Here is a 72,089-nt window from a genome sequence, read left to right as displayed (position 1 = left end):
ATAAGATGGATCTAAGGCAGACAAAGAACAAATATTGCAAGTTTTTATTTTATAGGCTATAGCTTTAAGCTTGTGTGTGCGGGTGTGTGAGGGTGCATGTGTGTGTGTGAGCGCGCGCGCGCGCGTGTGAGTGTGTGTGTGTGTGTGTGTATTGTCGTTATGGTTTCATGACTATAATATACCATGATCAAAATTATCTGATAAAGTTCATTTGGTGTTTTTATCTGATTAGATTCCCATTTATTTCTCTTGAGTTGGTAAATTTCATTCATAATTTAGTGAATAAATATTAATTTTTTTGCTTTAGCATTTGCTTTTGAACATATCCCAAGGTTCTTAGAAGTTATGCTATATTTATTTTCTGTGTTAATGTCTGAGAGTAGTTTTACTTTGGTCTTGTGATCCTTACTTGACATTTTCTTCTGATTGATGTTGTATGCTCATAATATTTTCCACTACCTTTTATTCTCATGATTTCTATTTGATACCAGATACCCACCTACGACAATAGCCTTCATGCTTCTCAGGAGGTCATGAGTAACCAAAGGCAAAGAGCCCAGTTGACATGGAGCCCATCTGACTTGATGTGCTCCACTTTCATACTGGTCTGCTTCTCCACCCAAGGCACGTCAGCTGCCCAATACCCTCCCACACCCCACAGTCTGTCTGCATGCCTGGAGTTCCAAAGTAACCAGGGACATAGCCTGCCTGTCTCCAAGGAGGTCTGCAATAACCATGGATATAGGAGGCCTGCTCTAACCAGACGCAAGAGGCCCAACATAACTAAAAGCAGAACTACCTGCCTCTAAGGAGACTAGCTCTATCTGTCTCCAAAAAGGTACTCTCTAGTAAGAAACATCCATGAAGTTAACACCAGAGATAACCAGATGGCCAGAGGCAAATGAAGGATCATAAGTGACAGAACCCAATGTGATCCAGGAACACAAGAACCCAGTTCTCCCACCACAGCAAGCCCTGGATACCACAAAACACTGCAAAGCAAGATAATGACTTAAATTATCTGAATTATATCATGAAGATGATATAGACCTTTAAGGAGGAGATTAAAAAACTGCCTTAAAGAAATACAGGAAAACACACAAGCAAACAGGTAGAAAGTCCTTAAAGAGGAAACAAATCAATCCTTTAAAATCAAGCCAGTGAAGGATTTGAACAAAATGGGCCAAAAACTAAAACTGGAAATAGAAACAATAACGGAAACACAAAGGGAGGCAACCCTGGAGATGGAAAAGTTAGGAAAGAGATCAGGAGCTACAGATGCAAGCCTCACAAACAGAATATAAGAGATAGAAGAAGGAATCTCAGGTATAATAGATACCATAGAAAATATTGACACAATGGTCAAAGAAAACATAAAGTGTAAAAATCTCCTAACCCAAAATATCCAGGAAGTTCAAGATGCAAACCTAAGATTAATAGGACTGAAAAGGGGTGAAGAATCTCAGATCAAAAGGCCAGAAAATATCTTTAATAACGTCACAGGAAAAAACTTCTCTAACTTAAAGAAAGAAATGGCCAAAAATTTACAGGAAGACAACAGAACACCAAGTAGATCACTAAAGGCATAGAACAAAGAAAGAATATTAAAAGTTGTAAGTGAAAAAGCCCAAGTATTATATAAAGACAGAACTATCAGAATTACACAAGATTTCTCAACAGAGACTTTAAAGCCAGAAGATCCTGGACAGATGTCATCCAGACCCTAAGAGAACACAAATGACAGCCCAGGCTACTATACCCTGTCAAAATCTCAATCACTATAGATGGAGAAACTAAGATATTCCATGAGAAAAACAAATTAAAAATATATTTCTACTAATACAGACATACAGAGGATACTGGAACAAAATTTCCAATAGAAGGAGATTTTTTGGAATACCCAAGAAAACACAAGAAATTAAACATTTCACAACAAATCCTCCCCAAAAAAGAATCATAAACACATCAATGGATTCAACTCCTCAATAAAAGCACACAGGTTAACAGACTTGATAACATAAACAGGATCCAGTATATTACTGGTGACAAGAAACACACCTCAATGACAATGACAGATGCTACCTCTGAGTAAAAGGCTTGAGAAGAGTTTCCAAAGCAAAAGTCCCAAGAAATAAGCTGGAGTTGCCATTCTAATAATATCCAATAAAATAAACATTCAACCAAAAGTTATCAAATGAGATTGAGAAGAATACTTCATATTCATCAAACAAAAAATCTATGGAAATCTCAACTGAACATCTATGTCCCAAATGCAAGGGCATGGGCATTCATAAAATAACACTACTAAAGGTCAAAACACACATCGAACCTCATTTAATAATAATGGGAGACTTCAACACTTCACTCTCACCAAGGAACAGGTATTGAAAACAGAAACTAAACAGAGATACAGTGAAACTAAGAGAAGTTATGAAACAAATGGATTTAACAGATATCTACAGAACATTTCACCTCAAAACAAGTAATACTTCTCAGCACCTCATGATACCTTCTAAAAAGTTGTCCATATAATCAATCAAAACAAAACAGACCTCGACAGATACAAGAAAATTGAAATAATCCCTGGCATTCTCTTACTTCACCTTGGAATAAGACTAGACTTCAATAATAACAAAAACAACCAAAAGCCCACATACTCATGGAAACTAAACAACTCTCTGCTCAATGATAACTTGGTAAGGGGAAAAAATAAAGAAAGAAATCAAGGCCTTTATAAAATTCAGAAACAAAAAGAAGAGATAACAGAAATTGAGGAAAATAAAAAAAATCTTTAGCACCTACTACAAAAGCCTATACTCTACAAAATTGGAAATTATAGATGAAATAAATAATTTTCTGACAGATACCATGCACCAAAGTTAAATCAAGACCAGACAAACTGTCTAAACAGTTTATAACCCCTAAAGAAATAGGAATAATCATCAAGCCCTCCCCAGAAGGCCCAGGGCCATATGGTTTTAGTGCATATTTCTACCAGTCCTTCAAGAAGAGCTAACGTCAATATTCCTCAAACTACTCCACAAAATAGAAACAGAAGGAACTCTATCTAATTGATTCTATGAAGCCACAATTACTATGAAACCTAAACCACACAAAGACCCAACAAAGAAAGAGAACATCAGACCAATCTTGCTTGTGAATATCTATTCAAAATTACTCAATAAAATTCTCACAAAGTGAATCCAAGAACATGTCAAAACCATCACTCACCACAATGAAGTAGGAGTCATCCCAAAGATGCAGGAACAGTTCAATATACAAAAATCCATCAATGTAATACACTATATAAACAAACTCAAGGGAAAAAATATGACCATCTCATTAGATGCTGAAAATGCCTTTGACAAAATACAACATCGCTTCATGTTAAAAGTCTTGGAGAGATCAAACAGTCAAGGCACATACCTAAACACAATAAAAGCAATAAATAGCAAACCAACAGCCAACATCAAGTTAACTGGATTGAAACTTGAAGCAATCACACTAAAATCAGGGACAAGACAAGGCTGCCCACTTTATCCCTATCTGTTCAATGTAAAACTTGAAGTTCTGGCCAGAGCAATTAGATATTAGAAGGAGATCAAGGGGATATAAATTAGAAAGGAAGAAGTCAAAGTATCACTATATGCAGATATATGATAAAATACATAAGCAACCCCCAGCATTGCCCCAGAGATCTCCTACAGCAGATAAACAACTTAAGCAAAGTGGCAGAATATAAAATTAACTCAAGCAAACTAGGATTCTTCCTTTACATAAATGATTAATATGCTGAGAAAGAAATTTAGGAAACCACACCCTTCTTAATAGCCATAAGTTATATAAAATATCTTTTTGTAACTCTTATCAAGCAAATGAAACATCAGTACAAGAGCTACAGATACCCACCCCCCCGCAAAAACAAAATAAAACAAAATAAAACAAAACAAAACAAAACAAAAACAAAACAAAAACAAAAACAAAAACAAAAAAAACCCGGAAAAAGACCTCAGAAGATGCAAAGATCCCCCATGCTTGTGGATTGGTAGGATTAACATAGTGAAAATGGCCATCTTTCCAAAAGCAATCTACACATTCAATGCAATCCCCATCAAAATTCTAACACAGTTCTTTAGAGACATGGAAAGAGAAATTCTCAACTTCATATGGGAAAACAAAAAACCCAGGACAGCCAAAAATATTTTCATTGATAAAAGAACTTCTGTTGGAATCACAATCCTTCACCTCAAGCTGTACTTCAAAGCAATAGTTATAAAAACCACAAGGTATTGGTGCAGAAACAGACAGGTCGGTCAATGGAATAAAATCAAAGACCCAGAAGTAATCCAGCACACCTATGGACACTTGATCTTTGACAATGAAGGCAAAAAATATACAATGGAAAAAGAAAGCATCTACAATAAATGTGCTGGTCTAATTGACAGTCTGTACATAGAATAAAAATAGTTCCATATTTGTCACCCTGCACAAAGCTCAAGTGCAAGTGGATCAAGGACCTAACATAAAATCAGATACACTGAATTTAATAGAAGAGAAAGTGGGAAACATACTTGAACACATTGGTATAGTGGGAAATTTCCTGAACAGAACACCAATAACTCAGACTCTAAGATCAACCATGAATAAATTGGACCCCGTGAAGCTGAAAATTGTCTGTAAGGCAAAGGACATAGTCAATAGGTACAAAGTAGGAACCTAGAGATTGGGAAAAAACTTTCTCTAACATCTGTCAGATGGCTAATATTCAAAATATATAAAGAACTAAAAAGTTAACCTCCAAAAAATCCCAAATACCCTAATTAAAAATGGGGTACAAAACTAAACAGAGAATTCACAACAGAAGAATCTCAAATAGCCAAGAAATGTTCAAAGTTTTTAGTCATCAGAGAAGTGTAAATAAAAAGGACCCTGAAATTTCATGTTACACCAATCAGAATGGCTAAATCAGAAATTCAAGTCATAGCACATGCTGGTCAGGATGTGGAAGAAGAGAAATACTCTTCCAGTGCTGGTAGGATTACAAACTGGTACAATGATTCTGGAAATCAATCTGTTGTTTCCTCAGAAAATTGGAAATAATTCTATCTGAAGACACAGCAATATCACCCTTGGATATATACCTAAAAGGTACCCTACTGTACCACAAGGACACATTGTCCATCATGTTCTTAGTAGCCTTATTTGTAATCACCAGAATCAGGAAATAAACCCAATCTCCTTCAACCAAAGAATGGATACAGAATATGTGGTTCATTTACACAATGAAATACTATTCAGCTCTTAAAAATGAGGATATCATCAATTTTTCAGGCAAATGGATGAAACTAGAAAATATCATCCTGAGTAAGGTAACTCAGTCCCAAAAGACCATACATAGTATGTGCTCACTGATAAGTGGATATTAGCCAAAAAGTATAGAATACTGAGGACACAACCCACAGACTGTAAGAAGTTTAGTAAGTGAAAAGGCCCAAGTGAGAATATTTCAATTCCACTTAGAAGGAGAAAGGAAATAAGCATGAGAGGCAGAAGGAGGGAGAGACCTGGATAGGAGACTTCAAGGGGAAGGGAAAAGGGAAGCAAGATCAGATATGATAGGGGATATGAGAGAAGCCCAGAAGGTCAAGAGAATGCATGTAGATAAACAGCAACTGTGACTGAGGAGTCATTCAATAAAGTACCTGCAACATTTATTTTCTGATTATAAAAAAAAAGACTTGCAGTGATGAAAACATGGGTTTCTATAAGTTGTCATTCTAAATTTCTGATAATCCAGAATGTAGAATAAGATCACAAATTAAAATTCAGATAAGTGTGAATAACTTTAGAACAATTTTGAAGAATTTTTTTACTTTTTCATTCATTATTTTATATTTTTATAACATTCATCTCAAAAATAGTGATTATAAAGTAAGCAAATTTAAAAAATGGCTTTATCCAGCTCATACACATACAGCCACCAAACCCAGACAATATTGCTGATGTTAAGAAGTGCATGCTGACAGGAGCCTGATATAGCTCTCTCCTGAGAAGCTCTGCCAGAGCCTGACAAATACAGAGGCAGATGCTCACAGCCAACCATTAAACTGAGAATGGGGTCCCAACTGGAGGAGTTAGAGAAAGGATTGAAGGAGTTGAAGGGGTTTGCAACCCTATAAGAACAATAACAAACAACTAGAGCTCCTAGGGACTAAACTACCATCTAAAGAGTACACATGGACAGATCCATGGCTTCATCTGCCCATGGACCAGAGGATGGCCTTGTTGGGTATCAATGGGAAGTGAAGCTCTCAGTCCTGCCAAAGCTGGACGCCCCCAGTGTAAGGGAATATCAGGGTTGGGAGGTGGGAAGGGGTGGGTGGATGGGTCGGGAAACACCCTCATAGAAAAAAGGGGAGGAGGAATGGAATAGGGTGTTTATGGATGGGGAACTGGAAAAGCGGATAACATTTGAAATGTAAATATAAAATGTCCAATAAAAATGGCTTTATAAAATGAATACTTGAAATTTGAAATATTATATATAGTCTTAAGTAAGAAACCTCTACTCAAGCCAATTTGCATTTAGAGAATTGCAGTTATAGAAAGTAATAATTTAATTATAACAAATGGCCAAGTATTTTTCCAATCATGTATATCACACAGGATTTCTCTTGATATACATGAAATTGTAAGTTCTTTTTCCCCAGGACTCTTTCCCAATGAACTCAAATCGTCATGATGATTTCTCAATTAACTGTAATGAATGGTATGCCCTCCTGTCGTACATCGCCGAGGAACACCAGATGAATTTTAACTATGAGGCTGATTAAAAAGTTGCAAGAGCGAAAGCCGGGTTTGTCAGTTTGTCAGCTCAGTAGCATAACAACCTTTCCTATGCCAAGCCAAATCAAATAATGCAATTTAGCAAGAAATATTGTACAGATCCCTAAACTGTCAAGTGTGTGTATTAAGTTAATGAAAGAAACCCCATGAATGTTGATCTTGCTATGCTTGGGTGAAGAAATGCCAAGAAAACCATTGCTCCAATTATTTTGTTTATGACAAGTCAATTATTAGAAGAAAGATAATAAAAATGTAGCTAAATCTAAGGTAATGAAGATACTGGTGAATTATTCTACACCACATTTTTAATACAAGTGTATGATTTTTGGAGCAGAGGGCTGCTTTATTAATATGTCTAGAGGTATTTACATGTTAACCATAAAGTACTAGTGATGGATTTGGGTAGATTTTGTTTCTTTATTATCAAAAGGAATATTAGGCATAGATTGTGCTCAGAGGCGTGTCACTGTGTAGCAGAAATGACAAACAGTGGTTATGTTACTCTGTAAAGGAAGTCTGTAAAGGATGGTCATCCCATGTGTGTATGACAAGTAATGGCTTTCTCTAACCATGTCAGGTGATCTGTATTTGTAGTGAAATGGAATGTGGTAACATTATCTAGGTAAATCAACTTTTTATTAGATAATTTTAGTTGTTCTATATTTCATACTAGGACACTAAACTTTGAAGACTGCGCGTACACACACACACACTCTAAATCAATGTAATTAAACAGAGCTTTCTCTAAATGAACATGTATATAGTTACAAGCAATGTTCTCATAATTTCCATTTTTCAATTTATTTCACTCTATTTTATCTGTGCCACTAAATATAGATCCTATTTTTAGAAGTTTCTATCATAGTATGTCTCTTTATATGTCTTATAAAATATCAATACATCGTTACCTTTAAAATGACCAATAATACCTAAATTCAAGATACAGATATTATTCTATACTTCCAAATGGTAATTTTTCAAAAATATATACAACATTTTGAAAATATAGGAACAAATTTAAAATTATTTTTCTTTTGTAAAAGTATCTTTACATAACATGAAGTCTTTGGTTATTTGTCAATTATGTATCCTATTTTTTTTATCTTTATTAACTTGGGTATTTCTTATTTACATTTCAGCTGGGCCAACATCCCCTCAACCCCTGCCCCTCCCCTTCTCTATCGGTGTTCCCCTCCCCATCCTCCCCCCCCATTACCGCCCTCCCCCCAACAATCACTTTCACTGGGGGTTCAGTCTTGGAAGGACCAAGGGCTTCCCCTTCCACTGGTGATCTTACTAGGATATTCATTGCTACCTACGCAGTTAGAGTCCAGGGTCAGTCCATGTATAGTCTTTAGGTAGTGGCTTAGTCCCTGGAAGCTCTGGTTGGTTGGCATTGTTGTTCATATGGGGTCTCGAGCCCCTTCAAGCTCTTCCAGTCCTTTCTCTGATTCCTTCAACCGGGGTCTTCACAGTCTCTGGTGAGTCTGCCTTTATATGTTACTTGGCCTTTTTCCCTTACTGCTTTTAATATTCTTTCTTTTTGTGCATTTTGTGTTTTGACTACTATGTGACGGGAGGAGTTTCTTTTCTGGTCCAATCTATTTGGAGTTCTGTAGGCTTCTTGTATGTTTATGGGCACCTCTTTCTTTAGGTTAGGGACGTTTTCTTCTATGATTTTATTGAAGATATTTACTGGTGCATTGAGCTGGGAGTCTTCACTCTCTTCTATACCTATTATCCTTAGGTTTGATCTTCTCATTGAGTCCTGGATTTCCTGCATGTTTTGGACCAGTAGCTTTATCTGTTTTACATTATCTTTCACAGTTGTGTCGATGATGTGTATGGAATCTTCTGCTCCAGAGATTCTCTCTTCTATCTCTTGTATTCTGTTGGTGATGTTTGTATCTACGGCTTCTTGTCTCTTCCTTTGGTTTTCTATCTCCAGGGTTGTCTCCCTTTGTGCTTTCTTTATTGCTTCTATTTCCATTTTTAATTCCTTCACCTGTTTGATTGTGTTTTCCTGGAATTCTTTCAGGGATTTTTGTGATTTCTCTCTATAGGCTTCTACTTGTTTATTTATGTTTTCCTGCATTTCTCTAAGGGAGTTCTTTATGTCTTTCTTGAAGTCCTCCATCATCATGATCAAATGTGATTTTAAATCTAGATCTTGCTTTTCTGGTGTGTTTGGATATTCAGTGTTTGCTTTGGTGGGAGAATTGGTCTCCAATGATGCCATGTAGTCTTGGTTTCTGTTCCTTGGGTTCCTGTGCTTGCCTCTCTCCATCAGGTTGTCCCTGGTGTTACCTTGTTCTGCTATTTCTGACAGTGGCTACACCGTCTTATAGGCCCATGTGTCAGGAGTGCTGTAGACCTGTTTTCCTGTTTTCTTTCAGCCAGTTATGGGAACAGAGTGTTCTGCTTCCAGGTGTGTAGTCCTTCCTGTCTACTGGCCTTCAGCTGTTCCTGTGGGCGTGTGTCCTGAGTCCACCAGGCAGGTCGCTTGGAGCAGAAAAGTTGGTCTTACCTGTGGTTGCTCCTGGGGGGCTGCTTTTGAGCTCTCCATGAGGGCAGCAACCAGGAAGGCCTGCGCCACCTTTTCCCAGGACCCCCGTGCACCAGGGTCCCAGATGGCATTAGGTGTTTTCCTCTGGAGTCAGAAATGTGGACAGAGTGTAGTCTCTTCTGGATTCCCAGGTTTGTCTGCCCCTCTGAAGGTTTAGCTCTCCCTTCCATGGGATTTTGGTGCAGGGAGCTTTTGATCGGGTCCCTTCAGATCCGGCGGTGTCTGGACTGCAGGGGACCTGCTGCTTGAGTGCCCCCATCTTCCGGTTCCCAGAGGCCTTATACAGTTTCTTCTTGGGCCAGGAATGTGGGCAGGGGTGGGCAGTATTGGTGGTCACTCTTGCTCTTCAGTCTCAGTAGTGCCCATCTGTCTGGGCAGTGAACTTTCTCTCCCATGGGGTTTGGGGGCAGAGAGCTGTGGGCTGGCTGTATCTTATGTTTTATGTTGTAAATTTTCTCAAATAAAGGGTATTTTCTGTTTTCCTATATAAATGAATGTTATTAATGAGTGCATTGGAATGATAGACCAAAGGACATTTATTCCTCAGAAGCTGATAAATGTGATGCCTTTCAATCTCTTAAATACTGTGTATTGAGTAACAGTTGGTATTCTACAGTTATTTACTACAGTAATGCTCAATTTATACTAATATCTGTTTATTTTGTTTTGTTGTTTCTCTCTAAATTGCTTTTTTACTATACTGATAAATTCGAGTAGACATAGGCTATATAAAATGACCTCTACAACCTTAAATATTTAATAGCTTACCTGTTATTTCTGTCACTATAGGTTTAAGAAAACATTGTTTCATTACAAGTCTCTCTAAATGTTTTATAGTGAAGAGTAAACTTAGCAGTGTTTTCTAAATGGAGAATGGGATAGCCCTCTTTTTCCATGTGTTTGTCTTACTTTCTCTTTTTTGACTATCTTTAAGTAGTTGAGTTGAGATATTAGCAGAGAAGTGATTTTGCAAAAGAATCTCCCAGGAAAGATGGGGAGATAAGAGAAAAGGCAATTCATTGCCTGTGAAGTCTGTTGCTCACATGGTTTGTTGGAAAATGCTACTTCACTCTCTCTTCCTTAAAAAATGGTATTTAAGATTGATACTTCTGTATAATAAATAATATGTTAATATGCTATAATAACCAAATTTGTCATTTCCCCAATTCTTCAATTTCTTTCCTATCTTTCGCTCCATTTTCCTTTTCAACTTCAAATGCTTTCTCTCTAGAGAAAGTAGGATTCTCTCTGGAATCCAACTTTATTACTTGCTGTATAACCAAGTATTAGACTGTTAGACTTTGGGTACTTTCTTAAGGCATGGATCTCTAAAGAAAGCTCACGCTCCCAGCAGCCAACAGTTGACAGTAGCTCCTCAGATAGAGTGTAGGACTTCAAAAGCCATGCTAATTGTGGGAATGTGGCTGGCTTGATCTTGTACAGGGGTTGTGCATAGAGTCACAACTCATGTGAGCTCATGAGTGGAATGAGCATGTCATGTACAACACTACAATGCAACATCTACAATTCAATCATACAATATTTCTTTCCTCTCTTCTGTTATGATTCCTGAGATTTTGGGGAGGGGATGTGATATGGAAGCCCTATATAGCTGATCACTCCATGACCACTTATTCTTGAGATATTGATGTATGATAAGAGAGACTAATAACTCCCTTAGGAAATACAGGACAGCACAAGTAAACAACTAGAAGCCCTTAAAGAGAAAACAAAAAAAATCCCTTAAAGAACTACTGGGGAAAAAAAACCAAACAGGAGAAGGAAATGAATAAAGCCATCCAGGGGTTAAAAATGGAAATAGCAACAATAAGGAAAGCACAAAGGGAGACAACCCTGGAAATAGAAAACGGAGGAAAGAGACCAGGAGTCATAGATGTGAGCATCACCAACAGATTACAGGAGATAGAAGAGAGAATCTCAGGAGCAGAAGATACCATAGAAAACATCGACACAACTGTCAAATGTAATATAAAGCAGACAAAGCTCCTAGCCCAAAACATACAGGAAATCTAGGACACAGTAAGAAGACCAAACCTAAGGATAATAGGTATAGAAGAGACTGAAGACTCCCAACTTAAAGGGCCAGTAAATATGTTCAACAAAATTATAGAAGAAAACTTCCCTAACCTAAAGAAAGAGATGTCTGTAAACATACAAGAAACCTACAGAACAACAAATAGATTGGACCAGAAAGAAAATGTCTGCTGTCACAGAATAGTCAAAACACCAAATGCACAAAACAAAGAATACTAAAAGCAGTAAGGGAAAAAGTCAAGTAACATATAAAGGCAGACCTATCAGAATTACATAAGACTTCCCACCAGAGACTATGAAAGCCAGAAGATCATGGACAGATGTCATACAGTCCCTAAGAGAACACAAATGACAGCACAGGCTACTATACTCAGTAAAACTCTCAACATTGAGGGAGAAACCAAGATATTCCATGACAAAACCAAATTTGCACAATATCTTTCTACAAATCCAGCCCTACAATTAACAATAAATGGCAAAGCACAACACATGGACGTACACCCTAGAAAAAGCAAGAAAGTAGTCTTCTTGCAACAAAACCAGAAGAAGAAAAGCACACAAATATAATTGCACATCCAAATATGAAAATAACAGGAAGTAACAATCACTATTCCTTAATTTCTCTCAACATCAATGGACTCAATTCCCCAATAAAAAGACACAGATTAGCAGACTGGATATGTAAAGAGGACCCAGTATTTTGCTGCCTACAGGAAACACAACTCAGAGACAAAGACAGACATTAACTCAGAGTGAAAGCCTGGAAAACCAATTTCCGATCAAAGGGTCTGAAGAAGCAAGCTGGAATAGCCATTCTAATAGCGAATAAAATTAACTTTCAACCAAAAGACATCAAAAAAGGTAAGGAAGGACACTTCGTATTTATCAAAGGAAAAATCTACCAAGATGAACTCTCTGCCTACAGAAAGAATCAGCAGTGTGACAGCACACCTAAATGCTCTAGAAAAGAAGTAAATATACCCAGGAGGAGAAGAAAGCAGGAAATAATCAAACTCAGAGCTGAAATCAACCAAGTGGAAACAAAAAGGACTATACAAATTATCAATAAAACCAAGAGCTGGTTCTTTGAGAAAATCAGCAAGGTAGATAAACCCTTAGCCAGACTAACCACAGGGCACAGAAAATATGTCCAAATTAACAAAATCAGAAATGAAAAGGGAGACATAACAATACAATCAGAGGAAAATCAAAATATCAAATCCTATGACAAATGCCTATATTCAACAAAACTTGAAAATCTGGAGGAAATGGACAATTTTCTAGACAAATATCAGGTACCAAAGTTAAATCAGGAACAAATAAATCATTCAAACAACCACATAAGACCTAAAGAAATAAAAGCAGGCATTAAAAGTCTCCCAACCAAAAGTGCTCAGGACCAGATGGGTTTAGTGCAGAATCCTATCAGACCTTCATAGAAGACTTCATACCAATACTGTCCAAACTATTCCACAAAATTGAAACAGACAGAACACTACCAAATTCCTTCTATGAAGCCACAATTACTCTTATACCGAAACCACACAAAGACCCAACAAAGAAAGAGAACTTCAAACCAATTTCCCTTATGCATATTGACGAAAAAATAATCAATAAAATTCTTGCAAACCGAATCCAAGAACACTTCAAAACGATCATCCATTATGATCAAGTAGGTTTCATTCCAGGCATGCAGGGATGGTTTAATAGACGGAAAACCATCAACGTAATCCACTATATAAACAAACTCAAAGATAAAAACCACATGATCATTTCATTAGATGCTGAGAAAGCATTTGACAAAATTCAACACCCCTTCATGATAAAAGTCCTGGAAAGAACAGGAATTAAAGGCCCATACCTTAACATAGTAAAAACCATATACAGCAAATCTGTAGCTAACATTAAACTAAATGGAGAGAAACTTGAAGTAATCCCACTAAAATCAGGGACTAGACAAGGCTGCCCACTATCTCCCTACTTATTCAATATAGTTCTCGAAGTTCTAGCCAGAGCAATCAGACAACAAAAGGAGATCAAAGATATACAGATTGGAAAAGAAGAAGTCAAAATATCACTATTTGCAGATGATATGATAGTATATTTAAGTGATCCCAAAAGTTCCACCAGAGAACTACTAAACCTGATAAACACCTTCAGAAAAGTGGCTGGGAATAATATTGACTCAAATAAATCAGTAGCCTTCTTCTACACAGAAGAGAAACAAGCTGAGAAAGAAATTAGGGAAATGACACCCTTCATAATAGACCCAAATAATATAAAATACCTTGGTGTGACTTTAACCAAGCAAGTGAAAGATCTGTATGATAAGAACTTCAAGTCTCTGAAAAAAAGAAATTGAAGAAGAAATCAGAAGATGGAAAGATCTCCCATGCAAATGGATTGGCAGGGTTAATATAGTAAAAATTTCCATTTTACCAAAAGCAATCTACAGATTCAATGCAATTCCCATCAAAATTCCAATCCAATTCTTCATAGAGATGGAAAGAACGATTTGCAAATTAATGGAAAAACAAAAACCCAGAATAGCTAAAACTATGCTCAGAACTAAAAGGACTTCTGGGGGAATCACCATCCCCGACCTCAAGCAGTATTACAGAGCAATAGTGGTAAAAACTGTATGGTATTGGTACAGAGACAGGCAGATAGATCAGTGGAATAGAATTGAAGAACCAGAGATGAACCCACACACCTATGGACACTTGATCTTTGACAAAAGAGGCAAAACCATCCAATGGAAAAATATAGCATTTTCAACAAATTTTGCCGGTTCAACTGGAGGTCAGCATGTAGAAGAATGCAAATCGATCCATTCTTATCGCCCGGTACAAAGCTTAAGTCCAAGTGGATCAAGGATCTCCACATTAAACCAGATACACTCAAACTAATAGAAGGAAAAGTGGGGAAGAATCTCAAACACATGGACACTGGAGAAAATTTCCTGAAGAGAACTCCAATGGCTTATACTCTAAGATCAAGAATTGACAAATGGGATCTCGTAAAACTACAGAGCTTCTGTAGGGCAAAGGACACTGTCATTAGGACAAAATTACAACCAAGAGATTGGGAAATGATCTTTACCAATTCTACATCTGATGGAGGGCTAATATCCAATATATACATGGAACTCAAGAAGTTAGACTCCAGAGAGCCAAATAATCCTATTAAAAATTGGGTACAGAGCTAAACAAAGAATTCACAGGTGTGGAATATCAAATGGCTCAAAAGCACCTAAAGAAATGGTCAACATCCTTAGTCATCAGGAAAATGCAAATCAAAACAACCCTGAGATTCTAACTCACGCCATTCAGAGTGCCTAAGGACAAAAAAACAGGCAACAGCAGATCCTGGCAAGGATTTGGAGAAAGAGGAACACTCCTCCATTGTTAGAGTGATTGCAAACTGGTACAACCTCTCTGCAAATCAGTCTGGAGGTTCCTCAGAATATTGGATATTGCACTACCTGAGGACCCAGCTATACCTCTCCTGGGCATAGAGCAGAGACTGTAGGCAAGGCCATTCAGAACCTGCCCTACATGTAGCCCATATATATATATATATATATATATAGCCACCAAACTAGATAAGATGGATGAATAAGAAGTGCATGCTGACAGGAATTGGATATAAATATCTCCTGATAGACTCAGCCAGAACATGTCAAATACAGAGGTGAATGACAGCAGCAAACCACTGAACTTAGAACTGAAGCCCCATTGGAGGATTTAGGTAAAAGACTGAAAGAGCTGAAGGATCTTGTGACTCCATAAGAACAACAATGCCAACCAACCAGAGCTTCCAGGGACTAAACCACTACCCAAAGAGTATCCATGGGCTGACTCTGGGCTCCAACTGCGTAGGGAGCAGTAAATAGCCTTGTTGGGGTACCAGTGGAAGGGGAAGCCCTTGGTCCTGCCAAGGCTGGATTCCCAGTGTAGGGGATTGTTGTAGGGGAGGTAATGGAGGGTTGATGTAGAGGGAACATCCATAAAGAAGGTGAGGGGGAGGGAATAGGGGGCTGATGGACAGGAAACCAGGAAAGGAATTCATATTTAAAATGTAAATAATAAATACCCAATTTAATAAAAATAGAAGGAAAAAAGAAAGATGGGGAGGAGAAGCTGAACAAGAAAGAGAAGAAAGACAAGAAGAAAAAAGGAGGAAGATACTGATATATTTTTTTAAAAAGGAAGGAAAGAGAAATTATTTGAAGACAAATGTGGTATAGATAATTTTCTACTAAGTAAATAAAATTCATTTATTAGAACATGAAACATAAAGAATGGATAACAATAGTCAGCAACGAATCAGGATACAAAAATTCATATTTCTCTGTCCCCTTTCACAGTATGAGAAAGATAATATCCTTAGGAAATTGGATCTTCAAATCCTAAATTCCACTTGAAAGGTATTTTAAGTGGGCTGCTAATGAAAGAAGTAGCCAAAGTTATAGTAAATAAATATGTAACAAAGTATAAATACATTATCCCACAAATATTTAAATACCCTTGTCTGAAGCTGGGCATATGATGCCAGACATCAAAAGTAAACCTAAAACCCAGCTCATTCATGTGAAAATCTTCTTCTAAGTGTTTGTTTTCTGATCCTGCATTAAATGTGAAGTTTATGAGACAGGGATTTGTGTCAGTTATACTTATTGCTACATTCCCAAGACATTGAACAGTACGCTAAGATAGTGATTTATGTCCATTTGCTGAGTAAACTGAAACTGAACTACAGACAGGAAAATGCTGACACAATATAATTATTAATGTGAAAACTACTCATGTTTACCTACTTGCTTGCTGCCATAAATCAGTGTTGCATTTATAAAAAACATTAATCATTTTAAAATATGTTACTAAAAAGCTAAAGTTGTGAGGGGCAAAATAAATGAGAGAGAGAGAGAGAGAGAGAGAGAGAGAGAGAGAGAGAGAGAGAGAGAGGAAAAAGGAAGGGGGCCAGAATTATGATAGTGAGACAATACTAAATAATATAAAGATCGTGATATGACTAAATATAAACAGATATTTATAGCAGGTAATTGTTTAGTTCTTATGTTTAAGATTTATTTGATAGAGAGATCTATGTTCAGAGATCCTGTGTGGTTACCCATTGAAAGTAACTATTATAGTTGTTATTTAATAATATAAAATTATCTTATAAATTATAAAAGCAGTCTAATATCATGTGATATATTATAAAATATAATATTTATATTATCTAAAAAATACAGATTTTTTGAGTTGGTGATACAAGGATCACAAACCAGAATTTGAAACCTCTTCACTCTAGAACTTCACAATGTGGTACTCATATGCAATATGGAAAAGGCGTAGTAAACTCTGCATTGACTGCATCAAAATCCACCACACCCAGATATCAGCAAAAGCATGATTGCCAAGTCAAAAATCTCATAACACTTAGGGTAAATTAAGCCCTTTCACATAGTGAAGATTTCATAGGACAGAACATGTGACAGTAAGTTGGCCAAGAAGAAACACGTGAATATATTTTCAGAGAATCATCAAAGTCAATGGGTTTACACACTCCTCATGCCTCAAAAAATAAAATAAACATAATAGTAAATAATACGAAAATAGTAAAGTCACATTGAAAAACATTTAAGAAAGCCACAGATTTAGAAAAGAAGTTCAGAGATTGAAGGAAATAAAATATAATGTTCAACTGGTGATTGATGAACAATCTGAAAGAAAAAATGAATATATTACTAAATGCGTGTCTATAGCTCATTATGAAAAGTATGAACAATCGGGAAGAAGGTAAATGATTTTTTTTAAAAAAAGGCAAGCAGGCAGTAGAGAAAGAAAGAATGGAAGAAAAGACAACAGAAGAAATAAATAAAATTATTTTAAGTTGTATTTAATGAAGTATAACCGCTTGGTAAACATGGCACAATTTTGGCATGCTAGCACTTGGTAACTGTGGCCAAGAGATTCCTCAGACTGAAACTGGAACAAGTCAGGGGTTACATATTGAAAGCTTATCTTTTAAAAAGCTAGAGGAAGAAAGAAGGAAGGAAGGAAGGCCTATTACTCTTCTAAGAGAACTAACAAAAAAAGACATGGAATTAGGCAGGGTAAGGGTGTTTTTGAGTAAGAATGGTCCCAATAGGCTTATACGTTTGAATGATTCTTGGTTGGTGCACTAACTATGTTGGAGTAAGTGTGACTTTCCTGGAAGAGTTGTGTAACTAGGGGTGGGTTTTGAAATTTCAAAAACCCCAGCCATGGCTAGCTCTCTCTGTCTCTGTCTCTGTCTCTGTCTCTGTCTCTGTCTCTGTCTCTGTCTCTGTCTCTCTCTCTCTCTCTCTCTCTCTCTCTCTCTCTCTCTCCCCCTTTGAAATTTACTAGTCAGTCACTAATCAAGCACTGTGCCTGCCTTCCTGCCTTCCTTCCCTCAATCTCCTCATCATTGACGATCATAGACCCAATCTCGGAAACTATAAGCAAACCTGGAATGAAACTGGTTTTGATGTTTTAGTGCTTAATGTATAAGTCGGTGTGATCATGGTCATCTACTCCTAGCTATAGAAAAGTAACTAGTGCAGGGAGTAAGTACAGATCCCCACATCCTGAGAATACAGATTTTAACAGATATTATGTAGGATATGACAGTAGTTAGATTTTTATACTTTCAAACAACAGAGATATATACCTGTTCACATCGTAACACAACTGCAAAGTATCAAAGCAAGTGGAAATCATGAGCAGTTGTCAAGAAAGTACACTTATTGCTTACAGAGATACGACACTTAAAATTACAGCAAGTTTTCCGTCAGTCACAATACGTGACAGAAGCTACCTATCTGCCATCTCTATCCAGATATATTTGAAGACTAAAAGAGAAATAAAGATAATCCAGACACATAAACAGTAAGATTGAACTGAAGACAGTATAAAACAATGAATTTCAGAACAAAAAGAGTACCTCAAAATAAAGAGCTGATTAAAAATATTAGCAAAGCCACCACCTTATCTTAATGCATAGTAACAATAATACTGGTAGTTATCAGCCCTAATGGAAGTCTAAAAACATAGTCTGGACTCAAATTGAAGATGATGGCAGAAAGCCATGGAGAGACAAGGGGCGAGCAGGCATGGAGTGGTAGAAAATGCTCGAACAAGGTCAGCATGAAGGGATGTATGGGGCACAAGGACAGTCCTTCATGAATAATGAAGCTTGAAAGCATGATAAAATTAAATAAAACTTAAGGGAACACCTTGAAATCAATAGATACAAAGGCAAAGGCATTCTCTTCCTTGCACATGAAATCATAGTAATCTTATAGAAATATGTAAGAACCGAAAATTGTAATCTCTTTATCCGATAGCAGTATATGTGTACAGTACTTATTGATCTCTACATTGCTGTAACAAATATTCCAGTAGGTGTCTTTTGAACAGTAGTTTTTTTCTCTTTTTTTTCAGCAGATTTAGCTGAAGGGATCCCTCTTATTTTGGAGAACGATGAGAGTTCATTGTGTCCTCACATGTTGAAGACGGCATAGCATCAGGGAACAGATAGCCACCCCTTGGTACAACACATTTCTTATGCTTAACTGAAAATTTGTTACCTTTGGCCAACATCTTCCCCACCATCTAACTCCACATCTCTCCAGCTCTTGATTACCTCAGATTTTTGCCTATGAGATGAATGTTACAGATATATTCTTTTTTTTTTCAGAGCTGGGGACCGAACCCAGGGCCTTGCACTTGCTAGGCAAGTGCTCTACCACTGAGCTAAACCCCAACCCCAAGATCTTTTGTTAAGAACATGTACTGTTTGCCTTTCTGGGATTGACAGCCTCACCAGATTACTCAATATCACAAAAGTCAAATTTATTTGGATTTTGGTTATCTATTTTCTTTATGTCTTCACTTTATTAATTGAAAGTTCTCTTACATTAGATACATGAAATGATGATTTGATAAATCTATAATTTTATCAAATGTTAATGCTATCAAGTTAATTTACTTATCTACTTATTCTGTTTTAAACTAGAACTAATTTTATGGAACTTACAACTAAAAGTTTGTACTTTTTGACCCAGTTCTTTGGACCCAAATCTTTTGACCTCCCTCCCTTGCCTTAGTAGTCACTATTCTGCTACATAGTTATGTGACTTTAACATTTTACTCTCCGCTTTTATTGATATCATGTCATTTTTTTTCTGTGTCTGACCAATTATAAAACTGTTCATCTACACCCAATGCTCTCATATCACAATTTCCCCCCTCGCTTCAAAATGAAAAGGCTTACTAAGTTCCAAACCTAGGCTGCTTTTCAGTGATCAGTGATCTTTCCTTGACCTATGGGCCTTTACTTGTACATCACTATAAGAAGTAGGAGAGAACTAAGTCTTTTTCCTTACTAATTTACTGATTTCTACAGTCGCACACCCAATGTTCTTACCTTGCCTGCCCCATCTCGCACAAAGCAATGTACCTGAATACACTTCAGTCAAGTTCTCTGACATTCCATAATTGATTCTCCTCAACTTTCCAATAAGATATTCTCCATTTTCATCCCAGACTTCACAAGAATGAGGGGCTTAAAGAACTGAAATGTATTTCTTTTAGTCATATGACAAATTTAGAATAAATGTTAAAAGCAAGGTCGATGTCTGATGATCTAACTATTTCAGAACTATGTGTACAGATATTTTATCTTTGGTATCTATTAACACTTTACATTTATATGCACAGGTAAGAAAAGGGAGCATTGTTGAAGCTTTTTCTCCTTCCCTCTGGGCTAGGAGTGACCCAAGTGCTGCTCCTTGGTTCCATATACTCCTTTCCTTCACATTGCTAGCCCTTCATGCCCTTCTGAAATAACATTTAATGTATTTTGTGTTCATTTCCTCTTAAAGTCCTTATCCTTCTGAGGGGTTATAGTACTATCAAATACATATCAAACCATATCAGATATCCAAGAAGATATTATAGAGCAATCAAGGCAGACTCTATGCATATAAGAAGATGGGTGCTTATCCATCCCAGCTCTATTTGCTTTCTGAGCTTTTATCAGAAACACCCTAAAATTTCTTTAGTCTCTCATCTCTACCTAGCTTCCAAACTACATTAATCATTTGCTGCAGTATCCTCTATCCAGATGCCAACCAATAGTCAAGTTTGGCTTTTATAACAAACCATGGAGTGGTTGATTAGATAGAGGATTCAAAAATTGAATAGCAGTACTAGAAGAGGCAAGCTTCCAGATTTCCAAAAAGGAACCACAGTATATTTGTTCCTTTTTAATATCTGTGCATACTAAAATGTACTCGAGTGAAGCTAGAAGTCATATTTGTTACAGCTAAATATGGCTTTTTAAATGACATGTGCAATCCATTGCATTTTCAACCTTCTTTTCCACTCTCTGTGAAGTGCGTGTATTTATACCTGGCATGATTCTCTGTCCATTTGCATGCACTTTCTATGCCTCTAATATCATTTGCTCTTCTTCTTGCAGGGGAAATTTTATTCATTGTTACTGCTACCTCAAACATCTTTGTTTTTATTTTATTCATTTTTTATTGCCATCTCTAAAATCTTTATTTTTATCTTATTCATTTTTATTGTTATCTTTATTTTTCTGTGAAGTGTTCATTGGGAATTTCTTAAAAAGTTTTATTTTTGCTCAGTTTCACTTATTTCTGTATGATTCAGCATATAGGCCTTTTTTCTTCTTAAAAGGTTTGATATATATGAGACGATTAAAATTTTCATAATTATAGTAAAATTAGATGCTGCTATTTATTTAAATTCAAAATGATTGTTTGACAGTGTGTTTTACTAACTAGACAAACAAGCATTTGCCATTTTAAGCTAATGTTATTACTAATCATAGCATAGCAATTGAATTTCTCCTAGAGTACACAAGACGTTCACTGTAAAATGACTGATCCATGTTTACTACGTTCTTAAAGTACCTGGGAAATTAGAATCCTAAATTAATATTAGTAATATTAAGAGAAGTGGTTTTTTGGTTTTAGAGTTCATTACATAAAAATAATTCACAGAGTTTTTTAAGTGAAATATTTTTGATACTAAACTAATTTTGAGTGGGTTATAAGATTGTCTTCATTGGGGCAGTGATCATGAGATAAAAACTACTAAGTTATTACTATTTTTTAAACCTAGCACTATTGAGATGGCTCATCAAGAAAGCTTTCACCACAACAGCCTGGCCATCTGAGTTTGGTCCCCAGAAATGAGCAGAAATAATTAAAGAATACCTCTCAGTAAAATCAAGAGAACCTACTTTTTAAAAGTTAAGATCTAACTCACACACACACACACAGAGGCAGACCTACAGTCATATTAAGTAAATAAATAAAATACATAAAACATTCTCTCAAATTACGTAAGAATGTGGTAAGTGTAACAAAAATGAATTTTCATTCTGTTATTTACTTGAAGTGTAGTAGTGAGTCTGTTGAGATTGTTCCGTTGCCATGAACTGTAATGCTCTAAGTACAGAAGAAGAGAGTCCAGAAGTAGACTCAATGAAACTCTGTGATACTCACCCCAAGCTATTTCTGATTTGTAAATAAGGATGCTGACAGCTAATAGCTGGGCAGAAGAGACATAGGTTGAGTTTAGGGTTCCTGGGCTTGGGGGAAACCATGAGGTAGGTGATGAAGGGTAATAGAGAAGGAAGCTGCTATGGGTTAAATAAGTCATGAAATAATGGCCATGCGGGTTGTCTAATTGGAGTTGAGAGGCCCAGATGAAACATGGGAGGTTATAGAATGGGATTATTGGCTGGGAAATAGACATTATAGTATAGAAGATAGATTTCTACCCAGTTTTTGTGCTGATTGAGGTTTATTATAAATATAAAGGTTGTGTGCATCTTTTATCCAGGAACTAAATGGTAAAAGGTGGGGTAGAAACTCTGATTTGGGATTAAATTTATCTAAAACAGTCTGTTACTGTTATCAACATTGTGACTAAAAGCAAACTGAAGAGGAAAGGTTTATTTTACATTTCTGTTTCACACTTATACTTTATCATCAAAGGAAGCCAGGTTAGGAAGGAACTCAAGGCAGGAGGAAACTAGAGTCAGGAACAGACATAAAAATCATGGAGGAATACCGTTTACTAGCTTATGCCTCATAGCTTGCTGAGCTTATGCGCTAAAGCTCAGAAACAGCTTCTTCCCCACCCCATCTTTATTAAAGTGGGTATTTCTTATTTACATTTCAAATGTTATTCCCTTTCCCGGTTTCCATGCCAACATACCCCTAACCCCTCCCCCTCCCATTCTTTATGGGTGTTCCCCTCCCAATCCTTCCCCCATTACTGCTCTCCCCACAAGAATCCCATTCATTGGGGGTCTAGCCTTGGCAGGACCAAGGGCTTCCGCCACTGTTGCCCTTATTCGGCTATTTATTGCTACCTATGCAAAGAAGTGCAGACTGATAGAAACCGGATGTAGATCTCTCCTGAGAGACACAGCCAGAATACAGCAAATACATAGGCGAATGCCAGCAGCAAACAAACCACTGAACTGAGAACGGGGCCCCATTGAAAGAATCTTAGATAGGACTGAAAGAGCTTGAAGGGGCTTGAGACCCCATATGAACAACAATGCCAACCAGCCAGAGCTTCAAGCCACTACCCAGAAACAGCTTTTTAATGGTAGAACTGCCACATGGATTTGGATTCTTTTACATCAGTCATCAAGCAAGAGCGTGCCCACAGACCAGTCTTTCTCTAACATGTTTCCTTCTTTCCAGAAAGTTCTAGTTTATATTGAAATGAAAAAAAAAAAAAAGCAGGAATCAGTTAATTTTGCTTAGCTACATTATGGTCAGACTTGAGCCATTTTTCAATCTTCTTAAGGTTATTGATATGTGGTATCAAAATTAAAATTGCAAATGTGATAGTTAATTGTACAATATAGATGATTCTATCATATAAGCCACAGAACTTAAGCAAAATAAAACATGCATATATATACTGAGGGAATTAATGTGAAGTGTGGAGTGGTTATGGAACATTTATAATTCATGTTGTCTTATCCATTATATTACAATAACACATTGCCTGCACCCCTATTTCCCTTCTGCCTACATGTCCTGTGAATCTCACAGACTGTCCCCTCCTAATCTTTCTTCTCCTACACGTTGTTGTGTCCCAGACCCCAACTCCAGAAGGCACCCCCTGCTAATCCAAAAGCCATTGTTCCCAGTAAAACAAGAAAGCTGAAGGAAGACCCATGCCTCTCCTAATACTTCTAAAATCAAATCCTCTAGTTTCATCCTCATCTCTGTAGCTGGAAACATGTTGTGGTCTCCCTTTTCTCTCTGACTCCATCCCCAGTACATCCAAATTCCCTTCCCTCAACTCCTCCCAGTATCCCAGCCTTCAAAATCAGCAGGCCTGGCCCATGAACTCAACAACTGAACAAGCTAGGAGAACAGTCAATAAATAGTCATCACATCCTTTGAAAATCCATGGAGGAAACAGAAACCAAGGAACAAAACACCCACTTAACAAGGATAATTCCAGAAATGAACAGCTAGACCTTTAATCATGCCAAATGATGTAGGTACTCAGGTGTCAGCTTTAAAACATAATCAAAACAACTAGGACAAGAAGTCTCCACTAGAGCCAAGCCATCCTACCACACCAGGCCTTGAATATTCTAACATAGCTGAAGCACAAGAAACGGACCTTAAGACAACTGTTATGAATGTGATAGAGGTCCTTAAAATAGAGGTCCTGAAAGAGAACATGAATAAATCTCCTACAGAAATTTAAGAAAATACAAACAAATGATGTAATCAAATAAAACTGTTCAAAATTGGAACTAAGCTCAATAAAAAAAATCAAAGAGGGATTTTGGGAGCAAAAACTTTGGGAATTTGAATAGGGTCTACAGAGGCAGCTTTTACCAACAGAATGCAAGAAAACCAGGAGAAAAACTCAGGAATTGAAGATAAAATAGAAGAGATGAATACATTAGTCAAAGCAAATTAAAAAGCTAAAAATTTTCTGGAACAAAATGTCCAGGCAATCTGGAACTCTATGAAAAGACCTAAGAATAGTAGGAAAGGATTTTCAACAAAATCATAGAAGAAAAGTTTCCTAATCTATATATTGAAATGCCTATAAAGGTATAAGAAACATATAGAATTAAAAAGTGACTGGACCAGAACAGAAAATTCCCTTGCCACATCATAATTAAAACAGTAATATACAGAACAAAGAAGAATATTGAAAGCTGAAAGAAAATAAGGGCAGGTGATATATAAATTAGATCTATTAGAACTACACCTGACTTCTCCAAAAACACTCTAAAACCAAAAAGAGATTGGTCAGGTGTGCTTCAGATTCTAAAAGATGACAGATGCCAGCTCACAGTATTTTTCCAGAAAAACTTTCAATCCCCATAGATGGAGAAAATAAGAAATTCCATTATAAAGTCATATTTAAACAATAGTTACCTCTGAAACTGTCTAGAGCTGGAGATAGCCCAGCAGTTAATAGCACTCACTACTGAGTTCAATTCTCACCAACCACATTGTGGCTCACAACCATCTGGAATAGGATCCAATGCATTCTTCTGGTGTGTGTCTGAAGACAGCTACAGTATACTCATATACATAAAAATAAATAATTCTTAAAAAAGAAAGGTTCTAAAAGCAAACCCTCAATTAGAGGATGGTAACTACACCCATTAAAGTACATGAAATAAATAAGTTCACACCAACAAAAATCAAAAGAAGGAACACACACACACACTCACATACATACCACCACCACCCTCACAAATAAGAACAGCAATATCAAAGGAAGCAATAGTCATTTGTCATTGCTTTCTCTCAGTATCAATGGTCTCAACCTTCTTCTGCATCCTACCAAACAGCTCAACATCAATGATAGACATTGATTCAGGGTAAAGGGTTAGAAAAAGATATTTTAGAAATATAGCAAAATAAACTTCAAACCAAATCTAATCAAAAGAGATAGAAAAGGACACTACATATCCCTCAAAGGAAAAAAAAAGTGCCAAGATAACATTTCAGTTCTTAACATCTATGCCCAAAACACAAGGGCCCCTGAGCTTGTAAATGAATACTACTATAGCATAAATCACACATTATCTTCACACACAAAGTTTTGGAATCTTTAGTACCCTACTGTCACCAATGGACAGGTCATCCAGACAAAAACTAAACATGTAAATATTAGTCCTAACAAACTTGTAAATCAAATGACCCTAACAGATATCTATAGAACATTGCAACAAAACAAAAAGGGAAATGCCACCATTCTCTGCACCTCATGAAACTTTATCCAAAGTTGACCGCATACTTAGCCACAACGCGGGTTTCAACAGACATAAGGAACCTTAAATAACTTCCTGCATCCTATCATACTACCCCCAATTAAAGTTAGATGTCAACAGCAGCAGAACAACAGAATACTTACAAACTCATGGAAACTAAATAACAGTCTACTTAATAAAAACATGCTAAGACAGAATTGAAGAAGTTAAAAAGTTGAATTTAATAAAATGAACACATAACATACCAAACTTAGGGGACACAATGAAAGCAGTGGTAAGAGGACTAAGTTCTCTCTCTCTCTCTCTCTCTCTCTCTCTCTCTCTCTCTCTCTCTCTCTCTGTATATACATACATATATATATATGTTAGTGAAAGCAGTGGTAAGAGGACTAAGTTTTCTCTCTCTCTCTCTCTCTGTGTATATATATATATATATATATATATATATATATATATATATATGAATAATTTTCTCAATAGATACCACTTACTGAATGGAAATCAAATAAACAATTTAAATAGACCTAGAGCCCTAGTGAAATAGAAGGACACATTAAAACGCTCTCAACACAAAGACTAAAGGCCAGATTCTCTTTTAGTGCAGAAGTCTACCAGACTTTCAACATAGATTTATCTCCAATTCTCCTCCAACTGTTTTTCAAGATGTAAAGAGACAAAACAGCCTTGAAGTTTTTAAGAGGCTACAGTTACCCTGACATCCGAATCATATAAAATTCAACAAAAAAGAAAACTATAAAACACTTGCAAAACAAATCCAAGAACATATCAAAAAGATCATCCACCATGACTGAGTAGGTTTCATCTTAGAGATGCAGGAAATGTATATATGAAAATCATATATTATATATATGATATATATTATCATATATATATATATATATATATGGTGTAAAAGACAAAGGAACTTAAAGAAAAAAACCTATGATTATTTCATTAGATACAGGAAAACCCTTTTATAAAATCCAGTGCTTCTCCGTGATAAAGATCCTAGAGAGATTGGGACACAAGGGATATACCAGAACATAATAAAGGCAATTAGATCTAGAGAACTTCAGAGCAACTCCACTAAAATAAAGAACAAGCCAAGGATGTCTACTTTCTCCATATATATTCAACGTAGTGCTTGGTGGTTAAGCTAGAACAATAAGACAACTGAGGAAAATCAAAGAGATACAAATTGGAAGGAAAGAGGTCGAAGTATCAATTGCAGAAGAAATGTTAGTATGCATAAAGGGCCCTAAAATTTGTACCAGGGAACTTCTACTGCTAATAAACAATTTCAGAAAAGCAGCTGGATACAAGATTGTCTTTAAAATTTCATTAGCCCTACAGTATATAAATGATAAATCAACTAAGAAAGAAAAAAATTTTAACAAAATAAACTTCAAACCAAAACTAATCGAAACAGAGAAGGGCACTGCACACTCCTTCAAGGAAAAACCACCAAGATTATGTTTTCCTTTATCTTATTATTTTATTTCTAATCATGTTTGGTTGTTATCTCTTAGAAATCTATTCTTTTCTAATAAGAGACAGAAATGGAGTAGATCTAGAAGGGAAGGGAGGTGGGGAGGAACTAGGAGGACTAGAGGAGGAGGAAACTGTAGTCAGGATGTGTTGGATGAGAAAATAAACTTTTGAAAAAAGAAAAAAAAAGAATGTGGAGCTACTGCTTAATTACACTGATAGGAGTCAATTTCAGAGGAAGCTGACATAGAAAATACTTGAAAAATGGAAACATAAGGCTAGGCCAGAATCATCTTTAATATTTTGTTAATGGTAGCATTTCAGTTTTAAAGAGTTCAAAGGTTGCATAGTAAATGACTTTTGGACTAAGAAAGCTGGACATAGGTATAGGCTGAGAACTCAGAAACTGTTTTTGTGGAATCTCTAAATATTCCCTTTGATTTATCTGGCTGTACACACACACACACACACACACACACACACACACACACAAACTAACCAAAAAACCCATAAACCTGACACACACCAAAGAAAGACAGAATATAACATAGAGTATTAAATTGAATAAAAATTTCTGTACATATAGACTATTGTCAAAAAAAATTCAATAAAAATTACAGGACATAATTTCTATATTAGAATTACTATATTGTACAGATTTCCAGAGAATGCTATGTTCAATATAGATTCTAGATAAATTTTCATGTTTCCTATTAAGTACCCTAAGCTCTACAAAGGAACCATATCTTTGCTACACAGAGTTGTCAGTAAGCCTGGGCCTCTCATTTGTAGTATTAAAACATGTATAAAATAAGGTGTGGTCTTCATTTCTATGACTCTAGCATAATTAGCCTCTGGAAAACACTTACGTTGGAGGAACATAAATTTATAGGTAAAAAAAATTATAAATTCATGGTAAACTGATTTAATTGTACAAGAATATACATATTTTGTACCTGGAAACAAGGTAATTGTGTGATTGGTGTCTAAGCTTTGGTTAGAAATGAAAGAAATAGATTGCATTAGCTATAACTGTTTTTGAGAATTCTTTAAGTAATGCATTAAGATAATCTCAGAGACACCAAAAGGCATTGGTTTCACATTAAGGAAAGGAATCACACTGCTTTTTCTTAGATTAATTTGATCAAGTTGTGAGCTCTAATTTGAATTCTCCAGTTCTCTATGTCTTTCTTCTGTTTGTAATTTGTGGTTACTGGAATGTCTGAAATCTATCTGTTGTTTAACTATGCTTGACACTATGAATGGTGCTTATCCCTGTGTCTGTGAATCTGTCACTTTAAAGTCTGTCTGCCTGCTCCCAACAAAGGGCCTTTTTCTCTATTGAACAGCACAGAAAACCTGACTTGAGAAGAATGAGGGACTCTTTATAGAAACCATAAACAGAGTTTTACAAAGGAAGAAACTTTACTGACCTCAGCTGACTTTTAAGCACTCTGTAGTAGAGCCTAATAGATATTACCAAGCTAAATCCATGTTGCTTGCAACATTTATTATAGCTATTTGTTGTTTAAAATTGGTTCTAATATGTTGACTGCTTTCAGAAAATGATTACTATATCACAAACATATATACATACATACATACATACATACATACATACATACATACATACATTCCTCTGAATAAGAGCTACGGAATAGTACCTAAGAGTACAGTTATGTATTACCTTAGGTTATTAAAGGTGATTGCATGGGAAATCCAAGACACCTAAAATTTGTTACACTACTCTCTTTTTTTATTAGATATTTTATGTATTTACATTTCAAATGTTATCTATCCCCTTTCTCCCATCTCCAATGTTCTTTCCCCATTTCCCCTGCTTCTATGAAGAGGCTCCCTCTCTCCCTCACCCACTCCCATCTCAATGCCCTGGCATTCCCCTACACTGGGGAATGTAGCCTTCACAGGACCAAGGCCTTAAAGTAGGTTCAACTTAAAGAAGCTTTATTACACAGTAATATAGTAGGTTAATCAAGCAGTCTTACACAATCTCAATGTGTATTATTAACATTCCTGTAGGGTCTGTTTAAAAAGTCAGTGTTTAGGGTCCAGAGATAATTTCAGATAATTAAATCCTTATAGTGACTTTCTTTGTGTGACAAAAACCCAGAGAAAAGCAATTTAAGATGGAAAAAGTTCATTTTGGCTTACAGTTCCAGAGCACCACTGCCCATGCTGGTGAGAAAAACATTTGGTAGCAGTCTCTGGAAACAGGAGGAAAATGGGAAATGGGGAGGGATTATAAATCATTAGAGTTCCAAATCTTCCCAAACAGTGCCAGCAGCTGGTGACCAGGTGGCTTAATTCAGGAGACTGTGAGGGACATTCAAGTGTAAATTGTATCAGTTACTTAACTGGACGATATCATGATATCATGCGGTGCTAGGGCCAGGCTTCTCCAAGTTTTAATTGCAAAGCAGGTTCTTCTTTCAATTGTTAATTCATTGGTTATTATCTGATATTGTCTATTGCATATGAAATAAAGTTTAATTAAAAAACAGTTTAAACAATTAAACACTTCCTTTACATGCAGAGGGGGGGTTTGTGTGTGTGTGTGTGTGTGTGTGTGTGTGTGTGTGTGTGCAATTTGTTTTGTAATTTAATTCAGTTTTGACTCCAATGACATTTCCTGTTTTATTTTGGATAGTGTATGGTTTGAGGTCTTTCAAATCTGCACGTTTGAGCTGTCAGGGTACAGGTGATTGACATACCCATCATTGATGATTCAGTTAATGTTTTGGCATGGTTCACACTGGAAAAACTAGAATTTTAAAAATGTCGTGTAGCCTGCTCAGTGTTTCATTGTAAAATATGATAGACTCTAGAGAAATGTTTCACAACCAAGGTCAGTTACATTTAATTAAGTAGTCTTCATATCAATTTATGGCAAAGGCAAATTGATAATTTTGAAACTATAATCTCATACTCTATATGTGGTTTTCACTTTCAATTAGTCAAAGGCAATTTTAGCAAAAAAACAGATGTTTGATTTAATCAACTTAAGTGAATATGCCTTAATATTAGCTTTTTCCCCCAGGAAGCTGCTCTAAAATATAGAAAACCTTTTTCTCTCCACTCTATCTTGCTTTATCTTTTTGCTCTTACTAACAAATACTTTTCTTTATCTTAAATAACAACTTTCAATGTTCTCAGACAAATTTAACCATCAATTTGATAGTTTTTTTAAAAAAATACCAGATAATTACCAAAATAAACACTATCAATGTGCTATCAAATTAAATCTTAATGCAAAGTAGAAACACACAAAATAGGATAAAGTGCTATGTGCAAAAATTCATATATAGATATATATGGATACATATTTGCATGTAATATGTATGTTATGATCATTTCAAATGTGTGTAAAGTATTACTCAGCTGAATATTACTCAATGCTTCTTTGATTGACAAGGGAAGTGAATGAAACATTTATTTTGATATATTCCATTATATATTTAGTAGACATGTAAGAGCGAAAACTAAAACATACAGGGGAGAGGGAGAAAGGCACCCTGAAGAGGTAAACTATTAATAAACAGAAGATCCTCAAGAAAAATAAACTAAGCGAGAATGATGGAAAATGGCAGGTTTCACCAGAGAATTACTTGAATTTAGGTGTTTTCCACTCCATCAGATGATTCTCCCTCTGTAGGAAAAGTAGACGATGGTAAAAGCATGAATAGAGTGGATAGGAACAACAGCAAAGGCAGAGTTCAGTGCTTATGGCGAAGAGTGGTGTCAATGGATCTGACACTATTGACTGATGAGCTTAGTAGGTTTCTCCTGTGAGGGTAGTTACCCATTCTCTCCCGTCCTCTGTTTGCTTATCGCAAAATGGCAAGCAGAGTGTTTTTGTGTGGAGTGAGTGAGTTAGTGTGTACAGTACAGTACTCTTAGACTGGAGATACCGCATCTGTATGTGTAGTTGTTCTTTGAGCATAATTGTTGTCTGGCCATCTTTTGGATCTTCATAAATTTAAATTTGATTCAAGAATCATGAGGGTAGGTTGTGAAGAAATTCAACACTTAGTAGTCTACCAAGCCAAACAAGAATTGGCCACAATGTGGTTATTTCTTAATTCTCTCCATTGTCACTCTACTCTCACCGAACCATGCATGACCTCTAGTTATACCTGCTCTGTTTGGTCAGGCAAGTCATCTTGAATCACTTGCCTCCAACAACATTACAGTCTTCATTTAAATGGTCTTCTCCCTCTGATTCACTAGGTTTCATTCCACCAGCCAATTCTCTTCCTGTGTTTCTTGCATCATCTTCCCAAGAATGTTTCTCTGCATTTTCTTTCATTGGTTATTTTCTTTATTTACATTTCAAACGTTATCCTCTTTCCCGGTTGGTTTCCTCTCCCTGAAAACCCCTATCCCCTCCCCCTCCCCCAGCTTCTATGAGGGTGCTCCCTCACCCTCCCACCCACTCCCTCCGGCCTGCCTCAATGCCGGCCCTGGCATTCCCCTACACTGGGTCATCCATCACATCTTCACAGAAACAAGGACCTCTTTCCTCCCATTGGTGCCCAACAAGGCCATACTCTGCTACATATGCAGATGGAGCCATAGGTTGCTCCATGAGTACTCTGGTTGGTGGTTTAATCCCTGGAAGCTTGGGGGGGAGGGTCTGGTTGGTCGATATTGTTGTTCTTCCTATGGGGTTGCAAACCCCTTCAACTCCTTCAGTCCTTTCTCTAACTACTCTATTGGAGACCCTGTTCTCAGTCCAATGGTTGGCTGCGTATGTCTGCCTCTGTATTTGTCATGCTCTGATAGAGCCTCTCAGGAGTCAGCTATATGGCCAGTTCTTTGTTCCTCTTCTGCTGGCATCCTTTACTAATAACTTCCATTCTCTCTCAGCCAGACTTAAATATCGGTTTCCTAATGTAAGTCATTTTTTGACCATTTTGTAAATACTTAAATAAAACTTGCAATAAGATTCAAATTACCTCTTAATTTTCCTCAAAATCTTACCAATATGATTAAAACTTTATTCTAATTCCTGTTCCTCTGTCTTTGTAAAGACACATTTCCAAATTATCTTATAGAAACTACAGAGTGATTATTGAACTTGAAACTACCTTAGTTTATACTCTACTTTTCCTACTAATGCATTTCTTATAGGTACTGAGCCATGCCTTACATGAAGTTACTTATATCAAGCACTGAGCACACTATTTGAAGAAAGTAATGACTGCTTTATTATTTAATTTTTAAGAGGTTCAAATGCAAATAAATAATAAAGTGAAGATGTATTTATAAGATTTACTGCTAATATTGTAAAATAATATATAAGAAATAATGTGACACCGCCGGAACCTGAAAGAAACAGACCGGATAAACAGTTCTCTGCACCCAAATCCCGTGGGAGGGAGAGCTAAACCTTCAGAGAGGCAGACAAGCCTGGGAAACCAGAAGTGACTGCTCCCTGCACACACATCTCGGACGCCAGAGGAAAAAGCCAAAGACCATCTGGAACCCTGGTGCACTGAAGCTCCTGGAAGGGGCGGCACAGGTCTTCCTGGTTGCTGCCGCTGCAGAGAGCCCGTGGGGAGCACCCCACGAGCGAACCTGAGCCTCGGGACCACAGGTAAGACCAAATTTTCTGCTGCAAGAAAGCTGCCTGGTGAGCTTGGGACACAGGAAAGCAGAATTTCTCTAGGACCGGGCACGTTCTGTGTTTACCGGAAGTCCCACACCCTTGGATCCCGGCCCGCAGCAGCTCTCTGCTCCCAGACCCGGTGAGAGAGAGACCCAACCGCCTGGTCAGGTGGGCACTCCTGAGGCTGCAGAGTGGAAGAGACCACCAACTCTGCTCACCCCTGCCCACATCCCTGGCCCAAGAGGAAACTGTATAAGGCCTCTGGGCTCCCGTGGGGAAGGGCCCAGGAGCGGCAGGACCCCTGTGCCTGAGACACCGCCGGAACCTGAAAGAAACAGACCGGATAAACAGTTCTCTGCACCCAAATCCCGTGGGAGGGAGAGCTAAACCTTCAGAGAGGCAGACAAGCCTGGGAAACCAGAAGTGACTGCTCCCTGCACACACATCTCGGACGCCAGAGGAAAAAGCCAAAGACCATCTGGAACCCTGGTTAAGACCAAATTTTCTGCTGCAAGAAAGCTGCCTGGTGAACTCAAGACACAGGCCCACAGGAACAGCTGAAGACCTGTAGAGAGGAAAAACTACACGCCAGAAAGCAGAACACTCTGTCCCCATAACTGACTGAAAGAGAGGAAAACAGGTCTACAGCACTCCTGTCACACAGGCTTATAGGACAGTCTAGCCACTGTCAGAAATAGCAGAACAAAGTAACACTAGAGATAATCTGATGGCGAGAGGCAAGCGCAGGAACCCAAGCAACAGAAACCAAGACTACATGGCATCATCGGAGCCCAATTCTCCCACCAAAACAAACATGGAATATCCAAACACACCAGAAAAGCAAGATCTAGTTACAAAATCATATTTGATCATGATGCTGGAGGACTTCAAGAAAGACATGAACACACTTAGGGAAGCACAGGAAAACATTAATAAACAAGTAAAAGCCTACAGAGAGGAATCGCAAAAATCCCTGAAAGAATTCCAGGAAAACACAATCAAACAGTTGAAGGAATTAAAAATGGAAATAGAAGCAATCAAGAAAGAACACATGGAAACAACCCTGGATATAGAAAACCAAAAGAAGAGACAAGGAGCTGTAGATACAAGCCTCACCAACAGAATTCAAGAGATGGAAGAGAGAATCTCAGGAGCAGAAGATTCCATAGAAATCATTGACTCAACTGTCAAAGATAATGTAAAGCGGAAAAAGCTACTGGTCCAAAACATACAGGAAATCCAGGACTCAATGAGAAGATCAAACCTAAGGATAATAGGTATAGAAGAGAGTGAAGACTCCCAGCTCAAAGGACCAGTAAATATCTTCAACAAAATCATAGAAGAAAACTTCCCTAACCTAAAAAAAGAGATACCCATAGACATACAAGAAGCCTACAGAACTCCAAATAGATTGGACCAGAAAAGAAACACCTCCCGTCACATAATTGTCAAAACACCAAACGCACAAAATAAAGAAAGAATATTAAAAGCAGTAAGGGAAAAAGGTCAAGTAACATATAAAGGGAGACCTATCAGAATCACACCAGACTTCTCGCCAGAAACTATGAAGGCCAGAAGATCCTGGACTGATGTCATACAGACCCTAAGAGAACACAAATGCCAGCCCAGGTTACTGTATCCATCAAAACTCTCAATTAACATTGATGGAGAAACCAAGATATTCCATGACAAAACCAAATTTACACAATATCTTTCTACAAATCCAGCACTACAAAGGATAATAAATGGTAAAGCCCAACATAAGGAGGCAAGCTATACCCTAGAAGAAGCAAGAAACTAATCGACTTGGCAACAAAACAAAGAGAATGAAAGCACACAAACATAACCTCACATCCAAATATGAATATAAAGGGAAGCAATAATCACTATTCCTTATTAACTCTCAATATCAATGGCCTCAACTCCCCAATAAAAAGACATAGATTAACAAACTGGATACGCAATGAGGACCCTGCATTCTGCTGCCTACAGGAAACACACCTCAGAGACAAAGACAGACACTACCTCAGAGTGAAAGGCTGGAAAACAACTTTCCAAGCAAATGGTCAGAAGAAACAAGCTGGAGTAGCCATTCTAATATCAAATAAAATCAATTTCCAACTAAAAGTCATCAAAAAAGATAAGGAAGGACACTTCATATTCATCAAAGGAAAAATCCACCAAGATGAACTCTCAATCCTAAATATCTATGCCCCAAATAGAAGGGCGCCTACATACGTAAAAGAAACCTTACTAAAGCTCAAAACACACATTGCACCTCACACAATAATAGTGGGAGACTTCAACACCCCACTCTCATCAATGGACAGATCATGGAAACAGAAATTAAACAGTGATGTCGACAGACTAAGAGAAGTCATGAGCCAAATGGACTTAACGGATATTTATAGAACATTCTATCCTAAAGCAAAAGGATATACCTTCTTCTCAGCTCCTCATGGTACTTTCTCCAAAATTGACCATATAATTGGTCAAAAAACGGGCCTCAACAGGTACAGAAAGATAGAGATAATCCCATGCATGCTATAGGACCACCACGGCCTAAAACTGGTCTTCAATAACAATAAGGGAAGAATGCCCACATATACGTGGAAATTGAACAATGCTCTACTCAATGATAACCTGGTCAAGGAAGAAATAAAGAAAGAAATTAAAAACTTTTTAGAATTTAATGAAAATGAAGATACAACATACCCAAACTTATGGGACACAATGAAAGCTGTGCTAAGAGGAAAACTCATAGCGCTGAGTGCCTGCAGAAAGAAACAGGAAAGAGCATATGTCAGCAGCTTGACAGCACACCTAAAAGCTCTAGAACAAAAAGAAGCAAGTACACCCAGGAGGAGTAGAAGGCAGGAAATAATCAAACACAGAGCTGAAATCAACCAAGTAGAAACAAAAAGGACCATAGAAAGAATCAACAGAACCAAAAGTTGGTTCTTTGAGAAAATCAACAAGATAGATAAACCCTTAGCCAGACTAACGAGAGGACACAGAGAGTGCGTCCAAATTAACAAAATTAGAAATGAAAAGGGAGACATAACTACAGATTCAGAGGAAATTGAAAAAATCATCAGATCTTACTATAAAAACTTATATTCAACAAAATTTGAAAATCTTCAGGAAATGGACAATTTCCTAGACAGATACCAGGTATCGAAGTTAAATCAGGAACAGATAAACCAGTTAAACAACCCCATAACTCCTAAGGAAATAGAAGCAGTCATTAAAGGTCTTCCAACCAAAAAGAGCCCAGGTCCAGACGGGTTTAGTGCAGAATTCTATCAAACCTTCATAGAAGACCTCATACCAATATTATCCAAACTATTCCACAAAATTGAAACAGATGGAGCACTACCGAATTCCTTCTACGAAGCCACAATTACTCTTATACCTAAACCACACAAAGACACAACAAAGAAAGAGAACTTCAGACCAATTTCCCTTATGAATATCGACGCAAAAATACTCAATAAAATTCTGGCAAACCGAATTCAAGAGCACATCAAAACAATCATCCACCATGATCAAGTAGGCTTCATCCCAGGCATGCAGGGATGGTTTAATATACGGAAAACCATCAACGTGATCCATCATATAAACAAACTGAAAGAACAAAACCACATGATCATTTCATTAGATGCTGAGAAAGCATTTGACAAAATTCAACACCCCTTCATGATAAAAGTCCTGGAAAGAATAGGAATTCAAGGCCCATACCTAAACATAGTAAAAGCCATATACAGCAAACCAGTTGCTAACATTAAACTAAATGGAGAGAAACTCGAAGCAATCCCACTAAAATCAGGGACTAGACAAGGCTGCCCACTCTCTCCCTACTTATTCAATATAGTTCTTGAAGTTCTAGCCAGAGCAATCAGACAACAAAAGGAGATCAAGGGGATACAGATCGGAAAAGAAGAAGTCAAAATATCACTATTTGCAGATGACATGATAGTATATTTAAGTGATCCCAAAAGTTCCACCAGAGAACTACTAAAGCTGATAAACAACTTCAGCAAAGTGGCTGGGTATAAAATTAACTCAAATAAATCCGTTGCCTTCCTCTATACAAAAGAGAAAGAAGCCGAGAAAGAAATTAGGGAAACGACACCCTTCATAATAGACCCAAATAATACAAAGTACCTCGGTGTGACTTTAACCAAGCAAGTAAAAGATCTGTACAATAAGAACTTCAAGACACTGAGGAAAGAAATTGAAGAAGACCTCAGAAGATGGAAAGATCTCCCATGCTCATGGATTGGCAGGATTAATATAGTAAAAATGGCCATTTTACCAAAAGCAATCTACAGATTCAATGCAATCCCCATCAAAATACCAATCCAATTCTTCAAAGAGTTAGACAGAACAATTTGCAAATTCATCTGGAATAACAAAAAACCCAGGATAGCTAAAGCTATCCTCAACAATAAAAGGACTTCAGGGGGAATCACTATCCCTGAACTCAAGCAGTATTACAGAGCAATAGTGATAAAAACTGCATGGTATTGGTACAGAGACAGACAGATAGACCAATGGAATAGAATTGAAGACCCAGAAATGAACCCACACACCTATGGTCACTTGATTTTTGACAAAGGAGCCAAAACCATCCAATGGAAAAAAGATAGCATTTTCAGCAAATGGTGCTGGTTCAACTGGAGGGCAACATGTAGAAGAATGCAGATCGATCCATGCTTATCACCCTGTACAAAGCTTAAGTCCAAGTGGATCAAGGACCTCCACATCAAACCAGACACACTCAAACTAATAGAAGAAAAACTAGGGAAGCATCTGGAACACATGGGCACTGGAAAAAATTTTCTGAACAAAACACCAATGGCTTATGCTCTAAGATGAAGAATCGACAAATGGGATCTCATAAAACTGCAAAGCTTCTGTAAGGCAAAGGACACTGTGGTTAGGACAAAACGGCAACCAACAGATTGGAAAAAGATCTTTACCAATCCTACAACAGATAGAGGCCTTATATCCAAAATATACAAAGAACTCAAGAAGTTAGACCGCAGGGAAACAAATAACCCTATTAAAAAATGGGGTTCAGAGCTAAACAAAGAATTCACAGCTGAGGAATGCCGAATGGCTGAGAAACACCTAAAGAAATGTTCAACATCTTTAGTCATAAGGGAAATGCAAATCAAAACAACCCTGAGATTTCACCTCACACCAGTGAGAATGGCTAAGATCAAAAACTCAGGTGACAGCAGATGCTGGCGAGGATGTGGAGAAAGAGGAACACTCCTCCATTGTTGGTGGGATTGCAGACTGGTAAAACCACTCTGGAAATCAGTCTGGAGGTTCCTCAGAAAATTGGACATTGAACTGCCTGAGGATCCAGCTATACCTCTCTTGGGCATATACCCAAAAGATGCCTCAACATATAAAAGAGACACGTGCTCCACTATGTTCATCGCAGCCTTATTTATAATAGCCAGAAAATGGAAAGAACCGAGATGCCCTTCAACAGAGGAATGGATACAGAAAATGTGGTACATCTACACAATGGAATATTACTCAGCTATCAAAAACAACGAGTCTATGAAATTCGTAGGCAAATGGTTGGAACTGGAAAATATCATCCTGAGTGAGCTAACCCAATCACAGAAAGACATACATGGTATGCACTCATTGATAAGTGGCTATTAGCCCAAATGCTTGAATTACCCTAGATCCCTAGAACAAACGAAACTCAAGACGGATGATCAAAATGTGAATGCTTCACTCCTTCTTTAAATGAGGAAAAAGAATACCCTTGGCTGGGAAGGGAGAGGCAAAGATTAAAACAGAGACTGAAGGAACACCCATTCAGAGCCTGCCCCACTGGTGGCCCATACATATACAGCCACCCAATTGGACAAGATGGATGAAGCAAAGAAGTGCAGACCGACAGGAGCCGGATGTAGATCGCTCCTGAGAGACACAGCCAGAATACAGCAAATACAGAGGCGAATGCCAGCAGCAAACCACTGAGCTGAGAATAGGTCCCCCGTTGAAGGAATCAGAGAAAGAACTGGAAGAGCTTGAAGGGGCTTGAGACCCCAAAAGTACAACAATGTCAAGCAACCAGAGCTTCCAGGGACTAAGCCACTACCTAAAGACTATATATGGACTGACCCTGGACTCTGACCCCATAGGTAGCAATGAATATCCTAGTAAGAGCACCAGTGGAAGGGGAAGCCCTGGGTCCTGCTAAGACTGAACCCCTAGTGAACTAGACTGTGGGGGGAGGGCGGCAATGGGGGGAGGGTTGGGAGGGGAACACCCATAAGGAAGGGGAGGGGGGAGGGGGATTTTGCCCGGAAACCGGGAAAGGGAATAACACTTGAAATGTATATAAGAAATACTCAAGTTAATAAAAAAAAAAAGAAATAATGTGCATAACATGAAATTCACAAATGACTTGTTTGTGATCGTCTTGTGTGTAAACTTTTTGAGTATTGTGTTTATGAATAAGTGTCTTGATAAAGTGTAAACTAAGGGAGTTGGCAATTGTAATTACTATTTCTTTCCAAGTATTTGTTTCTCTTAATGGCCAAACAATAATTGAATCAGTGACATGGTCCATTAGGAAGTCATGTAGGGCTTTGTTGCTGCTGTTATATGAGAGCAGTGCAGACAGATGGACCTGAGCAGTACTGTCTGCCCAGGAAGTGCTGCAATAGTGAGATTTAATTCCTTAATGTATACAGTTGTGCATTCTGGGAGCATCAACCATTTACCTATCTTTATTCTTTCATAGACTTTTAAGCTTTTTTCTGTGTTAATTCAAAATTGTTCTGTAAAGATCTTTCATTATCATGGATTTCTATTGCAAATTTAAATGATTATTATTAATAATCTATCTATCCATTTCCCTTCACATTATGAATCTAACACATAGAATAAAACAAAATAAACAGCAGGGTATGTCTGTGTTTTCAACTGAAATCCCAAGAAAAACTACAGGTCATTAAAAGGCTAATAGGATTTCTCTTACCCTGTAGGAACATAATTCTCTGTGCTCTGTCACCTTCGTTCTAATCTGGAGATCCAGCTGTTGAATAAATAGAATTCTGATTATCACGTACTATGTATTTATGTGTAAAATGCTTTTTCCTATTAAAGTTCACCGCATCAGTTGAAATATGCTTTGTTGCACTCCCTGTGAAGAGCCCTGCTGTGGTCTGTCATGATACGCTGAAAACAGACCTTCCTCTTTCAGCTTTTTCTTTAGTGCCTGGGGAATGTGTTATTTCCCTTATTTATTTATTTATGGCTACATTTTACAATGTTTTGACAGAAATGCCACCACTTGTGGCACTACTTAATGGTTATAATAAAGGGTAACATATAGTAATTTTATACAAGCAAGACTATTAAAACGTAGAAAACCACCACAGCCAAATCAGTGCGCTTGTGATGCCATGAGGACTACTTACATGTATGTAAGTTAATATTTACTTATTTTGTATTCATATAGTAAGATGCACTGAAAACATTATTATAAGAATTTTCCCCCAATTCATTTTAATCTTGGTGCAGAAAATATTCCCTCACCTTTGTAACAAAGAATAAGACATTATTTTCAATTTGGATCAACATTTAAGTCAAGAATATGTTTCCCTATCTGATTTCCTCCTTTGTCCTTGAATTAATCTAAGACTCTATCAGGAGATATGTGACTACTAAGAAACACTTTTTTAAAGATTTATTATTTATTTAATGTATATGAGTACATTGTAGCTCTCTTAGACACACCAGAAAATGGCATCAGATTTCATTACAGATAGTTGTGAACAGAGTTGTTGGGATTTGAACTCAGGACCTCTGGAAGAACAGTCAATGCTCTTAACTGCTGAGCCATCTCTCCAGCCCAGTAAGAAACATTTTAATTGTTCTGTCTGAATCCAATGATAATCACTCCTTATGTAGGGAAGAACATAGGTTTTAAACATGAAATTCTAAAAACATGTCATGTTATTGTTAAAAACAGTCAGTACTTTTCTCAGTATCCATGGCCACAATTCTCCTCCAGATTAAACTTTGACCATAGAGAATTTAATAGAAATGCATTCAGAAGGAAGAAGAGCTATTTAAAGTTGGGGAGTGTGGAGATGGAGAGATGACTCAGCATATAAGGATCATGTAAGACTTTTCTAAAGGATTAGATTTCGGTTCCCAGTCCTTATGTTGGCAGCTCACCATTATAGGGTATCCAAAAATATTACCTTGAGTCTTTAGGTATCTGTATTTATACATGTACAGACTCCCCATGCATAAATGCATAAGTTTAAAAAGTAAATTAAAAGTCCAGTTTTTGAGAAATAAGAGGTGGTGCCCTGATAAAGCCACGGAGAGCAAGCCAATAAGTGATGTTATTCAATGGTTTCTGTTTCAGTTCTTGCATCCCAGTTCCAGCCTAGAGCTCCAGTTCTGCCTTCAGTTCATGATGGACTATAACGTTTAAGGTGAAGTGAACACTTTCTTCTGTGCATTAGTTACTCATCTACTGTCGTGTGACACCATGACTAAGGTAATTTGTTCAACAAAGTGTTTAATTGGGGGGCTTTCTCACAGTTAAGAAGTGTTTGTCCATGGCAATAGCAGGTACAGTAGCTGAAAGTTCATCTCTGATTGATCACTGGTAGACAGAGAGAAGAGAGAGAGAGAGAGAGAGAGAGAGAGAGAGAATTTAGCATGTTATGAGCTTTTAAAATCTCAAAGTCTATTACCAGTAACATACCTCCTCAAAAATGGTCATGCCAACTCCAACAAGGCCTCAACTTTTCCAAGGCCACAACTCCGAATACTGCCTAATAATATATCAATTGGGTAATATGCATTCAAATATATGGGCTTCTGAGGGATCATTTATTTTCAAACTACCACACTCCCCAAGTTGTTTTTTGTCATGATGTTAATTACAAAATCAGAATCCTATCTTTTAAAAACACAAATTAGTATCTGTTTGATGGGGTAGTGCTGTGACAGAAATGACCTTGTTGTTTTTGGAAGGAATATGGAAGGACACTGAAAATTTGGGCTGGACAATTGGTTGAGTCCTCAGAGATTAATGTTCTAGTATTGTGGGAGCCTGAAAGATAATATGGACATCAGTGCTGATGATGGAGGCCTGGATTGTGAACAGAACTACAGGGAACTGAGGAAGTCTTTGATTAAGGTGAGGCCACAGTTCCAATGTATGTCTTACTGTTTGGCTTCGCCAGTACCATGGACAGAGGCAGTTTCAGTGTAGAGCCTATAATGTGAGCTGTATATTCTGTGGATGACTGAGGAATAGCGCAATTCGATACCCTTGGAGTCCAGAAGACTGTGAGTACCAGAAGTCTGACACTGAACTTCCCATGGTTGGGTTTGGTTTTGCTTTAGTATGAATGTAACCATGGCCTAGTTCTTCCCTCCTGAAATAACGTACTTGGTTTTGTTTTGTTTTCAGGAACCTTCATCTATGAGTGAGACTTTGAATTTTTAAAGAGACATCTGAACCTTTAAGTAAAATGGACTTTTTATAATTGAGTTTTCTAAAACTGTGGAACTTGTAGAGCTATACCACTATGTTTATATTAAATCCTAATAAGTGGCCTTGGGCATGAACCAGATAGGAAAAGTTTAGGTACAATGAATAATGTCAACCTATCAATGAGTCAATTGTGCAGGTTGGCTTTTATCAATTTGATACAAACCTAGGCATACTTAGAGGATTCAAACATATTTATTTTCCTTTTATGTTATATGCAATTAATTTGTTTTCACTTCCTTCCCTTCAAACCCTCTTATATACCCTTCCCTGATCATTTTCAAAGAAGAATGTACCTTAACTCAAGTAATTCATTGGTGAGATTGGCAAGTAGCCACATTTGAAGGTTGATTAATGACTAATGTGGGAGTTCCCAGTTCACTGTGGGTAACGACCTCCCTGAGAAGGTAGTTTTAGATGGTATAAAAAAGCAAACTGAACAACCCATGGAAAGCAAGCCACTAAGCAGCATTCATTCATGGATTCTGTTGTAATTTATGCCTCCAGGTTCCTGTCTTGTGTGCCTGCCCTGCCTTCTTTTCATGATAGATTTTAAACAAAAAGGTGACAGAAGCCTTTTTTTCTCCAAGGTTATTTTGGTAAAAGACTTTATTATAACAATGACAACATTACTAGAGCATATCTTTTTATCAAAATTAATTAATTAATTAAGCCACTCATTTATTTATTTACTCACTCACATTGCTTGAAACACAGAATTAAGAAGCTAAATTCCATTTTGGTGCTAATAAATAAGTCTCACCCAGTTTTCATATTGACTGGGTTTTTGGTCTGAGGGGACATAGTTTACTTTACAAGGCCCTGTTGTAACCACATTCCAGATGATACCATAATCACCATCTGTGTAAAAAAATTTTCATAGCTATTAAGGGGCCAGCCTACAATGCCAGTTCTCTTTCAGTGGTTTTCTAGTCACCATGGATTCCAGCCAGAAAAAGAAACTATTATCTGAGATTTATCATTCCATATCTTCTGATAGTAGTCTGGTAATTTATGTCAGCACCAGTTTACATCTGCCACTGTTCAAGCCTGGACATAGCATAGGGCAGGATTTACCAATTTTCTGATCTTTTGAAGACATCAGCCGGAATGCTCCTTTCCCAATTGTATCACTGACTATAACAATGAAACTGAAATTCACAGCACCAAAGCAACTACCTCAGTTCACTGGAGAAGCAAGTCATCATAGTTCCCATCATTTCACCCTTTGCCCAAAGAAGTGGAAGTGACTCTTTACAATTGCTCAGAGGCCACAGTGAAGCAGATCCCTGGAATGGCAGCTACAGGCATTGTGTATCCCCTAATGTGGGTGCTGGAAACTCAATCCTGGTTCTCTCAAAAAATAGCAACTACTTTTAATCACGAAGGTACCTTCCTACTCCCAGTCTAAGTGTTTAAAAGAATTTTATACCAATAAAATTACTCCTTGACAAAGGTAGAATTGAAAGATATAGTTTTAAAAATCTTCTAGTTTTAAATGGAGTTACCCTATATAAAAGAAATAATGCACCCAAACAGACACCTTATACTGCCCAGCAAAATACCCCGTACTAGAAATGAGTTATCTCATTTGGGGTTGTTGTCCAACTGTGTCCCATAGACTGTTCTGAAACTACACCAGCTATTGCAAATTCTTTTGGTGATACCCTACGTGTAAGATTCTATTGCTAAAGGTACCACAAGGTAGAATCATAGACTGTAAAGATTTATAACTGATATTTACCTGAGAGCTTCATCCTACTGGCTAGTATTCATAGTGCTAAAAGGTAGTGTGCATACTACTGGAGGAGGAAAATAATCATAAGCCTCTTCTAGCCATGAGTGTTTTTAGCTATTACAATCACTGACTCATTCATGAAACATTGGCATGGATATTACTGATCAATTTTTTTTATTAGATTTAAAGTACCCTTTCTAAGATAGAACCCATATGTGACACTGTCAGTGAGGACCAGATAAGTTCCTCCATAGGCCATGGGCCATAGTGAAAAACCTACTACTGTAAGTCTTTTAAATGAACCTAGCAACAAAACAATTCCTAATAACATACATCCACACCTCTATGTACTGCTCAGTCCTCATGAGAGAAGCTTTATGCCATACTTGTGCCATACAGAAAAGCACACAGAGTCAATGTGCAGAAAACAAAAGGCATTTAAAGGATAACATCTATATCACATTCTTTCTCTCACGTCACATAATCTATGAAGAAGAGAGGACAAAACTATTAAAGGAGTCAGTGGTAGTGGATAACTTAAGGGTTTTCCTTTAGATACAACATGACAAATACACATAAAAACTCATGGAGGAAGTCTATGAACTCATGTAGGATATGACAACATGTATAAGACGTACATAGCATAAGCCTGCCAAAAATCTCAGCATGCAGGAATAGAGATTGACATGAAGCTTTATCCCTAGATAAGGAGCTATTGACAGACAATTGCGATTTCTTGTGACACCTGGTATTATTAATCACACTCCAGGGCAGATCTCATCTCATCCCTAGGACTAGTTGGCCAAGAAACTGAACTCTATACTACTGGACTAGATTGTGTTTAAGATAATACACACACACACACACACACACACACACACACACACACATTTGTATAAATATATGATTAGATAGGTAGATAGATGATAGATAGATAGATAGATAGATAGATAGATAGATAGATAGACAAACAGATAGATAGACAAACAAATAGATAGACAGACAAACAGGCAGAGAACAACCCTATGTATGCAATGACTAGAGAGACCAAACAGGGCATTAGATTCCTTGAAAATGTAGTTGTAGGCTGTTGTAAGCCACTTGATATAGGTCCTTGGAACCAAATTCTGGTCTTTAACAAAAACAGGAAGAGTGTTTTTAAGTGCAGATCTGAGCCACCCCTTAAACCTCTTTATTGCTATTTCTAATTGAAGTTTGTACATGTGTTAAACTGAGCATAGTTTTGAGAGAAAGAACAGAAGCACAAATAAAAAGGATATGAATGTACTATAAATAAGCCAAATTTCTTTTTTCTCTAATGTTTACAAATGTTTCTAGGGTCATTAGTACTAAATAGTTATAGAACTCTACTAAAGCCTGTCAGAAGTTTACCCAGTCAGATTAGCCCCTCCTGTTTATTGTAGTTATCTATTGAGAATGAACACACTTTAGTATTTCCACTGTGAAAAATTAGCATATTCAATTCCTGTATCAGGAAGGGTTTCTATTACTGTAACAAAATACCATAAACAAAAAGCAAGTTGGGGAGCAAAAGGTTTATCTGGCTTACACTTCCATATTGCTATGTATCATGAAAGGAAGTCAGGATAGGAACTCTAACATGGCATGTACTTGGAGACCGGGTTTGAAGTAGAGGTTATGGAGGACTTCTGATTACTGGCATGTTCCCCTAGCTTGCCAAGCTTGCTTTCTTATAGAACTCAGGATTACTAGCTGGGGAATGTTACCACACCCAATGGTAAGGACCCTCCCTCATTGATCACAAACTGAGAAAATGCCTTATTGATATCATTAAGGCATTTCATTTAGTGAGGCTTCTAATGACTTTAGCTGTGTCAAGTTGACATAAAAACCAGCCAGTACAATTGACCTCTTGTCAGCTTGACATAGAAACATATCATTATTAAGCCACAATCCTCTATTCTTATTCATCCCCATGATAAATAGCTTTAAAAGTCCCATAGTCTTTCAAATTCAAACACATTAAAACTTAAGTCCCTTTAAAAGAACCAATCTCTTTTAAAATCTAGTGGGTTTTTATTTTTCAAATTCAAATTTTCTCAACTGTGTGCTCCAGTAAACTATGCTCTTATTTCAAGGGAGAAAAATCAGGGCACAGTAACAGTCAAATCAAAGCAAAACTAAACTCCTGCTGTCTAAATACTGAGTAAGTCTTCTGGTCTTTTCCAAAGATCTTGCTTCACTTGTCCAGCTCGTTCTTCTGTAGTAAGCCACTACTCTATGGCTTGTCTTCTCAGCTTCAGTTGGATCCATCTGTATGGCTTGTGCTGTCCTTGGTGGTTATCACTTGGTCATCTATCTCCAAAATTACTTTGGTCCATTGCTGCAATTGGGTTTCATTTTCACCAATAACTTGTGACAGGCTCTCTTCCTGTGTCAACCTCAATTTTTCTACATGACCCCATGGGCCTTCAACTGCCACTGAGACTGTACCTTCACAAAAACTTCTCCTGGACCCTCAAAATGCCAGGATTAAATTGCTCTCTATGACCCCTTCATGCCTTCCAAACCAGTACCACCTGGGTGACTCTTATTTTTTCCAATTTAGCTGCCAACAAAAAGTACACCCATGGCTGTCTCTGGCACATAGTTTCTTTGCAATATCAAGAAACACTGGAAAATTTTACTTCAGAGATGCTGGTTTCATCTTAATCACCAGCTAATGTCTTAGCTGCAGTTAATCAGTATCAATTGTCCCAATAATGAAAAGGTTTAACTTCAGTGGTGCTGTTTATTTGTTAATTGTAATTGACCCTTCAAGAGCAGCATAATCTCAATTCAAAAAAGCAAATGGCCCAGATAGCTTTTAAATTTCTCTCTGAACATAACAAGCTAGGCCTTCATCTTCTAAATTACTCTCAACATCCATGTCATTCAAACTTCTAAAAACCTTCACAGTGAACTCTCAACACTTGACAGCTTTTATAGCTCAAAGTTCCAAAGTACTTATATAATCCTCCTCAAGACATGGTCAAGTTGGTAACAACAATATCCCACTCCTGGTACCAACTTGTTCAAAAATCAATAAATCTAAGACTAGCTTAGTTATTGTTACTATTACTTTGATGAAACACCATGACCAAAGAAACTTGGAGAGTAAAGTGTTTATTTGACTTATAATTCCATATCTCTTTTCAACATTGAATGAAGTTAGGGCAGGAACTCAGTCAGGGAAGAAACCTAGAGGGAGGAGCTAATTCATAGGCCATGTAAGGTTGCTGCTTACTGGCTTTCTCCATTATGACCTGCTTTGCCTGCTTTTTTATAGGACTAAGGACTATCACCCCGGAGGTAGTACCACTCACCATGAGCTGAGCCCTCCCTCACCAATTAGAAATTAAGAAAATGTTCTATAATGCTTGAGTACAGCCCAATCTTATCGAGATATTTTTCTTTTCTTTTCTTTTTTTTTTATTAACTTGAGTATTTCTTATATACATTTCGAGTGTTATTCCCTTTCCCGGTTTCCGGGCAAACATTCCCCTCCCCCCCTCCACTTCCCTATGGGTGTTCCCCTCCCAACCCTCCCTCCATTGCCGCCCTCCCCCAACAGTCTAGTTCACTGGGGGTTCAGTCTTAGCAGGACCCAGGTGTCCCCTTCCACTGGTGTTCTTACTAGGATATTCATTACTACTTATGAGGTCAGAGTCCAGGGTCAGTCCATGTATAGTCTTTAGGTAGTGGCTTAGTCCCTAGAAGCTCTGGTTGCTTGGCATTGTTGTACATATGGGGTCTCGAGCCCCTTCAAGCTCTTCCAGTTCTTTCCCTGATTCCTTCAACGGGGGTCGTATTCTCAGGTCAGTGGTTTGCTGCTGGCATTCGCCTCTGTATTTGCTGTATTCTGGCTGTTTTTCTCAGGAGCGACCTACATCCGGCTCCTGTCGGTCTGCACTTCTTTGCTTCATCCATCTCTTCTATATGGGTGGCTGTATATGTATGGGCCACATGAGGGGCAGGCTCTGAATGGGTGTTCCTTCAGTCTCTGTTTGAATCTTTGCCTCTCTATTCCCTGCCAAGTGTATTCTTGTTCCCCTTTTAAAGAAGGAGTGAAGCATTCACATTTTGATCATCCGTCTTGAGTTTCATTTGTTCTAGGCATCTAGGGTAATTCAAGCATTTGGGCTAATAGCCACTTATCAATGAGTGCATACTATGTATGTCTTTCTGTGATTGGGTTACCACACTCAGGATGATATTTTCCAGTTCCAACCATTTGCCTACGAATTTCAAAAAGGCATTGTTTTTGATAGCTGAGTAATATTCCATTGTGTAGATGTACCACATTTTCTGTATCCATTCCTCTGTTGAAGGGCATCTGGGTTCTTTCCAGCTTCTCACTATTATAAATAAGGCTGCGATGAACATAGTGGAGCACGTGTCTTTTTTATATGTTGAGGCATCTTTTGGGTATATGCCCAAGAGAGGTATAGCTGGATCCTCAGGCAGTTCAATGTCCAATTTTCTGAGGAACCTCCAGACTGATTTCCAGAATGGTTTTACCAGTCTGCAATCCCACCAACAATGGAGGAGTGTTCCTCTTTCTCCGCATCCTCGCCAGCATTTGCTGTCACCTGAGTTTTTGATCTTAGCCATTCTCACTGGCGTGAGGTGAAATCTCAGGGTTGTTTTGAATTGCATTTCCCTTATGACTAAAGATGTTGAACATTTCTTTAGGTGTTTCTCAGCCATTTGGCATTCCTCAGCTGTGAATTCTTTGTTTAGCTCTGAACCCCATTTTTAATAGGGTTATTTGTCTCCCTGCGGTCTAACTTCTTGAGTTCTTTGTATATTTTGGATATAAGGCCTCTATCTGTTGTAGGATTGGTAAAGATCTTTTTCCAATCTGTTGGTTGCCGTTTTGTCCTAACCACAGTGTCCTTTGCCTTACAGAAGCTTTGCAGTTTTATGAGATCCCATTTGTCGATTCTTGATCTTAGAGCATAAGCCATTGGTGTTTTGTTCAGGAAATTTTTTCCAGTGCTCATGTGTTCCAGATGCTTCCCTCGTTTTTCCTCTATTAGTTTGAGTGTGTCTGGTTGATGTGGAGGTCCTTGATCCACTTGGACTTAAGCTTTGTACAGGGCGATAAGCATGGATCGATCTGCATTCTTCTACATGTTGACCTCCAGTTGAACCAGCACCATTTCCTGAAAATGCTGTCTTGTTTCCATTTGATGGTTTTGGTTCCTTTGTCAAAAATCAAGTGCTCATAGGTGTGTGGGTTCATTTCTGGGTCTTCAATTCTGTTCCATTGGTCTATCTGTCTGTCTCGGTACCAATACCGTGCAGTTTTTATCACTATTGCTCTGTAATACTGCTTGAGTTCAGGGATAGTGATTCCCCCTGAAGTCCTTTTATTGTTGAGGATAGTTTTAGCTATCCTGGGTTTTTTGTTATTCCAGATGAATTTGCAAATTGTTCTGTCTAACTCTTTGAAGAATTGGATTGGTATTTTGATGGGGATTGCATTGAATCTGTAGATCGCTTTTGGTAAAATGGCCATTTTTACTATATTGATCCTTCCAATCCATGAGCATGGGAGATCTTTCCATCTTCTGAGGTCTTCTTCAATTTCTTTCTTCAGTGTCTTGAAGTTCTTATTGTACAGATCTTTTACTTGCTTGGTTAAAGTCACACCAAGGTACTTTATATTATTTGGGTCTATTATGAAGGGTGTCTTTTCCCTAATTTCTTTCTCGGCTTGTTTCTCTTTTGTATAGAGGAAGGCAACTGATTTATTTTAGTTAATTTTATACCCAGCCACTTTGCTGAAGTTGTTTATCAGCTTTAGTAGTTCTCTGGTGGAACTTTTGGGATCACTTAAATATACTATCATATCATCTGCAAATAGTGATATTTTGACTTCTTCTTTTCCGATCTGTATCCCCTTGACCTCCTTTTGTTGTCTGATTGCTCTGGCTAGAACTTCAAGAACTATATTGAATAAGTAGGGAGAGAGTGGGCAGCCTTCTCTAGTCCCTGATTTTAGTGGGATTGCTTCAAGTTTCTCTCCATTTAGTTTAATGTTAGCAACTGTTTTGCTGTATATGGCTTTTACTATGTTTAGGTATGGGCCTTGAATTCCAATTCTTTCCAGGACTTTTGGCATGAAGGGTTGTTGACTTTTGTCAAATGCTTTGTCTGCATCTAATGAAATGATCATGTGGTTTTATTCTTTCAGTTTGTTTATATAATGGATCACGTTGATGGTTTTCCGTAAATTAAACCATCCCTGCATGACTGAGATGAAGCCTACTTGATCATGGTGGATGATTGTTTTGATGTGCTCTTGGATTCGGTTTGCCAGAATTTTATTGAGTATTTTTGCATCGATATTCATAAGAGAAATTGGTCTTAAGTTCTCTTTCTTGTTGGGTCTTTGTGTGGTTTAGGTATAAGAGTAATTGTGGCTTCATAGAAGGAATTCGCTAGTGCTCCATCTGTTTCAATTTTGTGCAATAGTTTGGATAATATTGGTATGAGGACTTCTATGAAGGTCTGATAGAATTCTGCACTAAACCTGTCTGGACTAGGGCTCTTTTTGGTTGGGAGACCTTTAATGACTGCTTCTATTTCCTTAGGAGTTATGGGGTTGTTTAACTGGTTTATCTGTTCCTGATTTAACTTCGGTACTTGGTATCTGTCTAGGAAATTGTCCATTTCCTGAAGATTTTCAAGTTTTGTTGAATATAGGCTTTTATAGTAAGATTTGATGATTTTTTGCATTTCCTCTGAATCTGTAGTTATGTCTCCCTTTTCATTTCTGATTTTGTTAATTTGGACACACTCTCTGTGTCCTCTTGTTAGTCTGGCTAAGGGTTTATCTATCTTGTTGATTTTCTCAAAGAACTAACTTTTGGTTCTGTTGATTCTTTCTATGGTCCTTTTTGTTTCTACTTGGTTGATTTCAGCTCTGTGTTTGATTATTTCCTGCCTTCTACTCCTCCTGGGTGTATTTGCTTCTTTTTGTTCTAGAGCTTTTAGGTGTGCTGTCAAGCTGCTGACATATGCTCTTTCCTGTTTCTTTCTGCAGGCACTCAGCGCTATGAGTTTTCCTCTTAGCACAGCTTTCATTGCGTCCCATAAGTTTGGGTATGTTGTACCTTCATTTTCATTAAATTCTAAAAAGTTTTTAATTTCTTTCTTTATTTCTTCCTTGACCAGGTTATCATTGAGTGGAGCATTGTTCAATTTCCACGTATATGTGCGCATTCGTCCCTTATTGTTATTGAAGACCAGTTTTAGGCCGTGGTGGTCTGATAGCACGCATGGGATTATTTCTATCTTTCTGTACCTGTTGAGGCCCGTTTTTTGAACCAATTATATGGTCAGTTTTGGAGAAAGTACCATGAGGAGCTGAGAAGAAGGTATATCCTTTTGCTTTAGGATAGAATGTTCTATAAATATCTGTTAAGTCCATTTGGCTCATGACTTCTCTTAGTCTGTCGACATCTCTGTTTAATTTCTGTTTCCATGATCAGTCCATTGATGAGAGTGGGGTGTTGAAATCTCCTACTATTATTGTGTGAGGTGCAATGTGTGTTTGAGCTTTAGTAAGGTTTCTTTTAAGTATGTAGGTGCCCTTGTATTTGGGGCATAGATATTTAGGATTGAGAGTTCATCTTGGTGGATTTTTCCTTTGATGAATATGAAGTGTCCTTCATTATCTTTTTTGATGACTTTTAATTGAAAATTTATTTTATTTGATATTAGAATGGCTACTCCAGCTTGCTTCTTCTGACCATTTGCTTGGAAAGTTGTTTTCCAGCCTTTCACTCTGAGGTAGTGTCTGTCTTTGTCTCTGAGGTGTGTTTCCTGTAGGCAGCAGAATGCAGGGTCCTCGTTGCGTATCCAGTTTGTTAATCTATGTCTTTTTATTGGGGAGTTGAGGCCATTGATGTTGAGAGATATTAAGGAATAGTGATTATTGCTTCCCGTTATATTCATATTTGGATGTGAGGTTATGTTTGTGTGCTTTAATTCTCTTTGTTTTGTTGCCAAGACGATTAGTTTCTTGCTTCTTCTAGGGTATAGCTTGCCTCCTTATGTTGGGCTTTACCCTTTATTATCCTTTGTAGTGCTGGATTTGTAGCAAGATATTGTGTAAATTTGGTTTTGTCATGGAATATCTTGGTTTCTCCATCTATGTTAATTGAGAGTTTTGCAGGATACAGTAACCTGGGCTGGCATTTGTGTTCTCTTAGGGTCTGTATGACATCAGTCCAGTATCTTCTGGCCTTCATAGTTTCTGGCGAGAAGTCTGGTGTGATTCTGATAGGTCTGCCTTTATATTTTACTTGACCTTTTTCCCTTACTGCTTTTAATATTCTTTCTTTATTTTGTGCGTTTGGTGTTTTGACTATTATGTGACGGGAGGTGTTTCTTTTCTGGTCCAATCTATTTGGAGTTCTGTAGGCTTCTTGTATGCCTATGGGTATCTCTTTTTTTAGGTTAGGGAAGTTTTCTTCTATGATTTTGTTGAAGATATTTACTGGTTCTTTGAGCTCGGAGTCTTCACTCTCTTCTATACCTATTATCCTTAGGTTTGATCTTCTCATTGAGTCCTGGATGTCCTGTATGTTTTGGACCAGTAGCTTTTTCTGCTTTACATTATCTTTGACAGTTGAGTCAATGATTTCTATGGAATCTTCTGTTCCTGAGATTCTCTCTTCTATCTCTTGTATTCTGTTGGTGATGCTTGTATCTACAGCTCCTTGTCTCTTCTTTTGGTTTTCTATATCCAGGGTTGTTTCCATGTGTTCTTTCTTGATTGTTTCTATTTCCATTTTTAATTCCTTCAGCTGTTTGATTGTGTTTTCCTGGAATTCTTTCAGGGATTTTTGTGACTCCTCTCTATGGGCTTCTACTTGTTTATTTATGTTTTCCTGGAATTCTTTCAGGGATTTTTGCGATTCCTCTCTGTAGGCTTCTACTTGTTCTCTAAGTGAGTTCTTCACGTCTTTCTGGAAGTCCTCCAGCATCATGATCAAATATGATTTTGAAACTAGATCTTGCTTTTCTGGTGTGTTTGGATATTCCATGTTTGTTTTGATGGGAGAATTGGGCTCCAGTGCTGCCATGTAGTCTTGGTTTCTGTTGCTTGGGTTCCTGCGCTTGCCTCTTGCCATCAGATTATCTCTAGTGTTGCTTTGTTTTGCTATGTCTGACAGTGGCTAGACTGTCCTATAAGCCTTTGTGTCAGGAATGCTGTAGACCTGTTTTCCTGTTTTCTTTCAGCCTGTTATGGGGACAGAGTGTTCTGCTTTCGGGCGTGTAGTCTTTCCTCTCTACAGGTCTCAGCTGTTCCTGTGGGCCTGTGTCTTGAGTTCACCAGGCAGGTCGCTTGCAGCAGAAAAGTTGGTCTTACCTGTGGTCCCAAGGCTCAAGTTTGCTTGCGGGGTGCTGCCCACGAGCTCTCTGCGGCGGCAGCAACCAGGGAAATCTGCGCAGCCATTTCCGGGAGCTTCAGTGCACTAGGGTTCCAGATGGTGTTTGGTGTTTTCCTCTGGCGTCCGAGATGTGAGTGCAGAGTGCAGTCTCTTCTGGTTTCCCAGGCGTGTCTGCCTCTCTGAAGGTTTAGCTCTCCCTCCCACTGGATTTGGGTGCAGAGAACTGTGTAAACGGTCTGTTCCTTCAGGTTCTGGTGGTGTGTCAGGCGCAGGGGTCCTGCCACTCCTGGGCCCTACCCCACGGGAACCCAGAGGCCTTATACATTTTCCTCTTGGGCCAGGGATGTGGGCAGGAGTGGGCAGTGTTGGTGGTCTCTTCTGCTCTGCAACCTCAGGAGTGCCCACCTGACCAGGCAGGGGGGTTGAGATATTTTTCTTAATTGTGGTTCCATCCTCTTAGATGACTTTATCTTGTGTCAGCTTGACACAAAACTATCAAGACATGGTTGACCCCTTGTCAGCTACTTGACACACAAACATATCACCATTAAGTCAAACTCTTCCTTTTTCATTCATCTCTAGCAGCTCACATTAATAACACAAATGACTTTCAAAGTCCTATAGTCTTTGCAAATTCAAACACATTAAAAGTTTTTCCACAATCCTCCCCAAACTATAGACAGGTCTGTCACAGCAATTCCCTACTCCTGGTACCAACTTGTCAGCACTCAATAACTCTAAGACTGTCTTACTTGGAGTTACTATTGCTGTGGTGTAATATCATGACCAAAGCAACTTGGGAACAAAGGGTTTATTTGGCTTATAATTTCATATCACTGTTTAACACTGATGGGAGTCAGAATGGGAACTCAACCAGGGCAGGAACCTGGAGGCAGGAATCAATTCAGTAGCCATTTAGCAGTGCTGCTTACTGCTTACTGCTTATTGACTTGCCCCACATGACTTATTCAACCTGTTTTCTTTTTTTTTCTTTATTGGATATTTTTTATTTACATTTCAAATGTTATTCCCTTTCTCGGTTTCCCTCCAAAAACCTGCTGTCTTCCCCCATTTCTATGAGGGTGCTCCCACACCCATCCACCCACTCCATCCCACCTCCCTACCCTGACATCCCTCTACACTGGGGCATTGAGACTTGACAGGACCAAGGACTTTTCCTCCGGTGATGCCTGACAAGGCCATCCTCTGCTACATATGCGGATGGAGCAATAGGCCAATCACAGCATACTCTTGGGATGTTGGTTTAGTCCCTGGGAGCTCTGAGGGGTCTGTTTGGTTGATATTGTTCTCCTTATGAGGTTGCAAACCCCTCCAGCTCCTTCAGTCCTTTCTGTAACTCTTCCACTGGAGACCCCATTCTCAGTTCAATGGTAGGCTACAAACATCTGCCTCTGTATTTGTCAGTCTCTGGCAGAGACTCTCAGGAGAGAGCTATATCAGACTCCTGTCAGCATGCATCTCTTGGCATCCACAATAGTGTCTGGGTTTGGTGTTTGTATATGGGATACATCCCTAGGTAGTGCAGTCTCTGGATGGCCTTTCCTTCAGTCTTTGCTCCACACTTTGTTTCCTCATGTGAGTATTTTTGTTCTCCCATCTAAGAAGGACTGAAGCATCCACATTTTGTTCTTACTTCATGTAGCTTATGGATTGTATCTTAGGTAATCTGAGCTTTTGGGCTAATATCCACTTATCAGTGAGTGCAGACCATGTGTTTTTTTTGTGACTGGGTTACCTCACTCAGGATGATATTTTCTAGTTTCACCCATTTTCCTATGAATTTCATGAATTCATTGTTTCTAATAACTGAGTAGTATATCATTATGTAGATGTACCACATTTTCTTTATCCATTCCTTTGTTGAAGGACATCTGGGTTCTTTCCAACTTCTGGCTATTATGAATATAAGGTTGCTATGAACATAGTGGAACATTTGTCCTTGTTATAAGTTGGAGCATCTTTTGGGCATATGCCCAGGTGTGGTATAGCTGTTGTACTATGTCCAATTTTCTGAGGAACTGCCAGACTGAATGCCAGAGTGGTTGTACCAGCTTGCAATCCAACGAACAATGGAGGAGTGTTCCTCTTTCTTCACATCCTCATCAGTATCTGTTGTCAACTGAGTTTTTTATCTTAGCCACTCTGACAGTGTGAGGTGGAATCTCAGGGTTGTTTTGATTTGCATTTCCCTGATGACTAAGGATGCAGAACATTTCTTTAGGTGCTTCTTAGCCATTCGATATTCCTCAGTTGAGAATTCTTTGTTTAGCTCTATACCCCATTTTTAAGTAGGTTTATTTTATTTTTTTGAGTCTAACTTCTTCATTTCTTTGTATATATTGGATATTAGCCCTCTATCAGATGTAGGATTGGTAAAGATCTTTTCCCAATCTGTTGGTTTCCATTTTGTCCTGATGATAGTGTTCTTTGCCTTACAGAAACTTTACAATATTATGAGGTCTCATTTGTCAATTCTTGATTTTAAAGCATAAGCAATTGGTGTTCTGTTCAGGAAATTTTCCCCAGTGCCCATGTGTTCAAGTCTCTTCCCCACTTTCTCCTCTATTAGTTTTGGTGTATCTGCTTTTTGTGGAGATCCTTGATACACTTGGAATTGAGCTTTTTAGAAGGTGATATGAATGGATCAATTTGCATTCTTCTACATACTGACTGCCAGTTCAACCAGCACCATTTGTTGAAAATACTGTATGTTTTCCACTGGATGGTTTTAGGTTCTTTGTCAAAGATCAGGTGACCATTGGTTGTGTGGGTTCATTTCTGGGTGTTCAATTCTATTCTATTGATGTACCTATCTGTGTCTGTCCCAAAACCACGCAGTTTTTTATAAATCACTATTGCTCTTCTAGAACCCAGGAGCCTAAGCCCAGCAATGGTACCACCCACAATGGGCTGGGTCTTTCTACTTCATTCACTGATTTAAAATGTGTCCTACAAGCTTACAGGGCACCCAGTCTTATCAAATCACTTTTTAATCATTGAGGTTCTCTCTCCTCTCAGATGATTTACTCATATCAAGTTGACATAAAACTATCCAGAGCAGATGATCAGTAAGAATAACAAGTCAGAGTACTACTTTTGTGTCATTTTATAGTACATTTCTGACACAAACTTTAAGTTACAGGATCTCCTGACATATTTACTTTTCTGCTGCTTTATGTACAGTATGATATTTGCAAAGATCTAGCACGGTGATATAAAGGATACATTGATCTGCTGTGATTTGCAGCTAGGTAAGCATAGTTCTGATTGTATTTCAGTAGCAGAGATGCTGCGACTACAATAGCTTTGATGAACTGCCCTGACTAAGGTTTGAAAAGGCATATCAGTCAAATGGATGTCATTTTGATTGGTTCTTTATCTGAGAAGGTATTTCTGCAAGAAAAAACTTTACATACAATTTACCTTAGGTAAGTTGACAAAGATGTATTTGTGTAGCAGAAACTAACAGCCAGTCAAAAAATCAGTGGGAAAAAATTCAATATGAGAAATCTGGAGAAAATAAGATAGGTACAATCCACTCCATAACAACTCAGAAGGATATTAAATGAAATCATTCCTTCAATATGGAGTAATGACCTCACATCATCTAATATATTTGTAAACTAAGAACAAAAAAGTCTTCTTATGGGGCTCAATACAGAAGTAAATGGTGTGAGCATTAATTTTTGAGAATCAGTTTTGAATAAGAAATGTTAAACTTTTTTTTTATTAACTTAAGTATTTCTTATTTACATTTTGAGTGTTATTCCCTTTCCCAGTTTCCGGGCCAACATCCCCCTAACCCCTCCCCCTTCCCTTCTTTATGGGTGTTCCCCTCACCATCCTCCCCCCACTACCGCCCTCCCCCCAACAATCACGTTCACTGGGGGTTCAGTCTTAGCAGGATCAAGGGCTTCCCCTTCCACTGATGATCTTACTAGGATATTCACTGCTACCTATGAGGTCAGAGTCCACGGTCAGTCCATGTATAGTCTTTAGGTAGTGGCTTAGTTCCTGGAAGTTCTGGTTGCTTGGCATTGTTGTTCATATGGGGTCTCGAGCCCCTTCAAGCTCTTCCAGTTCTTTCTCTGATTCCTTCAACGGGGGTCCTGTTCTCAGTTCAGTGGTTTGCTGCTGGCATTCACCTCTGTATTTGCTGTATTCTGGCTGTGTCTCTCAGGAGAGATCTACATCCGTCTCCTGTTGGCCTGCACTTCTTTGCTTCATCCATATTATCTAATTGGGTGGCTGTATATGTATGGGCCACATGTGGGGCAGGCTCTGAATGGGTGCTCCTTCTGTCTCTGTTTTAATCTTTGCCTCTCTATTCCCTGCCAAGGGTATTCTTGTTCCCTTTTTAAAGAAGGAATGAAGCATTCACGTTTTGATCATCCGTCTTGAGATTCATGTGTTCTATGCATCTAGGGTGATTCAAGCATTTGGGCTAATATCCACTTATCAATGAGCACATGCCATGTGTGTTTTTCTATGATTGGGTTACCACACTCAGGATGATATTTTCCAGTTCCACCATTTGCCTATGAATTTCATAAAGGCATTGTTTTTGATAGCTGAGTAATATTCCATTGTGTAGATGTACCACATTTTCTGTATCCATTCCTCTGTTGAAGGGCATCTGGGTTCGTTCCAGCTTCTGGATTTGTAGAAAGATATTATGTAAATTTGGTTTTGTCATGGAATATCTTGGTTTTTCCATCTATGTTAATTGAGAGTTTTGCAGGATACAGTAATCTGGGCTGGCATTTGTGTTCTCTTAGGGTCTGTATGACATCTGTCCAGGATCTTCTGGCTTTCATAGTCTCTGGCCAAAAGTCTGGTGTGATTCTGATAGGTCTACCTTTATATGTTACTTGACCTTTTTTCCCTTACTGCTTTTAGTATTTTTTCTTTATTTTGTGCATTTGGTGTTTTGACTATTATGTGACGGGAGGTGTTTCCTTTCTGGTCCAATCTATTTGGAGTTCTGTAGGCTTCTTGTATGCTTATGTGTATCTCTTTCTTTAGGTTAGGGAAGTTTTCTTCTATGATTTTGTTGAAGATATTTACTGGTCCTTTAAGCTGGGAGTCTTCACTCTCTTCTATACCTATTATCCTTAGGTTTGATCTTCTCATTGAGTCCTGGATGTCCTGTATGTTTTGGACCAGTAGCTTTTTCTGCTTTACATTATCTTTGACAGTTGAGTCGATGATTTCTATGGAATCTTCTGCTCCTGAGATTCTCTCTTCTATCTCTTGTATTCTGTTGGTGATGCTTGTATCTACAGCTCCTTGTCTCTTCCTTTGGTTTTCTATATCCAGGGTTGTTTCCATGTGTTCTTTCTTGATTGTTTCTATTTCCATTTTTAATTCCTTCAGCTGTTTGATTGTGTTTTCCTGGAATTCTTTCAGGGATTTTTGTGACTCCTCTCTATGGGCTTCTACTTGTTTATTTATGTTTTCCTCGAATTCTTTCAGGGATTTTTGTGATTCCTCTCTGTAGGCTTCTATTTGTTTATTTATGTTTTCCTGCATTTCTCTAAGGGAGTTCTTCATGTCTTTCTTGAAGTCCTCCAGCATCATGATCAAATATGATTGTGAATCTAGATCTTGCTTTTCTGGTGTGTTTGGATATTCCGTGTTTGCTTTGGTGTCAGAATTGTACTCCGATGATGCCATGTAGTCTTGGTTTCTCTTGCTTGGGTTCCTGCGCTTGCCTCTCGCCATCAGATTATCTCTAGTGTTACTTTGTTCTGCTATTTCTGACAGTGGCTAGACTGTCCTATAAGCCTGTGTGTCAGGAGTGCTGTAGATCTGTTTACCTGTTTTCTTTCAGGCATTTATGGGAACAGAGTGTTCTGCTTTTGGGCTTGTAGTTTTTCCTCTCTACAGGTCTTCAGCTGTTCCTGTGTGCCTGTGTCTTGGGTTCACCAGGCAGGTTGCTTGCAGCAGAAAAGTTGGTCTTACCTGTGGTCCCGAGGCTCAAGTTTGCTCTTGGGGTGTTGCTTATGAGCTCTCTGCGTGGGCAGCAATGTGGAGGACTTGCACCACCCATTCTGGGAGCTTTCGTTCACCAGAGTCCCAGATGGCATTTGGTGTTTTCCTCTGGAATCAGAGATGTGGGCAGAGTGTAGTCTCTTCTGGTTTCCCAGGCGTGTCTGCCTCTCTGAAGGTTTAGCTCTCCCTCCTGCGGGATTTGGGTGCAGAGAACTGTTTATCCAGTCGATCCCTTCAGGTTCTGGCAGTGTCTCAGACTCAGCGGATCTGCTGCTCCTGGGCCCTTATCTACCATTAAACTTTTTATTTGAAAATAATTTTTAGACTTTTAGAAATGTTCCAAGGTGATATAATGTAACTTAAGTCTTATACAAAAATCTTAATTTATATTTATTTCTTAATATTTCAAACTGATTGTTCTACTCTTCTGCACTGTGTCTGGGCAAATTAACCATAGTTTTTATATATCCTGGTGCATAAAGTTTAAGAAACATTTGCAGTAGTAGCCTTTGAGCAAGCAGTTAGGGAACTTTCATTCTGGTTTAGAACCATGGTTCAGTCGGAAACAGAGTCTTTTGGCAGTGCTATAAGTGTCAAGAGTTGGTGATACTGACGTTTAATAGCCATGCTGCTCATCTTTGGGCTTGAAGTATTCACTGCTATTTACATTTTATCTCCTTTCATTTATAATTGATCAGTGTTAAAATAATCCAACTTCATTTATTTGGGTGCCTTTGGTCATATTCTAAGACTTGAAATTCAACAGATGTAGAGAGACCTCGAACTCTCCTAAATACTGATTTCAGGTTCACTACTAAATACTTTTAGGCTCTTAATTCATGATAGAATTGATATGCATGGATTATGATTAAAGGTCATTGAGGATAGACCTCTGTCTGGTGGAAGGCTTTGGCCCCGACTCTGTGTTTTCCTGGTAATCCTAGAAAAGTAAACGCCACAACCATTTATCTTTAGAATATAAACAATCACACAGAAAGGAGGAGAAAATCAGGACTTTGCTGAAGTCCATTAAGGGGAGAAACACTTCTTCCAGGTCAGGAGAATGGAATCTGAGTTATACCTCTGGCTCTGGGTAGAGACAAGGCATTTTTATCATCCCCAAAGATCAAAATATTAATTACTATTGGCTCATCGTTTCTTAAGAGTTGAATCAGGTGGGACTGTTAGTCATCTGGCTTTGAGACAGAAAGTCTTATCCAATTGAAGACAAGATATGCCATGGGAGGACTGTAAATCCTCTAATAAAATATTTGATTTAGTCTTCCTAGAATTCTCTCCCTTAGTGCAGCATCTTCCAGAGATGCCCTGATGCAGCCCTGACGAAGCTGCCAAGTTTTCTAACTCAGAAAAGCGTAACTTTCCCTTTCATTTCTTTCTTTTGGATACTGTCTAAACTTGTTTTTCCCAACACTGAGCTTTCCTACTTTTTGTCTGAAGTCCCCAATCCCTTTTACAGTGTAGCTGCTGAGGATTTCTGCAGCTGAATAAGCCAGCTTTCTTAGATGCTGACTCAAAGAGCATACCTTGTTTTCTTCTGTTTCATATCATACATCCCTGCAGCTGCTGCAGATTTCAGCCTGCATGCCCTGCTGTTTTTCCCTAAAACTTGAATAAATTGGCCTTTTAGCTTCTATTTTTAGTCTATTAAAATTCTTTTATTAACAAGTATAAGAATTCAAAAGAAATACCAATTTTTTCTTCAGTATAGACTGTCGTATGTCATACACACTTGTATTATTTCCAGTCTGCGAATTGTTTGGTAATGAAACACACTGGCATAAAATTATTGAACCCATTTTCTTAAAGGCGATGCGAAACAATTCAGGGACAAAATATATAGTGTGGGCTATATATGATGTAAGAGTGTTCCTAATCATGGGAACAGCATTGTGTTTAAATGTTTTACAATTTAAAGCCTTGATTATTAATTTTAATTATAATTATAGAAAATTCATCGAATAATTTAATAAATTACATGAGTATTTTAATATTAACCTTAACATTTTGCACAGAGTTCAAGATTATTTTCTAAACTAAATGTGTCAAATTTGCCTCATTTGTCTGAAATACTAATCACATTATTTCTTTAAAAGATACACACATCTTAGGCCTGGAGAGAGGTTTCTTGCACTCATATGATAGTTTACAACATTCAGTAACTCTGATGTCCTCTTCAGACTTCCTATGGCCATGATTATGCATGCTGCAATTAAGCCCATACAAGCAAGACTCGTGCAATAAAATAAACAAATAAAGCTTGTTTTCTTTCACAAAATTCTGTGAGAAATTTGTGGTTGGTTTTATTGGTTTTTGTTTTTTGGGTTTTTTTTGTTTTTTGTTTTTTTTTACTTTACATCCATCACAACCCTCCTCCAGGTCACCTCTCCCATAACTCTTCCTCCCTCCCCTTTTCCTTTTAGCAGGTGGCCCTCCTGTGTATCTCCCCATCCTGGCATATCAAGTCTCAATATGGCTAGCCCCATCCTTTCCCACTGAGAGAAGGCAAGGCAGCCCAGCTACAAGAACATATCCCATGTAAAGGCAACAGCTTTTGGAATAGCACCCGCTCCAGTAGTTCAGGACCCAAATGAAGACCAAGCTACACATCTGCTATGTATATGCGAGGAGGCCTAGGTCCAGCCCGTGTATGTTCTTTGTTTGGTGATTTGAGTCCCAAGGGTCCAGGTTACGAACTGAAAGACGGTGAATTATGCCAGGGCAGGGAAAAGCCCGAGTAAACTCTGATAGAAGTCCATAGTGGTCTAGAAGTGCAAATCAGTCACCCGACCTGGGTATAGGAGGGAAAGACTGAATCGAATTGTCTAGTAGCTGATTCCCTCCAATGCTCAGGATAGCAAGAGCTCTCCCAAACACAGCAGTTTTATCTGGTAAAGCAAATGATTAGAGGTCTTGGGGTTGGGACATTTTATTTTTTTTTAATCTAAGGTCGTTAACCTGTTTGTGCATGTGTGTTTTCTGTGAGACGAGAGAGAGACAGAGACAGAGAGACAGAGACAGACAGAGACAGAGACAGAGACAGAGACAGAGACAGAGACAGAGACAGAGGAGACAGAGACAGAGTGTTTTAAAAATGAGTAGTCAGCAGCCTGGCAGGAACACGGATTTCCTGAAGCCTTGTCCTTTTCCTTTGCAGATCATAGAACATTATAAGCTCTCATCAATGGTATGAGATACAGTCAGCAAACACATTAGTGACAAAACACATAACCCAGATATGGTCTGGTATGTTCCTACCCTGGTTTTGATGCACACCTTTATACAAAGAAAACTGCATTGCTGAGAAAGGTATGTTGTGTTTGTGAGTTTCTTTGGCGCTATGGAAATCACTCATTTTTGTTTCTGAAAATAATCACCCCTTCCCCAGAATCTTCTATAAAAATATTAACAAGTACAGTTGGTGTTGTCCATATGTTTTAGATATATGGACTTCCACAGGGTTTATATGCTTAAAGGAAACTGAATTTCTTTCTTTCAACAACTATTAATTGCCAATAGTGCTTTGTTTAGTGGTGGAATTAATTGTCCATCTCTCATCTCCATGATGTTGTTTTGTTGAGCTCGCACAGGTTTTATGTCTTCACTGCTGTGAATTCTTATGTGCAACTCCTTTGATGTTTGAATGCAGTAAAATCTGGCTCTCATACTCCATCTCACCCTCTGCAGTAAATGCTGGATCTTTGAATGAGGCCGTGTGATACAGATATCCTGTTTAGGGATGGGAATCTACAATATCTTCTTCTCTGCACCTTGAACAATTTGGATCTGTGTTAGTTTCTATCTTAAGAAAAAAAAGATATGTTTCTTAAAATGTAACCGTAGAAGATTATGACAATGGAAGTGATAATGAAAAAACATCAGAAGAAGAGTAGTGTGAATTTTATTATGACGTATAGCTTACTTGTAGGTATAATTGTTCCTAAATTGTTAAAGCATATACATATGCTGTTAAACATAAAGGTATATGAATAATAAAAATCACAAATCTGTAATCAAAATTCATATATATACATAATAAACACACATATACATAAAATATATTTAAATATAAACACACATAAATTTTTCTAGAAATAAATGTGGTTTAGTTGTTTTTCAAAGTTTTAATCTGCAATGGTTGGATACTATAAACAAAATGTTTCATGTTCCTTTTCTTGATGCAATCTGAAAGGTGTGCTCTAAGATATGCATGAGCATATAATAGAAAATCTTCAAAGTCAGCATATCTAAGGCCCTCAATAAGCTGATTTAAATGGAATCAGAAAGTCCTAAAACTTAGTATATGACTCAGTGTGAGTTCTTAGAAACAACACAGGAAAAAGGAAATACTGAGCTACCTATTTACATGTCAGTTCATATGCATGCTGGCTCTCCCAGCATTAATCAGTACCTGTGGCTCCCCCAGTTCTAGCAGTATCACCCAATTTAGCACATCTCACTCTCCCAGCTACCAGAAATCTTTCCCTCTCAGGGGCTGGGCTTCTACTTCCTTTCTCCGAGCCTGAGCCCTAACACCATTCTGGCTATACTGCTGTTCTGTTCTCTTGACCCTGACCAACTGTCTTGGATCATGGCTACTGTCTTGCTCTTCTTCCCTATCTCTCCTCTTATGGTCAGTTTAAGTCTCCTGGCCATATTCAGCCTAGACTCTTACCTCTGACCGATTTCAACCTTATAGTCACAAAAGAAATCTTCATAATTTAGGGGCAGTCATGTCCTCCTCCTTTTTATTTTAAATTTTTTAAAGTCATGAAGTCATGGAGTAGATTTACCCAAGAAAATACTCTGATATATGGCAAGCTTACTTAAAATAGACCTTTATGTCAGGAGTTCTCTAGGTACTCGTTGTGTTCATGATAAACTACTCCAGAGCTGCAGAACTGTATATCAGGTAACAAAATATAGATACTTAATCCACTGTAATAAAATAGTTAATGTTGGAGTCCTGAAAAGGGTGGTCTATAAAGATAGCTTTCCAATAGTTACTTAGATCCTATTTTTCTTCTTTCCTGCTCTAATTCTGTTTTTCTTTCTTCCATTTTGTTAATTCTACTGGTTATATTTTAAAATTGACCTCTACTATCTTTATATGTTATATGTCCCTGTCATATTTATGGTTTGGTTAAAGTAGTATTGAAAATCCATTTGGGGGAAGCTGTTTTTCTTTCTCTTTCTCTCTCTCGGTCTCTTTTTTTTAATCAAAAGAATGGAATCTACATGTAGGAGGAGGCAAGCCTCTGTTTTCTTCCTTATGAGTTAATCAAGTTGGTTGATCAATCCTGGCCAAGAACCCAACCCTTGGGAAAGCTGATTTATTCACTTAAAGCCATAGAGATGGGATGATTATTTCTTTTATGAGATAATGTACTTAGCCCTTCTGCTTTTCTGGTGTATTCTTACTCAGAAATGTGTAATCTTCTTTTCCCTTTTTACTGCCACTCCATTCTTTTGGGCCCATGTCAAAGCCTGTGCATGCTTTCCTGGATACTCTAGTTTTTAAATTATGTTTTGATTTGCCCTTATCTCACCTTTTGCTATGGATCTGCTTATGAGTAAGGTGCTTCCTTTCCTCCTCTTATCCAAATTCCTCCTCTGGGCAGATAACAAGATTTATATGTTGCCTAACCTGTGGAAATTCTTTTCAACTCTAAGAAACTTGTACCCAAGCTTTCTTCTGAGTCCATTCTTAAGTCTATTGCTATCAGCCTAAAACTCTGACAGGGGAATCCAAATATTCTTGGTAATGAATGGGATGCAAGGTGAAGTTCTCCGTATTTCTTGAATAATAATACCACTTTCTTATCGCTACAAACAACTTATCATTAATATTTTACCATTTTGTATAAATAATAGTGATAGGGGTTACCACTCCAAGGGAAGTCAGGGTGGCCACCCATGATGAATTATGAACTAATCATATAGCTTGAGAACAAAACAAAGAAATTACTTGATCAATTACCTGAAAATCCATAAATCTAGTTGAAAGAAAGAATTGACAATGGTGGCAACAACATGTGACCATGATTAATTGCAAGAGCAGCATATGACCATCTTTCTGGTTAGACACCAAGGTCATGCAAATGATGTTTGCCCCCACACTGAATGTGTTAACAATAGATTCAGAGATTGCTTTATTTCAAAGCAGATATTTCAATCTCCTTCTTTGGGTTTTTTGTTTATTTATTTTCTGTGAAGATACACAGTGATGATGGATACTTTTATAAAGGAAAGTATTTAGTTAGTGCTGGCTTCCAGTCCATTGGTTTAGTCCATTAGAGTCCTGGAGGAAAGCACAGTGGCATGCAAGCAAACATGGGCAGGAGAAGTAGCTTACAATTCTATATCTGAATCTTCAGGTAATAGGAAGAGACTGTGACACTGGTATTCCTTGTGCATTTCAAACATCAAAGCCAAACTCCTAGTGACACACTTCTTCCAACAAGGCTTCACCCACTAACAGTGCCACTTTCTATGAGCATATGGGGGCCATTTTTCAAGCTACGATAGTCTCTATCCAGCCCTAACATAAAACGCCACTGGAGAGGAGAGTTTGGGTGCATCTGTTTCTGGGAAACCCTTCCCACTCTGTGTTTATTCATTTTACCTTTATACATCTACTTTCTGTATGCTCATTTCTTGTCTACACTTCTAAGTTTATGTGGTACATGACAGTGAATCTGGAAGCCATTCTCTTATAGTGATTACCAACCTTTCAGCACCTTACCTCCTGGTGTTAAGATCGCCAGGGCAAAGGATGGATATGTTACTCTCGATATTAAAATTGTGCGGCAATATTTTATAGACTGAAAGCACAATTGTCAGCCAATGGCTACAGCATAAGTATTACAGAAGCAGTACACTTACTGTTCTAAAAGCTACAAGGCTTTTTACAGAAATATGCAAGAAACATTGTCTAAAAATATATGGATATATACACTGAGCGTTTCTTTCTGTCTTATTTCATATAAAATATTAAAGTAGGATTTTGTTTTGTATTTAAGATAATCTTTGTCATCATCATTTGCATCTTTTTCCCCCTGAGACATTAGCATTCTGGGGTTCTATCATTGACCAGAAACCTAACGCCTGCTTGGTTTTATCTTACTCTAATGTTCCTTTCATTAATGCTATATATTTTCCATAAGTAGTGGAAAATAACTGTACTCATAGCACTTTGTTAACTGAGCCAGAGAACTTCAAGTTGAAGAGAAAATGGAGAAACATAGAGAGACCCTGACTACAGAGAAGAAAGTAAAACCCATGTTCACATGTACACACACAGAGACACACAGACACAGACACAAATGCCCACACATATGCACGCAAACACACACACACACACACACACACACATGCTCACACACAATAAGCAAAGAAGAATAGTTTGCATTTAGTAAGATTAATATCAGATAAATTATCATTCCATTATGTTATCGTGTTGTGGATTGCGTATTCAGTATACGAAGACTTTTTAAATCTATTTTTTAATTTTGAGATTATAATAGGATTACATCATTCCTGTTTATTTTTCTCCCTCTTAACTTTCATGCACTTCTCATTTTCTCTTTCAAATTCATGAAAAATATCTGTTTCAAAATTCCTGGGGGCTATTTAGGTAACAATGACAATATAATTACCAGATATTTTGTTTTAGGTCTTTCTGGATTGCAAAAGATATGGGTATTGGGATATAATTCAATTATATTGTAATTATGCTTGTCATAGTCAAGTATTTCACAAGTATTCCATTTTTCCTAAGAGAAATAATGATTCCAAGTAAAAGCACAAATCACCCATGTTGGAATCTTATTCGTATAATTTAAAGATCCCCAAGGATTTTCAGCAACTTTCATATAAACCACCTGCAAGGGCATCTCAACCTTTCTGGTGCCTTTGACTCACAATATTAATCATGCTCTCCAGACAGTGGGCCTGAGAGCTTGGGAGCAGAAAACTCAGGGGATGAAACAATGATATAAATTGACATTTGTGATTAACTGAGCTTGTCATCTGGAAATTTGCTGTCAGTACTGACCTCCACGCTTGGCTCGTGCAGCATTCTTGGTACTCTGGAAAAAATCAGTAGGCATAAGCATGTAAGATGTCTGATCAGTCAAATTATGCAAGCTGCTCCTAAACAAGCTTACAAAAATCATTTTACAAAACACTGACTAGGTATTTAGACACTATATTGAAACACATATTAAATAATAAGCATTTTTTAATTTTAAACCAACTACTTCTCTCTTTCCTTTTTGTAGAATTCTCCTCTTAAAAATACCCAAGTCCTTTAAATTCTTTCAACTCTATCACATGGCACATAAAAGGAGGCATACTTTACTTTAAAACTTCAAAACACAAAACAACAAGAAAAATAACCATCACCAATAGCAGCAACAACAAAATTCCCACAATAAGTCTTATATTTTCCATAATTATTAGCAGAGGTACCTGCATAATAGGATAATGGTTTACTAGCAGTATGTAAAGATATCAATTATATCCTATTACTCTAAATCTATATCATCTATAGTAAATGAAATTGATAATGCATCCTTCGTAGACCATGTAAAGTTATTTAAGACAATCAGGAATTTGGATTCGAGGATCAGTGTTGGGGAGCTCACAAATGTCTATAATTCCAACTCTAAGGAACCAAATGCCTCCTTCTGGCCTTTGAGGGCATCCGTGTACATGTATGTGCATACACACTGAGATACTCATACAATAGGCACATGTACACAAATACAAATAAGATATAATAAAATTTTAATAAACAATCCATCTTGCAGCAACAAAGTTTTATGTTAAATTAATTTATTCTCTTCCTCTAAGATACTAACAGACTACGCTAACCATAATTTAAATTATGAGACTTCTTCTGCTTTTAACCATAAACTAATAGAGTCAAAATTAATTTGAATGTTGCAATCATACCTACCCATAAGCCAAACAAATAGATGAATAGGTTTGTTTTTATTTCTTTAGTTTTTTGTTTTTAGGTACATATTGTGTGTGAGAGAGAGAAAGTGTGTGTGTGTTTCTGTGTGTGTGTTTCTGTGTGTGTGTGTTTCTGTGTGTGTGGTTCTGTCTTATTCTCCTACAATGGGTTCAATCATAAAACTTGTAGCTCATGGATTTTCAGCTGGGCTATAGACCAGAAATCCCTGCTATCCTTTCCTCTCTTCTACTTCCAGAAGTACTTCAGTTATGAGTTCACATTGTACATGCCCTGTCATGTTGGGCTTTTCCATAGGTTCATGGTATCCAATCTCAGATTCCCATACTTCCAGAAGAAGTATTTCTTATCTACTGAGCCTTCTCCCTAGCCCTTGTATGTGATTTAAGTAAGCAAATAAAATCCCAAGCCTATAGTGTTTGTGTTGTTAGATCTACAAAAGGGAAGAAGACTTAGCATTCTTCATAATCCATCAGCTAATAGAACAGCAGTGAAACGACTGACCACAGGGAAGAAAATCTTGATGTGTTTGTGTTAAACAAAATATTTGATTGCTTAAATATATAAAGCCAGAGGAAATGGCCATGGGACATTAGAGCTTGAATAAATTCCGTTAAGTGCATTAGGACTTGAAAAAGACTCAAGAATTACGTGATGATGCATTTTTATTTGTCCTCAGGAGTATTTACTAATCTCGGAATCAAGATGTCTCCGGGATGAAACAATGCTAAATTTGGGAGTAGAACAGAATAAGTACATTTCAGTTGCTGGAAATACGCGGAAGTGCACCAGTTATTGCCAATTCAGTTTACTAAGTACTATCCGAAATCAATGCATCCGGGAAAGCAAATTGTACCTGTCCTGAGATTTGAGGGATTCCAATACTGTTTCTGTTAGGCTGTAGCCCCTTAGGCATCACGTAAAATGAAGCACATAATCAGCTTTCAGACTGCATTTGCCTTCATTAATCATCAACAGTAGGCAAATTCTGAGCTTGCAAATTTAGATCCTTTATTGTTGCTTTGTGTTAATGGTTATTGTCATTTATTCCCCTCCAGGTTTAACATTTTCTGCAACTACAGAGCACAGATGGCAGGAAGCCCTCACAGAGATGTAATCAGAAAATGTGAACATGCTGTATTCAAAACACAAGATAAAGGAAAATCATAAATCGCTCCCTCCCTATCTAATCAATCAAAATATTATTGCATAAATATCTATAGCAAAGCAGCCACAGATTTGATTTACCACAGGAATCCCAGCCTAAGTATATATTACAACATTGAATATCAATACACAAAATGCTTTTATTAGACAAAAATTGTGCAATAAGCTCTATGTGGCAGGTGATGCTTACATTAATAAACTAAATTTCTATTATTTATATTTCTAGTGATAAAAATGTTGAGCTACCACTTTGAACATTATCTTAACATTCTCATTTGTAAAATATTTATCTACACAAAATTTAATTGTCAAGACTGCCATCAACAGTCAGGAATTATTTGTACACATATGTTCTCAAGTACGAAGTGCAGTAATTTATATATAAAATGTTATTCATATATTTATATTTCCAAACATTTCTAATTCATTGTGAAAAAGTAATAACTTTGAGACAAACTTTTCAACCAGGCTACATTAATGAAAGATGAAAATGTGGCTGAAAAATAATAACATTTCTAAGGTAATATTTTAATTAACAGTACATATTTAAAGGCATAGGGAGATATTTTGATATATGTTTATCTTTTTTGTACAGTAGGTCAAGCTCCACATGGTTTGTGTGTTGAATTGTGGGTATTTGAGCTTTTGGGCTAATATCCACTTATCAGTGAGTGCATGCCATGTGTTTCTTTTGTGTCTTTGTTACCTCACTCAGGGTGGTATTTTCTAGTTCCATCCATTAAGTCATTGTTTTTAATAGCTGAATATTACTCCATTGTGTAAATGTATCACATTTTCTGTATCGATTTTTCTGTTGAGGAACATCTGGGTTCTTTCCAGCTTCTGGCTGCTATGAACATAGTGGAGCATGTGTCTTTGTTGTATGTTGGAGCATCTTTTGGGTATACACCCAGGAGAAGTATAGCTGGGTCTTCATATAGGGCAATGTCCAATTTTCTGAGGAACCTCCAGACTGATTTTCAGAGTGGTTGTACCAGTCTGCAATCCCACCAACAATGGAGGAGTGTTCCTTTCTCCACATCCTCGACAGCATCTGCTGTTACCTGAGTTTTTGATCTTAGCCATTCTGACTGGTGTGAGGTGGAATCTCAGAGTTGTTTTGATTTCCATTTCCCTGATGACTAAGGATGTAGAACATTTGTTTAGGTGCTTCTCAGCCATTCGATATTCCTCAGTTGTGAATTCTTTGTTTAGCTCTGTACCCCATTTTTAATAGGGTTATTTGGAGTCTCTGGAGTTCTTTGTATATTTTAGATATTAGCCCTCTATCTAATGTAAGTGTGATGTAAAGTGTGGTAAAGATCTTTTCCTAATCTTCGAGTTGCTTTTTTGTCCTATTATGAAGAAGAAAGGCCAAAGTGTGGATGCTTCAATACTACTTAGAAGGAGTAACAAAATAGCCATTGAAAATAGAGAGAGGGAGGACTTGGGAAGGAGAGATGAGGGAAGGGGAAAAGGAGAGGGCAGGATCAGGTATTGGAAGGGACAGGAGAAAAGTATGGAGGGTCAGGTAATTAAATAAAAATCTGTAGCACTCAGGGATGAGGAACTGGAGGTAGTTACTAGAAAGTCCCAGACACCAGGGAAGCTAGAGTACCCCAGGACCAAAAGGAATAACTTTGGCCAAAATACACAACAAAGGGGATACCTTAAGGAGATAGGCACAGCCCCCTTTTGAGGGATAGGACTATCCACCCATCTCACATTTTTTTCTTTTTTTTCTTGGATTTTTAAAATTTACATCACAAATGTTATCATCTTTCCTGGTTTCCCTTCCATTAACCCCCTATCCCATCTCCTATCCGCTTTCTTCTATGAGGGTGTTCCCCCACCCATCATCCACCCTTTTCTGCCTCCACACCCTGACATTCCTTACACTGACAGTGTTAAACCTTGGCAGAACCAAGGGCTTCTTCTCCCACTGGTGTCCAACAAGGCCATCCTCTGCTACATATGAAGCTGGAGCCATGAGTCTATTCATGTATATGCTTTGGATGGTGATTTAGTGCCTGGGCACTCTGGTTGGTATTGTTTGTTTTATGGGGTTGCAAACCCCTTCAGCTCCTTCAATCCTTTCTTTAACTCCTCCAATGTGGACCGTGTTCTCAGTTCAATGGTTGGCTGCTAGCATCTGCCTCTGTATTTGTCATTCTCTGGCAGAGTCTCTCAGGATACAGCTATATCAGGCTCGTGCCAGCATGCACTTCTTGGCATCAGCAACGTTGTCTGGGTT

Source organism: Rattus norvegicus, chromosome 3 (genome assembly GCF_036323735.1).
Source record: "Rattus norvegicus strain BN/NHsdMcwi chromosome 3, GRCr8, whole genome shotgun sequence".
NCBI classification, from domain to species: Eukaryota; Metazoa; Chordata; class Mammalia; order Rodentia; family Muridae; genus Rattus; species Rattus norvegicus.
Note: the sequence above shows the minus strand (reverse complement) of the source record.